The sequence below is a fragment of the Pinus tabuliformis genome, chromosome 5_1, assembly GCF_031772625.1.
Source record: "Pinus tabuliformis cultivar Carrire ecotype Pingquan chromosome 5_1, CPIR1, whole genome shotgun sequence".
Taxonomy (NCBI): Eukaryota; Viridiplantae; Streptophyta; class Pinopsida; order Pinales; family Pinaceae; genus Pinus; species Pinus tabuliformis.
The window spans coordinates 386,487,069-386,559,157 of record NC_142305.1 but is presented as its reverse complement, the minus strand read 5'-3'; positions in this window follow the sequence as shown (position 1 = coordinate 386,559,157).

Here is a 72,089-nt window from a genome sequence, read left to right as displayed (position 1 = left end):
ACACAGGTTTGGCACAGGTTTGGCTCGATGACATAAGTGTTGTCCTTGATGGCAACTAACTCAAATGGCAGATCATAGTTCAGGCTCTCAGAATGGAAGAAAATGAGATACCCGTAGGTTCCCTTTCACAAATCCACGGACATACGCAGGTACGCTGAACAAAAGGTGCATACATATATGCAGGTGTACCGAACAAATGGTGCGTACATAAAGTACACACACTTTCATGCAGAGAAAAGTGCACACGTGGGAAATCTTATGGTTGGTCCATGGTATTTAGTCCGACATTTTTGAACCTATGGTTTTGGTCCGTGGTTTTGCATCTAAAGTATTGAACCCAGGTATTGGGTCCCTAGTATTGGATCTCTATGGTTTTGGACCATGGTTTGAGTAAGGCCTAGGCTATAAAAAGGAAAGGAGATCATTTGGCTGGAGGGCAACTAATGTTTTTGAATATCTTGAGAAGAGCAAGATCTGAAATACTGGTGATCAGTTGGGGAGGCATAGCTGGACCTGAATCAAGGAGAAACCTGAGCATTACGAGACAGATCTACTGATGGGTCGAGATCTCTTTGGCGCATGATCAGATCTGTAAATCTGATAATCTGGGGTATAATTGAAGTCTGATAAATTATCTATACCCTCAGGCTCGACATAGTGCAGGTGCGGATATACGCAGGTTAAACACAGTGCAGGAGCGTATTTCGCAGGAGCGACACAACAGAGGTGTGGATACCCGCAGGATCGACATGGCAGAAGTGCGAATACCCGCAGGTTCGACACAGCGGAGGTACGGATACCCACAGGTTCGCTTTGACATATCTGCGTATGTACGCAGATTTCTATTGGTGAAGTTGCGGACTTTTCTTGAAATATGTTTTAGCTGCTTACTGTAGTGTTCTGAGTTCTGAATTGGTGTCTAGTTACTGGTACTATGTTCTGAGAAGTTATTTATTCAGTATTTGTACAAGGAAGTTGGTTGATTACAGATTTATTTGATGTTTGATTGATATTCATGGATCCAGTTTGAAAATTTACGAAACGTGGTCCCTGGAAGAAAAGATAAGTCTTCTGTGGGTCAGCACCTATGTACTAGTACCTCAGCTAGTACAAGAGCTAAGGGGGTTGTAGCTCCCTTCCAGAAGGGTCTAGAGAACGAGAGAAGGTTGTAGCCTTTTGTAGGTTGAAGCCTGCATGCTGGTATAAGACTGCACCAGTACAGAATCATTGTGAAAAGAAGTTTCTAATTGAAAGAAGATAGAGACATATTGTAGTAGGTGGTTTTACCCACATTGGGTTTCCACCTTATATCTGGTGTTCTTTATGTGACTTTCTGCTCTACTTTTCTGTTCTTGCTTACTGTTATATGGTTCTGACACACAAATTAATGATCAACATCTGAAGAATAAATTAAAATTATAAGTCTGGAAGGTATACACAAGTTTCATTAGTATCTTTGTATAAATTGAAAAGAATATGATAATACTGATTCACCCCCCCCCTCTCAGTATTATTTTCAACAATTGGTATCAGAGCAGGTCCTTCAGGAAAAGCTTGATAGCTTGAAGGAAAATCTATCATCATGAGAAACTACGAAAAGGAAGCATCTATCAGGCCACCGATTTTTGATGGGAGAAACTTCATCTATTGGAAGGTAAGAATCACTGCCTATATTCAATCTCTTGGTATAGAAGTTTGGGATATTGTGGAAAAAGGATATACATTTCCATCAGCAACTCCTATAGATGCAGCTGGTAAGAAGCAGTATGAAACAAATGCAAAAGCTGTCAATACTCTATTAGGAAGTATATCTCAATCATAATTCGTCAAGGTTATGCAGCTCAAAAGTGCAAAAGAAATATGGGACAAGATCGTTCTGAGCTATGAAGGAGATGAACAAGTAAAACGAGCAAAATTACAAACTCTTAAAATTCAATATGAAAGTCTCAGAATGCATAATGATGAAAGTGTGGCTCGCTATTTCCTACGTATAGATGAGATCGTAAATTGTATGAAAAACTTTGGTGAAGAAATAAAAGAAGTTGTTTTGGTTGAAAAGGTTCTAAGATCTTTGTCTTCTAAGTTTGATTCAAAAGTTTCTGCCATAGAAGAAAATCAGAATCTACAGAGCCTTACCATGTCACAGCTGCACGGAATTCTAACTGCTTACGAAATGAGAAAATGAGGACCATCAGAAAGGAGAGAAGCTGCATTCAAGGCTTCAGGGAAAGGAGATTACTATGAGTCAAGACATATGTCAGAAGAAGATGAAGAATCAAATTTTTTCAAGAACCTTCAACGGGGAACTGGAAGATTCAGAGGTAAGCTACCTTTCAAATGCTTTGCTTGTGGAAGAGTCGGTCATTATGCTGCAAAATGTCCTCATTAAGATAAACTAGACAAGGTAAGGAACCTATTAGATGGAACAGAAAACAGAATAAGAAGAGCTATTAGACGCATGAAGACAGTGACAGATTGTCAAATAGTGATGAAGATGAACAAGGTAATGATGATAGACTTTTGATGGCTTTTGAAGATGATGATTTCTTGGATGCTATAAATGAAGAAGGTCTTTATGAATAAATTTCTAAACTTAAAGTTTGTTTAGAGGAAAAGAATATGATTATAGATACTCTAACATTCCAACTTGCTGAAAAAGATAAACACAATGAAGAGTTAGAATGTGAAATTGTGGGACTTAGAAAAGAAATTGAGAAAACAAAAGCCCTTAATCTCAAATTTGCTAAAGGATCTAAAACTCTCGATGAGATTATCAAAGTGCAGCGTTCTCCTCTAATCAAGACTGGCCTCGGATATTCCGAAGAAGCATCTCAAGCTCAGAAGCAAGTGCAGAATCCATCTACCTCCAAAAGTTATCTTGATCCAGCAAGGAGAAGTGAACAAGTTGACAATCGACAGCAAAAGCATAATGTAGATCACCAGGTAAATCAGGGACAATTTGCTTCAAGAATGATAAAAGATTATCAAGTAAATCGGGGGCAATCTACGTCAAGGATGAACAGAAGCCTCAACCGACCACAGGTAAATCATTCTCAATTTGGCTCAAGAATGGATGGAAACTACAATCATATGGTTGGTAGATTTGATAATCGCAGGAATTTCTTCAATGGCCAATGTTTCTCTTGTCATAACTTTGGTCATAAAGCTGCTCAATGTGTTGCCTACAAGACCATCATGACTAGGGAAGCTCAAAAACAAAGGAGTATGACAGGAATCATGAAAATAACCTACAATAACTTCTCTGCTCTTGAAAATGAAATAGAATGTTCTATCTGTAACAACTTCGGTCATGAAGATTCTGAACGCAGTAGCAGGTTTCAGCAAACAACTCAGAAGGAGCAAGCTTCACTGAGTTCCAAAACATGGAAAAAGAAAGAAACGCAACCAGAAAGATGTGGGATAGCCTTATATGCGTAAGGACAGGAAAATCAATGGTACATCGACAGTGGATGCTCGAAACATATGATAGGTAATAAAGAAAAACTTCAGTCATATAGTGCCTTAGAAAAGGAAAAGAAGGTCTCATTTGGAGATGACACCCTTGCATTCATAAAAGGTAAAGGCTCTGTTCATTTGAAAGAAAAGGTCAAGGCTCGAAATGTTATGTATGTTGATGGCTTAAAGCATAATCTATTGAGTGTCAGTCAGATGTGTGATCAAGGAACTAAGGTAATATTTCAATCAAATGGATGTATTGTTCGTGAGCTTGATATAAGAAAAATAGTGATCAGAGGCATAAGAACTCCAAATAACTTATACGTACTCAAGGGAGAATAACAACAATGCTATTTAAGCAAGAACGATGAACACTGGCTATGGCATAGAAGACTGGGGCATCTTAGCTTCTCTCAGATAAGGAAAGCATGAAAATATCAGGCAGTTCGTGATCTTCCTGACATCAGAATTCCGGACAATACAATATGAAAATCATGTCAATTTGGTAAGAAAATCAGAACTAATTTCCCTGAGAAGGAAGGATCAGCTAGCAGGCCACTTGAACTTGTCCACACCGATATATGTGGTCCAACTAGGAAGAGGTCACCTCGAGGAGAAGAGTATTTCATATTGTTCATTGACGAATTTTCAAGGATGTGTTGGATAGGACTCATGAAGTATAAAGATGAAGCTTTCGAAAAGTTCAAGTCATTCAAAGCTTTGGTTGAAAACGAATCAGATCGCAGAATCAAATGCCTCAGATCTGATCGAGGAGGGGAATTTACCTCAGATGAATTTTTCGATTTTTGTGAAGAACATGGAATAAGAAGGGAATTTTCTACTACAAGGACTCCTCAACAAAATGGAGTAGTGGAAAGGATGAATAGAACGGTTCAAAAAATGGCTCGTGCTATGCTTGATGAGTCTGGAACTCCTGCAACCTTCTGGGGTGAAGCCGCATTTTCCGCTGTTACTATTCTCAACAAGACAAACGTCCCGGTAAACAAAACTCAGACTCCTCATGAACTTTGGTATGGTAAGATTCCCACGGTAAAATACTTCAAAATTTTTGGAAGCAAATGCTACATTAAAAGGACTGATGAAAATCTTGGCAAGTTTGAACCTAGAGCAGATGAAGGCATTTTACTTGGCTACTCTCCCCACATCAAAACTTACAAATGTTACAATAAAAGACTTGGTAAAATTGTTGAAAGTATTGATGTAGTGGTTGATGAAGAAGGAAACACTCCTAGGAAGGTAAAATCTGAAGATTTCGAAGATGGCGAAGACTATCCGTCAACATCAAATCAGATTCATGATGAAGAAGAAACCCATGAGGCACCAGAAGAACAGATAAGGATAGAATAAAAGACTCCATCCAGATATGTTCAGAAGAATCATCCAGAATCTCAAATTTTGGGGCAGAAAGAGGCAGGTGTACAAACAAGAAGAACCATTTCAGAAGGTTCAAGCTATCTAGCATTTCTCTGCTCCACTGAACCGCAGAATGTAAGAGAGGCTTGCAAATATGAATGCTGGGTCAAGGCCATGGAGGAAGAACTTGAGCATATTGAAAAGAATAACACTTGGGAGTTGGTTCCTAGACCAAAAGATAAGAATGTCATAGGGACAAAATGGATTTTCAAAAATAAGCTGAATGAAAATGGGGATGTGGTTAGAAACAAGGCAAGACTTGTTTGTAAAGGATATGTGCAACAAGAAGGCATAAAATTTGAAGAAACTTTTGCTCCAATTGCCAGACTTGAGGCTATAAGAATGTTCCTTGCTCTCTCTAGCTTTCAGAAGTTCAAAGTATTTCAGATGGACGTAAAATCTACCTTTCTGAATGGAGACTTAAATGGAGAAGTATATATTGAACAACCAGATGGGTTTATTCTTGGAAATGATCCAAAACTTGTATGTAGACTCAAAAAGTCTCTCTATGGCCTTAAACAGGCTCCAAGGGCGTGGTATTATCGGTTGGATAAGTACCTCCATCAACAAGGTTTCATAAAAGGATCAACTGATAGCAATCTATATATAAAAATTGACAATGATAAGTTGCTGATACTTGTTGTGTATGTTGATGATATCATCTTTGGTAGCAATGAAGAAGGCATGAGTCAAAATTTTGCCTTGGTGATGCAGAAAGATTTTGAAATGTCCATGCTTGGTGAGCTCACATATTTTATTGGTTTACAAGTCTAACAAAACAAAGACGACATTTTTCTATCACAAACCATATATCTCAAGCAGATCTTGAAGAAATATGGGATGGAGGATTCGAAACCAGTATGTACCCCTATGGTGACAGGATGCAGCCTTAGCACAAATGATGAATCGGCAGCTGTACATCAACCAACCTATAGATCCATGATTGGTAGTCTGCTCTATCTAACAGGTACCCGACCAAACATTATGCATGTAGTGGGAATAGTTGGAAGGTTTCAGGCAAATCCAAAGGAAACTCATCTTCAGGCAGTTAAGAGAATTTTCAAGTATCTTCAAGGAACTCAAAACTATGGCTTATGGTATCCTAGAGGTACAAATCTCACACTTCATGCATACACTGATGCGGATTGGGCAGGAAGCGTGGATGACAGGAAAAGCACTAGTGGTGGTGCATTCTTCATGGGTCCTAGATTAGTATCTTGGTTCAACAAGAAACAAAGCTCTATTGCATTATCTACAACTGAAGCAGAATATGTAGCTGCTGCATCTTGCTGCACACAACTCCTTTGGATGATGCAAACATTGCAAGATCTTCAAATCACTTGTACTCCACCTATCTCCATTTTTTGTGATAATACAAGTGCAATCAGTATTTCAAAGAATCTTGTCATGCATTCAAAGACTAAGCACATACCGATCAAGTATCATTTTCTCCGAGAACAAGTGCTTGAACAAAAGGTCAAATTGGAGTATGTTCCCTCTAAGGAACAAGTTGCTGATATTCTCACCAAACCACTGCCCAGGGAGACCTTTGAATACCTCAGACAAAAGCTGGGGGTAGTTGATGCATCATCTTGCTGTTGAATCTTGTCTGTTTCAGAGATTGTTGGTTGTATGCGAGTTTCATATGGGGTATACACGTACATACGCTGGTTTATGTGGGTACAGTCGACTTGAAGAAAAGCAAGGATGAGAAGAGTTCATTATGGGTCTATCAGAGACCATCTGGCATAGGTTCAGAGGGAGCATATATTCATCTAATAATGCATTGTTGGCATTATCATAGAAGATCTTGGTTCAATTCTTCAGTTGTTTTGATTTCAGGAGGAGCAAGTGTAGAAATCTGAATAATGATTGATAGATGCTGCTGATATTTTGTCTCTATATTTCTTTTGTCAAGGTCATGTAACGACCCATCTTGGTTGCCCCACTATGCCTGGGATGGATAATGTAATATGCTTACTATATCATGTATCCCCACTTGGTTGGGAGTCGTATGTATGAGTTTTTGGTGATAGGAAGGTCAGTTATGATGTATAAAGTCATATTTCTTTTGTAGAACATCTTCTTGCAGATCTTGCCTATATGTCAGGGGGAGCTTGGATAGCACAGCAGAGCAGAGATTTCAGCATGTACTTAGAGGGAGCATAACCCTTTGCCCTTGATGTCAAAGGGGGAGAAAAGACTTTGAGTGACTTTGGGTTGCCATCAAGTCCAAAGGGGGAGATTGTTGGCATTATGACACAGGTTTGGCTTGATGACATAAGTGTTGTCCTTGATGGCAACTAACTCACATGGCAGATCATAGTTCAAGCTCTCAGAATGGAAGAAAATGAGATACTCGTAGGTTCCCTTTCACAAAGCCGCGGACATACGCAGGTACGCCGAACAAAAGGTGTGTAAATATATGTAGGTGTACCGAACAAAAGGTGCGTACGTAAAGTACACGCACTTTCATGCAGAGAAAAGCGCACATGTGGGAAATCTTATGGTTGGTCCATGGTATTTAGTCCGACATTTTTGAACCTATGGTTTTGGTCTGTGGTTTTGCATCTAAAGTATTGAACCCAGGTATTGGGTCCCTAGTATTGGATCTCTATGGTTTTGGACCATGGTTTGAGTAAGGCCTAGGCTATAAAAAGGAAAGGAGATCATTTGGCTGGAGGGCGACTAATGTTGTTGAATATCTTGAGAAGAGAAAGATCTGAAATACTGGTGATTGGTTGGGGAGTCATAGCTGGACCTGAATCAAGGAGAAACCTAAGCATTACGAGATGGATCTACTAATAGGTTGAGATCTCTTTGGCGCATGAACAGATCTGTAAATCTGATAATCTGGGGTATAATTGAAGTATGATAAATTATCTATACCCGCAGGCTCAACACAGCGCAGGCGCGGATATACACAGGTTGAACATAGTGCAGGCGCGTATTCTGCAGGAGCAACATAGCAAAGGTGTGGATACTCGCAGGATCGACACGGCAGAAGTGCGAATACCCACAGGTTCAACACAACGGAGGTATGGATACCCGCAAGTTCACTTTGACATATCTGCATGTGTACACAGATTTCTATTGGTGAAGTTACGGACTTTTCTTGAAATATGTTTTAGCTGCTTACTGTAGTGTTTTGAGTTCTGAATTGGTGTCTGGTTATTGGTACTGTTTTCGGAGAAGTTACTGATTCAGTATTTGTACAGGAAGTTGGTTGATTATAGATCTATTTGATGTTTGATTGATATTCATGGATCCAGTTTGAAAATTTATGAAACGTGGTCCCTAGAAGAAAAGAGAAGTCTTCTGTAGGTCAGCACCTACGTACTAGTACCTCAGCTAGTACAAGAGCTAAGGGGTTGTAGCTCCCTTCCAGAAGAGTCTGGAGAACGAGAGAAGGTTGTAGCCTTCTGCAGGTTGAAGCCTGCATGCTGGTATAAGACTGCACTAGTACAGAACCATTGTAAAAAGAAGTTTCTAAAATAAGATAGAGACATATTGCAGTAGGTGGTTTTCACCCACATTGGGTTTCCATTTTATATCTGGTGTTCTTTGTGTGACTATCTGCTCTACTTTTCTATTCCTGCTTACTGTTATATGGTTCTGACACACAGATTAATGATCAACATCTGAAGAATAAATTAAAATTATAAGTCTGGAAGGTATACGCAAGTTTCATTAGTATCTTTGTATAAATTGAAAAGAATATGATAATACTGATTCACCCCCCCCTCCCCCCCCAGTATTATTTTCAACACATTTGGGCCTTGGAACATCTGGATAGAGAAGACTTAGAGACATCCAGATTGAGTTGAATATCCGAGTTGGAGGAGATCTAGGTTCCCAGTAAAGCATCATTTGTTAAATTACCTAAACCATCGAATTATCCCAGATATTGGATACATCTAGATCAACTTCATTGTAGGACCCATCACGGGCGAGGTAAATATCTATATAATATTTCTCAAAGTTTATTGGCATGATTTACAAAATCCAAGATTTGAAGGATTTTGCATGACATTCGAGCTACAACCCCCAAATATAATATCCAACATAGAAAGATATATGGTACTAATGATATATAAGTTTTTCAAAAGAAGTCTCTTGGCCCTAGATTTAAGATAATAAGGAAACTAAAATATTTTCCTGTGCGTAAAATTATATCCAGGAGGAGAGTAAGTGATTCAGGGGATAAATTGACATCATTGTGTTATCAAAGCATTTCCTAATGTAAAAGGAAAATGGAATATCAACATGAGCAACTAGAGGAGCAAGTTGAGGGATACTAGTAACAAATGTGGCTTTCCAATTAGAAGTGAGGAGACTTCGAGAAAGAATGGCATCTATGGAGACCGCACAAAGGAGAGGAGTTGACAAGGGATATGTTAGTGATGCTAAAGGAGAATTTTCCAGTGAAGAAGAAGTGGAAGAGTTGTAGGTTTTAACCTCGTACAGAAATAACCTGCATACGAATTCTAAAAAACATAGAAATAAACAATGCGAGAGCATAACACATCAAACACATATACACAAAGATTTCCCCTGGATCCCAAAACCAGGACTACCAGCTTGATTTTTCATTATTTTCCTTTCAATGTTACAATACATATTTATACATGTGGAAGCATCCAATACCATGGACTGAAAACCATCGCATTCGAAACCATGTGTGAAAATCATGCACAAAACCATAGGTAGGTCTGCCCAACCTAACATAGGGTCCTACACCCCTCAAACCCCCTATGACTCCTCCCGCTACGCAATCGATACAACGAAGGGGGGGCTCCGCCCCCCTTCTAACCCCCCGATTAAGTACATGGGCTAGTCGTGGAAAGAATATAACACAACCCAACATTTTCCCACTTCTTGTTTTCTTTCCACAGGGGGTGATAAGAGAGCTTAGTCATTTATCCAACCCTGCAATGCCCATTGTTTCCCTACATCAAGAGAAATTCTCAGAGCTCATAGATTTTGTCAATGCATCTATAGTATTCTTCAAAGTGTCCACCTTTACCCGCAACACATTTTTGTCTTCTATCATATCCCTTACAAAGTGATACTGAACATCAATGTGCTTTGTCTTTGAATGGTAAGCATGGTTCTTTGCCAAGAAAATTGCACTTTGGCTGTCATAGTCTATCCTTATAGCTCCCTGTACTAACCCCATACTTGAACACAATCTCTGCAACCAAACTGCTTCTTTGCTTGCATGAGTGGCTGCCATGTATTTTTCCTTTGTAGTTGATAGTGCCATTACAAATTTTTTCTTACTCATCCAACTGACTACACCTCCAAATAGGTTAAACACATAACCACTTGTAGATCTTCTCTGATCTAGATCTCCAGCCCAGTCCGCATAAAAAAAGCCAAGAATATCCAACACTCTGTCCAATCCTGGTCTTCCTTGGTAGCACAAACCATAATCACTAGTAACACACAAATACCTGAAAACCCGCTTCACTGCTGTCCAATGCTCCTTCCTTAGTTTTGACATAAACCTGCTCAATACTCCCACTGCATGTGCAATGTCTGGTCTAGTGCAAACCATCTCATACATTAGGCTACCGATTGAAATTACAAATGGAACACGGGACATGTCCTCTTCCTCTTCTTGTGTCTTGGGACACTATTCAATAGATAACTTTACACCTACAAGAATAGGAACCTTCACCTGTTTACTATCCTGCATATTAAACCTCTGCAATATTGTCTTGACATACTTCCACTGGTTTAATTAGAGCTTCCTTTTTGTCTGATCTCTTTTAATTTCCATGCCCAAAATATAGTTTGTAGCACCAAGATCTTTCATGTGGAATTTGGAGGACAAATGGGTCTTAAAATCCTGGATAATTTCTTTGTCATTTCCAACCAGTAACATATCATCCACATAGAAGACCAGATAAATAACACTGTCACCAATTAATTTAAAATACACACAGTGATATGCTTTTCTTCTGGTGAAGCCAAGTCCCCATATAAATGTATCAAATCTCTGATACCACATCCTTGGTGACTGTTTTAACCCATACAAAGACTTCTTTAACTTTCATACTAGTTATTTCTTACCCTTCACCGCAAAACCTTCAAGTTGCTTCATGTAGATCCCCTCTTCCAGATCCCTGTGAAGAAATGTTGTCTTCACATCCATCTGTTCTACCTCAAAATCAAAAGCAACAACAAAAGATAAAAGTAATCTAATAGAAGTTACCTTAGCAATAGGAGAAAAAATATCACCAAAATCAATTCCTAGCACCTGGGAATAACCTTTTGCTACCAGCCAAGCTTTGTATTTCTCCACCTTTCCTTCTGCATTTGTCTTCTTCTTGAACACCCATTTGTTGCCAATGGGTTTCCTTCCAGCTGGAAACTCCACCAGATCCCAAGCCTAATTTTTGTGCAAAGATACCATTTCATCAACCATGGCCTCTTTCCAGAGTTTTCCATCCTTTGAATCTACTACTTCCTTCATAGTTATGGGAACATCATCACTACTAGATAAAGAAAATTTTGAATAGAAAGCAGATGGACTATACCTTTCTGGCTGCCTTCTTTCTCGAACTGATCTTCTCACACCCAGAGTTGTGGCTCTTCATCTTTTGATTCCTCTGCTGTAGAGTCTGATTCTTCCTCCTTTAGCTCAAACTTTATCTTCTCAGGTTCCTTTGGTTGGACTTCATGTTTAATATCATCTTTCACCTCTCTGAACACCACATCTCGGATGTACACAACCTTCCTTGTTACTGGGTTCCAAAGCTTATAACCCTTTAAACCATCCTTATACCCAATAAAGATGCACTTTTCAAATTTACTATCCAGCTTGGTTCGTTTCTCCTTTGGAACATATACATATGCATCACATCCAAATACCCTCATATGTGAAAGAGAGGATTTCTTACCAATCCATACCTCTTGTGGAGCCTTATTCTCCAACGTTGATGAAGGTGATCTATTGACTAGGTAACATGTTGTCTCCACCGCCTGTGCCCAGAATTCTTGTCCTAACCCGGTGCCACTGAGTATGCTTCTTTCCCTTTCCATCAACGTCTTGTTCATTCTTTCTACAACTCCATTTTGCTGAGGTGTATATGGAGTAGTCTTTTGTCGTGCTATACCACACTTCTTACAGAATTCTTCAAATTCCTTACTGCAAAACTTTCCACCATTATCTGTTCTCAGCACCTTTATCTTCTTCTCTATCTGGTTTTCCACCAGAGCCTTAAATTCTTTAAACCTATCAAAGACTTTATATTTCTTCTTAAGAAAATATATCCATGTATTCCTTGAGAAGTAATCTATAAATGATACATAGTACATAGACTTACCTAGTGATGGAACCTTCACAGGTCCAAACACATCACTGTGCACAAGTTCTAATATCTGTTTCACCCTCTTACCACCAGAGGGGAAACTCACCTGATTCTGCTTCCCATATACACAATTTTCATAGAAATCAAAATCTAGAGAGATATTACTCATACCTTCTACCATACCTTTACCATGAAGTATTCGAAGGCCCTTCTCTCTAATATGTCCAAGCCTTTGATGCCACAGCATGATCTTCTCTCCAAAGACCACTAGATTTTCTGCTCCACTTTCAGGAACCACGGAATTGTTTCACCCATCAACAATAGTGCTACCTTGCAGCTTGTACAGAGTTCCAATTCGAACTCCCCGCATCAATACCAATGCTCCCCAAACCATCTTGCAGGTATCCTTCTTGAGCACTATTTTTACACCTACATCATATAGTTTGCTTACAGAAATCATATTTTTGGCCAATGCATGAATATTCAGAACACCCGAAAGTGTTCTAACGATTCCACCTTGCAACTTCAACTTTACTTTTCCGAAACCAATTGATTTTAGCCTTCCTATCATCCCTTAAGAAGACATCACCACCATCGTATTTCTCATACTCGCAGAAACACTCTTTATGGGGAGTGAAGTGAAAGGATGCACCTGAGTCAATCAACCATGCCTCATAATGTACATGTGTACTTGAAGAAGCCAAGTACACATCCCCACCTTCATCTGAGGTGGTTTTCGCCTCTCCAAAAGAAGCATCATTAGATCCCTTTCCTTTATCAAGAGATTTAGATTTACAGTCCCTTTTGTAGTTCCCTTCCTTTTCGCATTTCTAGGACACCACCTTTATAGGTTTTCCTAGAGATTTAGATCTCCCTCTAGATTTAGACATCCCACTCAATGACTTATTTTTGTTTCTGTTCTGGGACCGTCCTCATACAGACAAGGCATCACCATTCTGACTCTCCATATTTTTCCATCTCATTTCCTCCGTCAGCAAGGATGAGACTATTTCATCAAAATGCAAGGCAGTTGCACTGCTACCTATTGCAATAACCAGAATATCCCACGAATCTAGTAGAGAACACAACAAACTGATGCACTTATCTTCATCTAAAATTTTAATATCAACAGATGATAACTAACTTACCACAATATTAAATGTGTTCATATGCTCTGTCACTGAGTCTCCATCTTTCATCCTTAGGTTATACAACTTTTTCCGTAGGAATAGTTTATTCACCAGAGACTTAGATTGGTACAAAGTCCCTAACTTGTCCCACAAAGCCTTCACCATAGCTTCCCCTAATACATTCAACAATACTGAATTTGAGACACACAATCGTATTGTTCTCTTTGCCTTCCGATCCAACTTCTTCCATTCTTCATCAGACACTCCCATTGGTTTAATACCTGGATCTACCGCAATCCATTGATCTTTATCCACCAACAGATCCTCCATCTTGAGTTTCCACAACTCAAAACTCTGACCATTAAATTTCTCGATCTCTATCTTTCCACTGCTCGCCATTTTCTTTCACCACCATAATCGATCTCGCAGATCTCCCACTGAATAGGGTCTACCACAGGCCCAAGCGAAACCCCTTAGCAACAAAGGCATCCCCTTGAAGCTAAAATAGCTCTGATACCAAATGTAGGTTTTAACCCCGTACAGAAATAATCTGGATACGAATTCTAAAAAACATAGAAAATAAACAATGCGAGAGCATAACACATAAAACACATATACACAGAGATTTTCCCCTGAATCCCAAAATTGGGACTACTAGCTTGATTTTTCATTATTTTACTTTCAATGTTACAATACATATTTATAAATGCCGAAGCATCCAATACCATGGACCGAAAACCATTGTGTCCAAAACCATGGACCGAAAACCATAACGTCCAAAACCATGTGCGAAAATCATGCACAAAACCATAGGTAGGTCCATCCAACCTAACATAGTGTCCAAAACCAAAATTTTTTGGGGCGCTGCCCCGGACCCCATAGAGTGGGGTTACCTGCACCCCTCAAACTCCCTGTGACTCTTCCCGCTATGCAATTGGCGCAACGAAGGGGGGGCTCCGCCCCCTTTTAACCCCTCGGTTAAGTACATCGGCTAGTCATGGAAAGAATATAACACAACCCAACAAGAGTCAGCAAAGGAAAATATGTTGAAGATGTTTACCAATATAATTGCCAGACAAAAAATGGAGGTACCGTTGTATGAAGGTAACTTAAATCCTTATGAGTTAATGGATTGGATAAATACTCTCAATAAATACTTTGATTATGCAGATGCTAATGGAGATAAGCAAGTCACATATGCAGGGACTAGCCTCAAAGGCAATGCAGTACTATAGTGGGATGAAGTACAAGTTGAACAAAAGAGGAAAGGAAAGTCTAAGATTACGGATTGGGACAAAATGGTAGCAAAAATAAAAGGAAAATTATTACCCAAATATTATCAAATCAATCTTTCTAAACAATTATATAACCTTAGATAGAAGTCCATGTCAGTTAGATAATACATTGAAGAATTTTACAAGTTGAATATTAGAGTTGGTCATGTAGAAGATGATGTTGAGAAAGCTTCTAGATATATAAATGGTTTGAGGTTTGATAGTCAAGATGAAATGATCCTATTATCTTTGAAGACTGTTGCATATTAGGTTTCCTTGAAGGCAGAAGAGAATATTGTTCTAAATAAAAGCCAAAGAAGTCAAGTAAGGTGTCCTACAAGAGGAAAAAGAGAGTGGAAGAGGAAGAGTTCAATCTTACAAAGGGAGTTGGTTCACTAATTTATTTCCAAGGGAAATTGGGTTCCCTAAGTTATTTGATTTGTAATATTTTGAATTTGTTAAGAAGTTAGACATATATCATTTAGTTCCTTGTAAAAAGGGAATTTAGATATAATTGAGATTTTGTTAGAAAATATGGGAATCAGATTTTGTTTGTTCGAATAATTGAATGAGAACTCTATTAAAAAAGAATCTTATATGTAATTAAATAGAAGAATAGAGAAAGGACACAAAGTTTGATAGTTTGAAGAATTGAATACAAGAGATATGTTTGTGTGTGAAGGGAATTGCACGTTGCATGAGAATTTATCATTTTCCCTTTTCATTCCTAGATCCGTATCTAAATTATAGATTCATTCAATCCATCTATGAATGTTGTAGTTTGAGCATGTAATGGAGTTATCTATGGTTGTAGAGTTTAATCGTGTTTACAAGTGGCATAATTAGGTGAGCAAAAAGTTTGAGTGTTCAGGTTCACGCAGATCTAGCTTTGGTTTTATCCATGGTCAAAAGAAAAAACCAACACTCTTGGATACCCAAAGGGGCGAATCAAGCACTACATAAACCCATTAAGTGAGATACCTTCAACTAGCCAGGTCATATTCAATAAAGGCACGACTAGAGTATGCCATACCTAGTGGAGATTCATCTAACGAATACAGATCCAAGTCCCGACAAATCTGGCTCTTCGTAGAAGTGTTACATTGTTAAGTCATTCAGGTGTTGGATCACCCAGATTCATACACTCTGTTGTAGACCCTGATGGAAGGTGCATAGACTAAGTTTAAATTTGTTTTATTTTATTAAGTGCCAAAAGTATCCAAGCACATCTAGGCCTTAGAACATCTGTATAAAAAATACTTCGAGACATCTGGACTGAGACAAATATTCAGGTTGGAGGAGGTTCAAGTTCTGAGCAAAAGCGTCGTAAATTACTTGGACCACTAGATTATCCTGGATACTAGATACATTTGGATCAACTTCATTGTGGGGCCCATCATGAGCAAGGTAAAATATACATATTTTTATTAAAGTTTATTGACATGATTTACAAAATTCGGTCTTTGAAGATTTTTTCTTAACATCCAAGCCGTGACCCCCAAATATAATATCCAACACAAAAATATATCTGGTAATAATGATATCCGGTTTTTGTAAAAGAAGTCTTGGATTTTGGATATTAAGGAAACTGAAGTATCTGTCGGTGTGTGAAATTAGATCCAACAAGAGAGTAAGTGATTCAGGTGACCAATCAACATCGTTGTGGGATCAAAGCATTCCCTGAAGTAAAAATAAAATGGCTGAACAATGAGGAGAAACTAAATGAGCAGCGTGAGGAGAAAGTTGAGGAATACCTATAGAAAATGTGGCTTTGCAAGTAGAAGTGAGGATACTTCGAGAAATAATGGAAGATATGGAGACTACATAGAGGATAGGAGTTACATGGGAAACGTCACTAATGTTGAAGGAGAATCGAGAATCTTCCACTGAAGAAGAAGTGGAAGAGACACGAAAAGATGCTTAAGATATTTTCCAAGATGAGTGCTAGACCAAAAATGGAGGTACTACTATATGAAGGTAACTTAAATGTTGATGATTTAATGGACTAGATAAATTATCTCAATAAATATTTTGATTATGAGGATGTTTATGGAGATATGAGAGTCAAGTATGTAGTCACTAGAGTAAAAGGAAATGCAACACTTTGGTGGGATGAAGTATAAACTAAACAAAAGAGGAAAGGAAAGTCTAAGATTAAAGATTGGGACAAAATGGTAGCAAAACTCAAAGGTAAATTCTTACCCAATGATTATGAAATTAATATTTCAAACAATTATAGAACCTCAGATAAAAGTCCATGTTAGTTAGAGGATATGTTGAAGAGTTGTACAAGTTGAGTATTAGGGTTGGTCATGTAGAAGATGACGCTGAAAAAATTCCTAAATATATAAATGGTTTGAGATTTGATATTCAAGATGAAATTAGTTTATTCTCTTTTAATAATGTTGAATATGAATATTAGGTTACCTTAAAGGAAGAAGAGAATCTTACTCGAAAGAAAAGACAGATAAGTTGAGAAAGGGGTCCTGTAAGAGGAAAATGAAAAGAAAATGGAAGAGGAAGAGTCCAATCTACAAGAGAGGAAGGAGGTACCTCCAACAATCAATCACCAAGAGGAGGTGATTCAAGAGGGAGAATATCGTTCTCCAGAAGCAGAGGTCGAGGGAGAGACTATCAACCTAGATGTTTTATATGTGGGGAACTAGGACATATGTCTTGGGAATGTCCTGAGAATGCACCAACAAGCCAAAGAGATTCTCCTATTGTAGAAGAAAGGGAGGAAATGAGAATCCAACCACAATTGAAGAAGTTCCTGAAGCAAGGGAGTCCTTTCTAATGAAGAGAGTATTGATTAAAGAAAAGAAGGAAGCCTAAGAGCCAACTGAACATAGAATTATATTAAAGGCCATGTGCAAGTCTAGAGGTAAGTGTTGCATAGTCATAGTTGACATTGACATTATTGATAACTTATTCTCCACTAAAATGGTATAGAAATTGAATTTGAAGAAAATAATACACCCTCATCCTTACAAGGTGTCTTGGTTGCAAAAGGGACAAGAAGTTTTGGTTAATGAATAATGTAAGGTGGATTTCCAAATAGGAAAGTATAAGGATGAAGTTGTGTGTGACATGATGTCAATGGATGTTTTCCATGTTTTGTTGGGAAGATCATGGAAACATAATAGTAAATTCATCCATGATGGTAGAAGAAACATGTACACTCTTGAAAATAATGGTAAAAAGAAAAACACAATTGCATTTACTAGAGGAAGAAGAAAAGGATGAAGTAGCTCTAACTGTACTAATCATGACTGGGAAGGAGCTTAGTGCAAGAAGCAAAAAAAGAGCTAGTACATTTACTCTAATTGTGAAGCCTTAGGTAATCCTTGCAAGCACCAATTTGAATGAATTTCCTAAAGAAATTAGGAGCATGGTTAATCAAATTGCTGACATTATTATGGATGAGCTACCAAACAATTTTCCTCCTATTAGAAGTATTAGCTAGCACATTGATTTGATTCGAGGATCCACGCTTCCAAACACAACATCATATTGAATGGCTCCATAGGAAAATGAAGAGGTGAAGAGGTAGGTTGAGGAGTTGTTAGACAAATGCATTATTAAAGAAAGCTTAAGTCCCTATGATGTACCAACAATGCTCAGCCTGAAGAAGGATGGTGGATGGAGAATGTGTACGAACTCAAGAGTCATCAATAAAATTACAATCAAGTATAGATTTCCTCTTCCATGAATTGATTATATGATTGATTGTTTAAGTGGTGCAAAGTATTTTTCAAAAATTGACCTAAAAGGTGGATATCATCAAATCCAATTCAAAGAAGGATATGAATGGAAAACTTCTTTTAAAACCAATAATGGATTGTATGAATGGTTTGTGATTCCATTTAGCCTTACGAATGCACCTAATTCCTTTATGATACTAATGAAAGAAGTCTTGAAATAATTTGTAGGGTAATGTGTTATTATTTATCTGAATGACATTCTAGTGTGCATCCAAATAAAAGAAGAACATCTCAAACATCTTAAGCTAGTTTTGAGTACTATGCAGTGAGAGAAATTGTTGATAAATATAAAGAAATGTAGCTTCATAAAGAATGAGCTGGTGTATTTGGGTTTTGTAATCTCAAAGGAATGACTAAATATGGATCTAGATAAGGTGAAATAAATCATTAATTGGCTAATTCCATGAAATGTGTTCAAGGTAAGAAGCTTCCATGGGCTTGAAATTTTTTATATAAAGTTAATTAAAGGTTTCAGAAATCTGTGTGCACCCATTGTTGAGAACGTTAAGGAGAATAATCAACTTTTCAAGTGGATTGTAGCAGTAGATCACAATTTTAAATTTCTCAAAAAAATAATTACAAAATAGTCAATTTTAGCAATGCCAAAATTTATAAAACCATTTCATGTTGAGATATATGCTTGTGGTGTTGCTATTGGAGTAGTTTTGAGACAAGAGGGATGCCTAATTGCCCACTTCAATGAAAATTTCAATGAATCCAAGAAAAAGTATTCCTTATATGACATATTTTTATGTTTTTGTGCAGGATTTGAAGAAATGAAAGCATTATCTTATGCTTAAAGAATTAATTGTATTCAATGATAATCATGCTCTGTAATGTATAAACAATCAACTAAAACTAAATCAGAGATATGCCAAGTGGGCATAATTTTTACAAATTTCACTTTTGTAACTAAGCATACTAGCAGATCATCAAACTAAGTAACAAATGCTATAAGTAGGATTAATTTAATTCTACAAGAATTTCAATTTCATGTTATAGGTTTTGATGAAACTTAGAGAAATGTAAAAAAGTGATGTAGATTTCAAGGAAGCCTATGCATCATGTGAAAATCCAATGAGAATAAACACAACTCAATAGTCAAGCTACATGATTCAAGAAGGTTTGTTGTTTAAATTCAATAAAAATTGCATTCTTAGATGTTTTATGAGGGATAATTTAATACAAGGAAAGCATAATGGAGGATTAATTGGACATTTTAGGGCTGATGAAAAATTTGTTGTATTAAGTTCATTTTATTATTAGCCAGGCATGCAAACTAATGTGACAATATTTTGGAAGGACGCAAAGTATGTCAATAAGCAAAGTGGAGGAGTCATAATGCAAGATTGTACCAACCATTGCCAATTCCCATTAGGCCTTGGCATTCAATCAACATGGATTTTTCTTCATTTTTCCTCATACATAGAAAGGTAATTATTCCATTTTCATTGTTGTGGATACATTTTCCAAAATGGCCTATTTCATTAGTTGTACAGGAACTACTGATGCAAATAGTGTGCCAAATTTATTCTTTAAAGAAATTGTGAGGTTACATGGATTGCCTAGAAGCATCATATTTGACAGGGATATGAGATTTATGGGTCACTTTTGAAGGATATTGATCCAGGTGGATGTTGGTGGCCACTCGCCTATTCCATTTTGACCCCCACCACATTTTCTTTCAGTTTTTCAGTTTCTTAATTCTAGCACATTTTACTATTTTTGGTAGTTTTTCGGGTCCCAAACTTCCTGAGCCATTTTGAGGCCCTAAACGAAGTTTTTTGGGAAAACCAAGGCCAACATGGACTAGAGCCCATGTTAGCCACTCGAAAGTTGTATTCATTGGATAAATATTTGTAACGAGGTATTGTACACGTCAAACTGAGATCATATGCCAAAGTTATGACCTCGAGAAGTTTATTTACCAATTTACCCAAACGGGGCCCATAGTTTTGGCGCTTCATCTCCTAGGGTTAGGTTTTTGGATGTTTACGATTTTCCATTGTTTCTCAATAATAAATAGGCCTCCGAGCCTCATTGTAACATAGTTCAGAGGCATGTAGCTACCACATCTCTTCTCAGAGATAAGCTACCATCGCTCGAGCTAGTCTTATTTCCATTATGTTTGTAAGCATATTTCAGTGTTTGATATTAATGAAATGAAGTGTTATTTTTGCTGCATCTCTATATTTATGGTTATATCTATAATTTGTTATGTTCTTGTTTAAGTTCGGATCAGTGGTATCAGAGTGGTCTGCTCTTTCTCTGTTTTTCCTTGCATGTCCACAATGAGGTCAGGATATAAGGAGTTAGGGCTCAAACTGGTCGAACCTTTGCAAGACTAGCCTCACAAATCCCGGTGGCCTCCCATGGCAGAAGAGAAGAAAGATGAGGGGGGTATGAGATCCTTTCAAAATATTGCTCGAAGAAGCCCTCGATCGATAAAGGAACGCGATGATGGACAACTTTGCTCAGATCCTTCTGTAACTACCCAGGGGCAACGCATCTCCTTCCAGCAGCTACTCTAGAAGCTCCACACCCTTAAGGTACAAGTTAACTTTGACATCCCCATATTTGAGGGTCAGATAAATGAAGACACCATAGATAAATGGTTAAATCAGCTAGAAGGATATTTTTATGTTCATGATTTTTCTAGCCGGGAAAATATTACTTTTGCACTTCTCAAAGTCACTCCCCATGTCAAGGACTGGTGGGAAACCTACTGTGAGAAGATGGAATAAAGTACAACCTCACTATTTTCATACGCACCCACTTGGAGTTTGTTCTGGGATGCCATCAAAGAGAAGTACTACCCTATCGGGAACTATGAGGATAAATACATAAAGTGGACCACGCTACCCAAGGAAGGGACCAAGACATGCCAGAGTTTACCAATGTTTTTCATACCCTTCACATGAAGTTGAGTATCAAGGATTCTAAGAAACATTTGGTACTCAAGTACCTCAGCTGCCTACATAGGTACATCCAGGATGAGATGGAGTTCTTGGACATCTCCTCGCTCGATAGGACGTACCGATAAGTTTTCAAGATTGAGCAGAAGTTTAAACAGAAAAAGCGAGACTTTGGATCTGTGAATCCAAAGCAAGGGATGCCCCCAAACCATAGAGCAAAGGGAAAAGCTAAGGCGGGGCAACCTAGGACAACCCATCGAAGCCGCAAGCAAAGAAAAACACCACGAAGACAAAGAAGGACACAGGAAAGTGGTGTGATTTCCATAAGAGCTCCATTCACAACACAAGAGAGTGTCGGGCCAAGCGGTCATTGGCATCCAAGCTGAAGGCTTCTGAGTCAGACACATGTTCTGACTTTGAGTTAGAAAGCAACAAGGGGAATAACACAGTGAAGTAGATCATTGACGTGGAGCTCAGTGCCACTGTGGCCACCAATAAGATCCAGAAGATTGAGCTTGAAGATCTAGAGGAGGGGGTGTTGTCTAGATAAATCCTCTCCGCAGATAGATATGATCCCTCTAGCCCAATGAGTGGTATTAGCAACCTACGTGAAAATCTACTAGACACTTTCCTAAGTTACAATTGAAAACAAAGACGAAGAAGATTGCCTACCTCGTTATGATGCTATCTTGATCTCATTTGTTGATGACCTTGAATCACTTGCATCATGGGCTCATTCCTGTTGCTCACAACATTTATACACTTGCACAAGAGATCAAGACACAACAAGGCATGAAAATACAAATATCATATTCAAAAGCAACCTACTTAACTGATCAAGGAATGTTAAGATAGATGATACATGAGCATACACATCAATGGAAAATGAACTAACAATTGTATATTAATAGAAAATAAGGGGAATCATACAACCAAGACTTGATGTTGATAGGCTCTCCTTGATTGAATATCCAAGTCCAAGCTAACCTCTCCAAGCACTTCTCCTCCAAGCTAAATTAGTAGCATATAGGCACAATCTTAGCATATGGTTGCAAATAGACATAGACCAACCATTTAGGAATGGGAGAGGATGAATATATAGGCTAGGAAATGGAGTTAGGATCTCTCCAAAGATAGGAGTAGGCCCTTATCTCAAGGAGACAACTCATAGGGATAAGACCAAGAGGCCAAGTTGGGATAATTTGACCTCATCTATGCCGAACAACCTCCAGCTCGCCGCTCTAGAAGTTTCTATATCACGAAGCTTCTCATCCTCTTTGAGAAAATTGCCTTTTCGGGATCATCACGGGTATACAAGTGAATAGAGCGATGCTATCATGGGTCGAGTATGATGCAACATGTGATCATCATTTTTTTTAGTCTCATAAGGGCAATGAATCTCAAATTAGGGTTTTAGAGCTATTTCCTTCAGGGGAAGCTCAAGGAATTTTCTAATCAATGTCTTAGGAAGTATCTGAGCTGCATATTTGAATGAGTACAATGCATGATGGTCATGATTTTGGCACTTCGGGGTATGTCACAGGGAAGTGCGGAAGGTGTGAAAAAATATTGTGTAACAGGGGGAACGTTTATTCCACTCATAGATGTGGGTGAAGGTTTCTTCGTTGCAATTCATTGTCCACAACGGGAGACAAAAGAACCTCATTTCAGTAGATGTCATGAAGTGGGTGGGCCTACCGACTACAACACATGTGCGGCTGTACACCATTGAGTGGCTTCACCAAGGATGAGATCTCTGCATCAATGAGTGGTGTCACATTCCCTACAACATCAAGCCCTTCATGGATGAGGTACTGTGTGATGTTTCTCCTCTTGAAATTTGTAATGTATTATTAGGACAACCATACTTGTGGAGGCAACATGTTGTATATGAGTCTAGACCCTGCTTTGTTATTATTTGTTTGGGTAGTAAGTTATATAGGAAATCGAAGGTAGCCCCACCTACTTCCATCTCTTTGATATTTGCTAAGAAATGAAATATCGTCTCCTAGACTGGGAAATTTGTTTTGTTTCTAATTCACTCTCAAAGTAAGGGGAAGATCGTAGCCACATCCATGGCCCTCGGGAAGGGTTCCTCCACGTAGCAGAAGCAGGTGGATATGGTCATGGAAGAATACAAGGACATCTTCTCCTCACCCACAGGGGTACCCTTGCACTGTCAGGTCAAGCATTTGATTGATCTAACTCCCGGATTACCTCTACCAAATGGGCCAATATTTTGCCACTCCATTATAGAAAAGGAAGAGATCAAGCAGTAAATCCAGGAGTTGTTGCAAAAAGGGCACATCTGACCAAGTTCCTCACCTTATGGGAGCCTGATTGTACTTGTACAGAAGAAGGATGGGACCTGGAGGCTCTGCATTGATTATCGGGCACTAAACAAAATCACTGTCAGGAATAGGTATCCAATCCCACGGATTGATGACCTTCTATACCAACTCAAGGGAGCTGAGTATTTTAGCAAGATCGATTTGAAGTCTAGCTATCACCAAGTTCCAATAGAGCCCACAGATGTATGGAAGACCACCTTGAAATTTAGGAAGGCATTTTTGAATGGTTGGTTATGCCCTTAAGGTTGAAAAATGCCCCTACTATTTTTATTAAGCTAATGGATAACATATTGCGGCCCTTCAGCAACTCATTTGTGGTTGTTTATTTGGATGACATCCTCATCTTCAAAAAGATTTGGGAAGAACACTTGCAACACATTCGGTAGGTCCTTCAAACCCTTCGTCAGCAGAATCTGTGTACCAACTTGGAGAAATGCACCTTTGGCATGAGCTGGGTCCAATATTTGGGTTACATCATAGATGAGCGTGGCGTCCATGTTGATCCTACTAAGATCCAAGTCATTTAGGATTAGCTAGCCCTGACCACTCTAACATAGCTTCACAACTTTTGGGCCTTGCAAATTTTTATCGGAGGTTTGTATTGAGATTCTCCCATATCACTTGGCCTTTGAGTCAGATTACTAAGGGCGGGGCGAAAGAAAAGTTTTCCTGGTATGAGTCAAAACAGAAGGCATTCATTGAGTTGAAACACCAACTCTTCTCTGCATCGGTACTCACATTTCCAGACCTGCAACAACCATTTGAAATCAAGACAGACGCCTCAGACTATGTTATTGGTGCAGTCTTCATTTAGCAAGCCATCCAGTGGCCTATCATAGTGAGACACTTTTCGGTACAATTCAAAAGTACCCCACCTATGATAAAGAGATGTATTCCATCATGCAGGCTTTCCAACAATGGAAGCCTTACATTCTAGGGAAGGAGACGGTCATCCACACCGATCAAAGAACATCTTTTCAGTTTATATAGACACAAGGGAAATTGTAGAATGATCACCATCAGAAGTGGTCTACATATCTGTAACAAATCCATTTGAACATTAAATACAAAAAGGGAAACACCAATAATGTTGTAGACTGCCTCAGTTGACCCCCAGTTGCAACACTGACCATTGTTGTCAACTCTTGTGTCCACAAGACCTCTGGATGGCCACAACTATACAAAAATGATCCAGAGTTCACCTCCACATACCAGATGCTAGTATATGGAAAGAAAGTTCCTGATTTCCACCTCCAGGATGCATCATTGTGCTATCTGGGCCACCTTTGTGTTCCTTCAAGCAAGTGTGCCAAGATAATTTGGGATGTGCACTACAATCGGGTCGTAGGACGCTTTGGTGTGGATAAAATTGTGGTTGTACTACCAAAGTACTTTTATTGGCCCAAACTTCAACTGGATGTTGGGAAATATATCAGATCCTGCATTGCCCGTGCCATCGCCAATCCAACCATCAAGAAGCAAGGCGTGTACTCTCTTCTGCCTACTCTCAACCAATCGTTGGAATCCATCTTCATGGACTATATGTCTTGCCTCCCTTCTACCAAGCATGGTAATGACTGTGTATTTGTGGTCGTGGATAGGCTTTCTAAGATGGATACATTGGTGGCCTCCAAGAAGAGTATCACAATAGAGGAAACTACCAAACTCTTCTTTGAATGAGTATGGGTACCTTGAGCACATTCTGGTCAAGCCTCTTAACACTATTGGACACCAAGCTCACCAAGTTGACTACCTTCCATTACTAGACTGATGGCTAGACGGAGGTCGTCAATAGGATGATAGTGCACATACCCCAAATGTACAACTCCAAGCATCCATGAACCTGGGATGAGAGTCTTCCCTGTGTGCAACACAACTATAATAGACCTCTCCATAGCTTGACTGGTCACAGTCCCTTTCAAGTGGGTCTAGGATTTCAACCATTGTGTCTAATTGATGTTTTCATGCCTCATGCAACTACACAAACATAGTCTACACATGTATTGTCTAAGGATCATAAATAAACGATATTTATTGAATGCATGTAACACATCCACCAATAGGTTTACGACCTCTTGGAGAAGTCAAATGCCAAGTACAAGTAGTGACATGATCAACATTGGATGCCACACAAGTTTCAGGTGGGCGACAAAGTTTGGTTTCATTTATTGAAAGAACGCCTTATCGGAGCCTATCGGAAGCTCAAACCACTCTAATATGGTTGTTACACCATTACCAAGGTCATGGGAGACAATGCTTTTGAGCTCAACATTCCCCCATTCCTTGGCCTGCACCCAATGTTTAATGTGGACCACCTTCGACCATACTTCCCACCCTTACTGAACACATCAAACATTGTAGAATAGCTAACACCAACAGAATTAAAACCAGACTGCATGGAACAGGCCAAAACTGATCAGATTATGGACATACATATCAAGAACACTCACTAGGATAAGATCTAACTATATCAGGTTGTTAAAATTGACCAACTCTTGCACCAAGGCAAGTGGCTCACCAGGGACCAAGTTCGACAGAAGTTTCCCCATCTCATGGAGGCACTCAAGGCAATGGGGACCATTGCTTCCTAAGGGGTGAGGAATAATCCAGGTGGATGTTAGTGGCCACCCACCTATTCCACTTGGATCCCCACCAATGTCTCTTTAAGCTTTTCATTTTCCTTAATTGTAGCACAATTTACTATTTTTGGTATTTTTTCGGGTCTTGAACTTCTGGAGATGTTTTGAGGCCATAAACAACTTTTTTTTGGGAAAACCAAGGCAAATAATAGGTGTAAACCCATGATAGGTACTTGAAAGTTGTATTCCTTAGATAGATCTTTCTAACTAGGTATTTTGCATGTCAAATGAAGATCGTATGCTAAAGTTACAACCCAGAGAAGTTGATGTACTAATTTACCCAAACTGGGCCCATAGTTTTGGCGCTTCATCTCTTAGGGATAGATTTTTGGATGTTTAGGGTTTTCCATTATTTCTAAATAATAAATAGGCCTACAAGCCTCATTGTAACATAGTTCAGAGGCATGTAGCTGCCACATCTCTTCTCAAATATAAGATACCATCGCCCGAGCCAGTCTTATTTCCATTTTGTTTGTAAGCATATTTCAGTGTTTGATATTAATGAAATGAAGTGTTATTTCTATTGCATCTCTATATTTATGGTTATAACTATAATTTGTTGTGTTCCTGCTTAAGTTCGAATAGATCTTATGGAAGAAACTAGACTCATGCTTAAACTTTAGTTCAACTTATCATATGCAAATAGATGGACAAACATAGGTTGTGAATAAGTCTTAGAAACATTTTGAGAAGTTTAGTGAATGAGCATCCCAAGCAGTGGGATCATGTGCTTGCTCAAGTTGAATATGCTTACAATGATTCATCTAACAAGAGTACAGGGATGATCCCATTTCAAATTTTATAAGGATTGCACCCTAGTGGAGTATATGAACTAAGGAACTTGGGAAATTAGGAGCTCAAAAGTATAGTAGGTGAATATTTTGTAGTGATTATGCAAGAATTACATGAAAGGGTTAAACATTAGTTACTAGAGAACAACAATAAGTATAAGTAGAGAGCAAACATAAAGAGAAGATAATTGGACTTTAAAGTTGGAGACCTAGTCATGGAATATTTGAGAAAGGAATATTCCTTATAGGGACATATAACAAATTAGAACTTAAGAAGATTGGTCCATGTAAGACTTTGAGGAAATTTTCTTCAAATGCTTATGAGATAGAACTTCTAGAGCATATTGGAATATCACCGATTTTTAATGTAGCTAATCTATATACCTTCAAGGAATTATACAATGTTACAACAGATGCACCTATAAGTAATGAAGATCAAACTAGCAAGTGGATAAATTAGTTGCATAAAGTAGCTAAAAAGGAGATTGAAGCTATATTAGATCAGAAAGTAATTAATAAGACCAAAGGTGAAGAGTATCAGAAAATATTGGTCAAATGGAAGCAACAACCAATAGAAGATTCTACATGACTGACAGAAGCAAACATCATGAAGTATGGCATCAATATTGAGGAGCTAATGAAGAATTATTTTCTTACCCAAGAGCCTGATGCAGGAGCATCTACAAGTCAAAATCACGATTGACCTCCTTAGGTCAAAACCTCATTTACTAAGGGAGTTGGTTCCCTAATTTATTTTCCAAGGGAAGTTGGGTTCCCTAAGTTATTTGATTTTGTAATATTCAATATAGTTTAGAAGGAATGAATTTGTTAGGAAGTTAGACAAATATCATTTAGTTCCTATGTAAAAGGGGAATTTAGATATAATTGAGATTTTGTTAGAAAAGATAATCAGATTTGGTTTGTTAGAATAATTGAAATAACTATATTAGCAAAGAGTCTCACATGTATTTAAATAGAAGAATAGAGAAATGAGATAGAGTTAGAGATTTTGAAGAGTTTAATACAAGAGATGTATTTGTGTGTGAAGGGAATTGCATGGTTGTCTAAGAATTTATTGTTTTCCCTTTTCATTATTAGATCTGTATACAAATTATAAATTCATTAAATCCCTATTTGAGTGTTGTCATCTAAACATGTAATCAAGTTATCTGTGGTCACAAAGTTTAATTGTGTTTGCAAGCATCATAACCAGGCGAGCATGAATTTATTATTTTGAGTGTTTGAATTCACACATATATGGCTTCGATTTTATCCGGGATGAGAAGAAAAAAACAAACACCCCTGGATTCCAAAGAGGTGGATCAAACACTACATAAACTCATTCGACGTGGGACCTACAACCAGCTGGTCATATTCAATGAAGGCACAACTGGAGAAAGTCAGACCCAATGGAGGTTCATATGAAAAATACAAATTTGGGTCTGGAGAAATCCATATCTTCGTAGAAGTGTTACATTGTTAATTCTTCTGGATGCTAGATCACCCAAATTCATACACTCTGTTGTGGACCCTAGTCTAAGGCACATAATCTAAGGTGAAGTGTTTTTTATTTTATTAAGTGCTCAAAGTATCTAGGAATATTCGGGCCATAGAACATCCAAATACAAAAGACTTAGAGACATCTAGATCAAGATGGATATCTGGGTTGGAGGATATATGGGTTCATAACAAAAGCGTCATTTGTTAAATTAACCAACCCATCAAATTATCTTGGATACTAAATACATTCAGATACATCCATATCAACTTCATTGTGGGACCCATTATGAGCAAGGTAAAAGATATATATTTTTAGTAAAGTTTATTGGAAAATTTACAAAATTTGGGCTTTGAAGATTTTTGTGTGACATCAGGGCCATGACCCCTAGATACAATATACAACGTAGAAAGATATATGCTACTAATTATATCTGGGTTTTGTAAAATAAGTCTCTCAACCCGAGATTTATCCAACTGTTATCGACATCACATACTCTATCTCCCACCATGAATGAATTATCTATTATGTGATGGTCATACTTGGCCTTGTATTTTTCCTAGGACTTTTGTAGTGTCTCTTGTACTTGTATATGGATTTTCCTTATTTTTTTTACATATTTTTCAACCCTCAAGGAATCCCCTGTAATATCCTCTCTTACTCCTCCTTGCTACCCATATGCAATATCCAAAGGTGAAGGTGGAAAATATTAAAAACAAGTTTCAAATGGGGACTTACTAGTAGAATTGTGGACTTCTTTGTTATAGGAGTGATGTATATATACCATATTTTCATCCTAGGTCTTCAAATGCTTCTGATTGTAACCCCTCAAATGCTACACCAAAGTCTTGTTAACTACTTATGTTGCCCATCTGTTTGAGGATGGAATTTTTGAGACTTCTCTAACTTTGTGTCCATCTTCTCCCACTATGTATTCCAAAATGCACAGAGAAATCTCATGTCCCTATTTGAAACAATTCTCCTTAGTATCCTAAAGTGCACCCATACCTGTCTAAATAGAAAGTTTATTACTTCTTGCCCGCTTATGGTCTTTTTACAAGGCATCAAAACACACATATTGTTGAACCTATCAACTAACACGAATAGGTAGTCATGCCCCTTCTTGGTTGTTGGTAAACCTCCCACAAATTCCATGGAAATGTTTTCCTAGGGACAAGTAGGTATAGGTAAGGGATGATATAGACCCTATTTCCTATTACTAAGCTTGCTATTACAACAAAGAATGCATCCTCTTGTAAACCTAGCTACATGTTCTTGCATCTTGGGCCAAGACTTGTACCCCTACAAGTTGGACACTATCTTCTCTACACCAAATTGACCTATAACCTTGGATGTGTGAACATCTCTAATTAGATACAATCACTCACCTTTAGGAACACATAGCTTATCTAGATTGTAGAGTAACCCATCCTAGATATGGTAGTCAACAATGATGTCACCATCATGCACATAACTCTAACTTTGCAACTGCTAAAACACAACTTTGAAGTCCTCATCCTCTGAACATGCATCATGGGTGAATGGATCCATGTGCATCATAGTTCCCAATGTTATGATATTTGAAGTTGGTGGCCTTCAAAGCATGCTAATGAAATTTTTTGTGTTTCCCTTCTTATACTTCATCACTAAATGAAATTGTTGTAGAAACCTCATCCACTTGTAATACATAGTTTGATGTAGGTTACTCTAGGCTTGTAGGTACTGTGGTGGTTGGTGATTTGTGTAAATTATTGTCTCCTTTCCCATGAGATAATGCTTCTACTTCTTCACAATTTGCACCAGGGCATAGAGATCCTTATCATAGGTAGGGTAGTTAATAATTGCCCCATGAAATACTTCAGAATGGTAGCATACAAGCCTTTCTCCCTGCATCAAGACCACTCCCATAGCATACCCACTTGCATCTATATCCACTTGGAAGAGTTGCTACAAGTTTGGTAATGCAATAACTAGTGCTTGACTAATATTCTTCTTTAACTCCTCAAATGCACATTGTTGAAGCTTTCTCCAATGTAAACTCTTGTAACATTTTGTTATGTTGTTATGGAGTGGAGTGGTGTTTCTACCACTAAAAATGAGGCTATGAATTTCCTGAGGTATGATGCCACCCCAACAAAACTCCTAACCTTGTAAAAATTAGTAAGAATCCACCATTTCATGATGGCCTCCATCTTGGAAGGATTTGTCTTCAACTCCCCTCCACCTATCACATACCCTAGATACACCAATGAATATTGTTCAAATTCACACTTCTTGAGATTTGCTAGCAGCTGTTGCTTCTTTAATGCCTCCAATATGTGTCAAATGTGAGATGTGCTCCTCCCAGGTAGAATTATATACTAGTATATCATCCAAATAGACAATAACAATTGAACCTATAAAAGGGCACAATATATCATTCATTATCCTCATAAATGTAGTTTGTGCATTGCATAGGCCAAATGGAATGACTAACCACTCATACAAACCTAGCTTGGTTTTGAAAGTGGTCTTCCAGGTATCTTCTTCTTTGACTTGAACCTAGTGATATCCAAACTTTAAGTCAAGATTGATGAAGTATTTCTCTTGCTACAAATGATGTAGTAGATCATCTATTTTGGGAAATGGATAACTATTCTTCGATGTAATTTTATTCAGCATCCTGTAATCAATACGCATTCACCAAGTCCCATCCTTTTGTTGAAGCAACTACAACCACCCTCCAAAATTTTGGCCTGCACCAATTTCAGAGCCTCCCTTGAGAGTTTCACTTGATGACTGCACACACTAGGGTTCACTCTGTGAGCTCGTGTGAGTCTTTGCATCCGCCTTGCTTGTTCATTTCATTCAAGTTTCTGCATGCTAGTGTCTAAGTCATGCTTGTGGCCATGTTCTAGTTATGCTCAAAGTCTTCACTTCGCATGTGCTTGTTGTGTTTGCTATGAAAGCATCTGTCACACTCATACACAGAGTCACATTCACTATCGCGTAAGCGTCGTCTTGATAAATAAACAATCAATCATGAGTGTTGCACTTGTCACTTGCACCGTCGGTTAGTCATTTTGAACATGTGTGTCTGGATGGTTTGGGTCATTTCATCATCAAGTCATGCGAGTGTGCGTTCGTATGATCACCTATGCATATTTTGATCGTTCACACACTTAGTCATTTTTGCTGAAGTTTTGACGACCAGACTCCCCTCTGAAATCCAAAACATCACCCCACTTTTCACTCGATCGACTGTCAACTAGAATAGCAGAGAAGCACCAAGCTAGTCTTTCCAAGCTGTGTTGCCTGCAAGCAATTCAATCAACCCTCATGCTGGCCACCTAGATAGTTGGACCTGGCAGTCACCCCGGGGCTGACTCCACTAAAAAATTGCGCAAAGGCCACTAACCTTGCTCACTCAGTTGACTGAGGAAATTATGCAGATAGGTTGGACAGACACCAAGTGCCCGTCCATGTCTCCCTCAGAAAATTGCACAGATTTCCCATTCAGTCAACCCACTACTCATCTTGGAAATTGCACGGTTTCATGAGTATACCTTCCACTGCCCAGCAGTCTACTCAGCTCAAAAATTTCACAAAGATCATCAGTAGGCCAATCTCCCAGCCTTAGTGTAGTTTCCCCTGCCAGCAGCTCCTAGCAGCAGATTGCCAGTTCCCTTGAGGAATTGTGCAATTTCTACTGCCAATGACTGAGTATCCAACTGCTAGTTCCCTCTAGGAATTGCTCAGTTTTGGCTGCCAGTGACCCAAACAACAAACTCCTAGTTCCCTCTATGAATTGCGTAGTTTTGGCTGCCAGTCTCCCCGAAAGTTCCTCCCAAAAACTATGTTATCCCTACTTGCTGACCCTCCCCACAGCCTGACCTGGTCCTCCAGAAAATTACATAAATTTGGCCTTCCAGCCCCTATTTCCCGCTCATTCCGAAAACTGTGCAGATCCTGCCTACCTTTCCTTCCTGCAACTCAAACTATCCCACCCAAAATTTGCACAATTTTGCCTTCTAGCCAAGCCAGACCTTGCAAACAGTCACATAGACTTGGATTGTCCATCTCCAGCACTCAGTGACTCTTGTGCAATTTTCATCTGTAGTGCCCAAAGCCATCATCCCGATTCACAACCTTGTTTCCTCTCCTAGTCACCTGCATCCTAAATGATCATGTGTCATGGTAGAGGTTTTGGATTTGGTGTCGTCTCGTCATGAGTGACTGTAGGTACAGGAACACCAACAAACATGGCAATACGATGAATGGGATGAACAAAGGGAGTACATGCAGAAGGACAGATTCACCAATGGACGAACGAATGATGCATCCGAAGGGATATGCTCACCAACAGATGAATGGACGAACATGCACCTTCGTGAACATATGAGCCTGTCAAGCCTTCCAACATGCAAGAAAGGAGCAACATTTCAAAGCTTCATCAAGCGAACCAAAGACCATTGAAGACTCCGTGCACTTTGCCATGTGGAGGTGAAGTTGTGATACACCATGAAGACATCTATCACCTAGCAGCACTGTAGTGTGACATGCATTCCAGCGGCAGCATGATTGTACCAGTACTGTCATGTTCAGTCATGTTGCCCACATCTCTACTATGGGCTATGTTGTCGATCAATGTGATGTAACATGGAAGTCCAAGAGACCCACTTGTTGAAGATAGAGTCATGTAAGTCAAAAAGTCATGGAAGTCAAACAATCATGAGGGTAGTTGAACAACGACAAGGGTCAGTTTCACCCTTTGCTATAAATACCCCCTCATTTATACATGCAAGAGAATTTTCACCTCAGCTCCTCCCACATAGCCAAGAGATTCTGTAATATTTTCTTTGAGGAGAAAGTAGTGGCTCCAACGCCCCACACTTGGGGTTAGTGATGTATGGTGTAATGATGTGTCTTTGAACTTTCACTTAATTCAAAATCCTACTAACAGCCAACATGTTTTCACACATGTATTGTAATTGTTGTAAGACTAATCTTTAACACTTGGGATGCATGTTGCTTTAACCTGTGTTCTACATCTTAACTATTTCACTTGTTGTAATACAGAATCTATTAATGGAAATGTGTTGTATATGATGTTAACGTTGTCTCACCTGTGTAGACTGCTCTCTGAGACACCAGATAGACCTTTCACATGAATCTTGTTGTAACAACTGTTGCACTCGTTCTGACTCATTCGTTGAGTGTTGTACGTGTTATATTACCTTGTATGTTGTGACTGCCACATCTGTGTAGACTTCTCCTCTGGAAGTTGTGCACATCTTGTTGTGTTGTGTGTTCCTAGCTGAGTTGGGACTGCATCCCAACCAACTTGGAACTCACTCTCACCCTCTCCCTTGACAGTGAAAGAACCATTGACATAAGTGACACTTACACTCACCAGGCACACAAACCTCACTTCTCGAAGACAAAGCAAACCACTCTCCTGTTCTGGTAAGCAAGAGTTGAGGTAAATCCTTAAGATAATGGCAATCGGCCCATCGTACCAGATGGGACTCCCACACCAAACGGTGTGAGTTCTAGTTGGGAGTTCATACCGGGGAGATCCCTTGAATTTTGGCTGGTCCAACACCGTCAACACCTTCTTTGGTACAATGATGATGGGTGACCCTCATGGTGATGTACTCAATAGAATGACACCTTATTCTAGTAGTTTTTGCAATTGTTTCTTCACCTCACTTGCTATACAAACCAATGTTTGGAAATAGGGAGTCCAACAATAGTTGGATTCACGCTCCACTTCCCTCTCAGGTGGTAACCCTTTAGGCTCCCGAAACACATCCTTATATGCTTGTAGAAACTCTTCTAATTTCTATTTTTGTTTCTCAGTACACCCCTCTAGGTATGCCTTTTCTCTTGTTGACTCTTATATAAATTGTTTCTCTCTTAAAAACAATAAAACATACTTCTTGTTAGAACTTATTAGTTTCTTGGCTTGATTGGCACTTAGCAACGAATTTTTTTACTTACCTTTATGCATGTTGATGATGAACACTTTTCCATCTGTGACAATCTGGCATTGGTTAGTTCTTCACATGTGAATTTCATCTTGCATATACATGTAGGGACTTCTAAACATGATTCCACATACATCAAGGATAACTACATTTAGTTCTACTTCATTAATAAAATCAACACTGATAGTGAATCAAATTTTTCACTATTTTTTTACCTTTAACTCGACATCCATATTTACCCATCCCAATGGATATCAGTATGGGTGATAATGAGCTTCCAATCCTAATTTTTTTACCAGCTTTGCTACAAAGATATTCACCTACGAACCCGAGTCAAATAGAGCATCAATATTTGTATTTTTGACATGTATCTTTATGTGGAAGAGTTTGGTCATTTCTTTCTCTTCCTATGGCTGAAGGTTACTCAGATTCACCTCCTTTTTCAATGACATATAAATTATCTTCTCATCCACATCTGAGTGGATTTCAACCTAGTTGCTCGATTCAGTGGCCATGAGATTATTCTTATTATTGTCTTTCTTTTTGTTATTTAGGTTAAGCTCTGGATGCAACTTCCAACACTTCTCCTCTATATGGCCATCGATGTTGTAGTGGTTGCTAGTATCCTTGGACTGGTGTCTTGTGGTTGTCTTTTTATCTTTTCCCCTTTCCACTTCTTCTTCCCCTCCTTAGAAGCATATTTTTGCTCCTTTTGCTTCAATCCACCTAAATTCCATATCTTTAGGCCTATTTTCTCAAGGTATTGTGCCTGTACACAAGTATATTCCACCAATATAGGCTTTAAAAACATCACTTTCTTCTGCGAATGGCTATGTAGACTCCCCAAACACTTGAGGATTACATCTACATTATTTTAGGAGATACCAAACATTATGACCATCTTTCTTGCCACCAGATCCACTAGTCTTCTCCATAATTTATAGGGTAAACTTGTACTTTATAAGGGTTCGAAATTTCTCCCATTTAGTCACTAGAGGATCCGCTTCAACCTCAGGGTCTCTGTTTGGCTTTCCTACTAGGTCAGGGCATGGCCTTCTAATTTCAATTGGTCAAATGGAATATTTTGTTCCTCCTCTATGTGATGAATACTGAAATAAAATTCTAATTGTTGCAACCAGTGATTTAGCTTTAGAGTGTTGCTATTACCTTAGTATGGCTTGATATTGACCTTTGCTTCCATTTTTGAGCAAGGACTATGAATGGTTCACAACACTCGAACTGGATTGATATTTTTCAAGTCCTTTCTTTGACTCACTCTCTGTTTCTTCTTGATCTCCTAATATCCCCTTTAATCGATCATCTGTGTTAGAACCCCATCTTCTTTGAATAGCCCCAACTTATTTATCAGGGCTGATATGAGGGGATTCACATTACGAATTTTTATTTGCAATTTGTGCTTCTAACCGCAAAAAACTGTCCTCTGTAGGATCATGAGGGTTATTCATAGATTCGTCGCCCATGACTAGGGTTTTATGAATTTTGGATTCATTGATTTAGATCCCCAAAAAATATCCACAATATTGTTGAAGGAAACATAACTAGGTTCAGTCTTCATAAATGTACTTTTGATATTTATATTTATTCAAGAAAAGAAATATTATTTTTATAATATATTTCAATGATTTTCTTGCTCATTGAAATAGGTCTAGCACTATTTAAAGTGCTATAGGTAAGTCAAATAGTCAAAAGAAAAGGTTGAAGACCTTAAGGGCATGTTACACCTTGTATAAATATGTATTAAAGTCAAGAGAATACCTCCAAGCAAAGTCAAGTCTCATCCTATACTAAGGCACCATTGAGAAGCTCCTTCAAGCATGAAATACCGCCAAGAAAACCATCTGAAATCTACTCTTCTAGTCAGCCTGCAAATAGTTAACTAGTCGACCTACATGTCAGCCTAGAGGAGGGACAATGCTCTATATATAGAGGTTGTCCACTCCCTCATAAAGAAGACAACATAATCTCTGAAATCAGCGAAGAAACAAGTTGAGAAGGACAATAAGGGAAGTCTAAAGGGTCTTCTAAAGTGAAATGAAGGAAGGAGGAAACTCAGCAAATATTAGGGATTGTTTCTAGGGCTCGAAATAGTCACACATGTGAGGATAAGGAGGGACAAGTTTTCAGTGCAAGATTCGTTGGTGTTTTGGCTAGTCACTAGGCCTAAAAGGCCTCCCAAGTCAAGCGAAGAAGTCCCTCTCTCCAGCGAAGGAAAAAGGACCCTAATTCTCTATGGTACCTTTCACACGTGCGAGAATTAGGGTTGCACTGCTGCTATAATAGCCCTCCCTTGATAGTCATAACATTTCATTGGTTGGCTAAGAGAGAGAGGGGATCATCATAAGGGAAGTATCTCATCTAATATATGTCTTCTAGAGCAAGTATAATAAGCCATACCAACAATTGAAAGAAGAACAAAGTGTTGGAAGAAGGAAGACGAAGTGCCGGAAGAAGTGTCGAGGAACAAAGTGCCAGGAAACAAGGTGTTGAAAGAGGGAAGGACTTGACTTGTGCTTGGAGGATATTATTGTCAGGGGTCTAGGGTTTGGAATTGGTCAATAATAAGCTTCAATAATAGAAACTTACTAAATGGTTTTCCTCTCAAGGGAAGAGAGGCTTTGGCCCTGGCAAAGAGCCAACATCTTGTGTTCTTTTTTTATGTTTTGGTAGCAGTTTGATGAAGTACAAATATATGCATCAACAAGAAGATGAAGAAGAACAAGAATAAGCTAAAGTAAAAATACTCCACAAATTGTTATCAAGTAACGAAGAATCACACTACACACATTTGCCCTAGATTCTTCAACAAATATACCCAGAGAAACCTTCTTTAATACCAATATGATCTATAAGTTGTTGTGGATATTCCACTGGATAGTTCATCATAAAATATCTGATAATTTATACTTAAAATTATGAAATCTACACTATGAGGGTTTATTTCTCTTTAGATTTTGGATTTGTAAATATTTATTTATTGTGTATGCATGCAAATTATAATTATGCAAAAAATAGAGAACAATGATATAAAAACTCACAAACCATGATTTTCAAGTGGGTGTAGCTCGAGGGGTAGGGAGGATTCACTATTATCCTCCTCACTTGGCTCCAGTCCAACCAATATTGGCATGCTTACTCCTTGGCAGTCACTTCTACATGAAAGATAACTGGCTCACCTAGACACAGGTGGGTTTTTCATGGATGTAGCTAGTATTGATATTTGGTACAATAAGTCACACTTGGAAAAAATAAACTAACAAACCATGATTTGAAACAAGATATAACCTGGGAAACCATTTTGGGAGAAAACCCAGCTAGAAGGTGAGGTTGCTATGCTCTCTTTCTCTAAATAGAAAATTGTTGTGAGTACAAAGAAGTAAGACATGTGGCCCATGGGATACTATAGTGCACAATTCCTCTCTATGTGCTCTCTCCCTATCCTCTCAACTATTATACTCATCTATGGAATAAATCTACTTGAAAAAATGAAGCCCCTTTTACTCCTAGTGGCTCATTTATAACACAACCTGATAACCTATTAGTGGTTAGGTTTGACTTCTTCATCTCTCAATCAAAATTACAATATTGACCATTCTAGAGTCTTCGTCATCACGATCATGTGGCTAGCCCCTTTTCAATGAGTTATGGGGACTGTCGTGGCATCCTCTTGAATTATTGTGGTGGAAACAAGAAGGTCAACTTTCGAGTGCCATAAATTTTGCATACGAACTTCAATTGAGGTCATTATTACACTATTGGAAAGGTCTTTATGTGTATAATAGGAAAAAAAGGGGTGGCTCTAAAGCATCAAATTTTTACCCCCAAAAAATATCGCCTTATGCCTCAAAATGTGCACGTAATGTTTCAGACCCCAATTTGCCAAACTAGGTCTCATTGATAGAAATAGTCCTATGAGTTTATTACTCCATTTTTTCCATTGTGAAAGCATTGAGATGGATGAAAAAATTATAATTATCCCATTTGGATCAATACATGAAGAAAATAAAACTAGAGTAGTGGTATGGATTGTACAACTTGCTATACTTGCTAGTCTCTTTCACAAATACTATCTTCTTCTCTTCTAGATGCATTTGTCCTTCCTCCATAACATGTTTTTTAATCACATTCCTAATTGCTTTAGAAAAACAACTAAATCACTATGTATTTAATTGTCAACTCGGGGCTTGTATGCAACTTGCATGTTTTTGTGCACTGTATATGCAAGTTGCACTCTCTAGTTCCATTAGGTTGTTTTATAGTTGTTGTATCAACCAACATAGATCCGTTTTAAATCCGAAACTATAAAGCACTGAGAGGAATAAAATCTCTCAGGATGCAAACATTTTTTTGAGTGAAAAGCTTGAGGAAAGGTTTACACCTTGAAAGATTTGATTCATCTCGATACTTGGTAGATCCAAAGTTCAGATGGTTCTATTTTGGTTCTTAATAATATTATTTATATTTATATAAATTTCATTCATATATATATATATATTAATTTTATTATATATATATATGCTTTGACATGTTTTATATTTTTTTGAAATTTTATTTTTTTAATGTGACATGCATGACATTGATTATATATGTGTGTATTAGCTTTAATAAAATTAAATATGAAGTTTTGAAATATAATGGTTAAGAATATCAATTTATTATTACTATTTATATTTAATATAATTTCACATCTTTATATATAGAAATACTCTTATTTCTAATTATATATTTATTAATTAAATTGATTATATTTTTACATGTTTACTAATTACGTGTTCTAAAATAATTATTATTTTAATTATTTTAATGTGATATGTATATAAAAAAAATTAATAAAAAAATTTGTTTGTATTTTTTTTTTAACTGGAACGAGAATTTTTGGAGAATCGATAACATCAAAAGATCGGTTGTCAGTATTACACAATGTACAATAATTTCACAAATTTCACAAATGTGTCAATTACTTTTTTAAGTGAACCGACATTATGATTTATTATTATATTTTTAATCTAACGATTAATTTTACAACCACTACAATGTTTCCCCCATATTGGGCTATAGAGAACCTCATGGTGCAAAGATTCATCTTAATTCTAGACCTACCAAATGCTGAGAGGAATCAAATCTTTTAAGGTGCAAATTTATTTTTAAGTGTAAAACTTGAGAAAAAATTTGCACCTCGAAAGATTTGATTCATTTCGACGTTTAGTAAATCCAGAGTTAAGATATATATATATATATATATATATATATATATATATATATATATATATATATATATTCCTATTTCTAATTCTATTAAATTCATAATAATCCATATAATTACATATATATGTGTTTGCTAATTTTATTTGACATGCTTTATCATCTTCTTTATTTAATCTGATAGGCATAACATTGATTAAAATAAAAAACGAAAAAAGCGCATCTAAAAAGAGTTTTAAGTTTATGTATATTTATTAATTGAATTTAAATAGCAAATTCTTGAATATAATGGTTAAGAATATGAATTATTATTTACTTTATATTATAAAATAATTGCCGTTTATATTTTATATATATTTCACATTTTATATAAAAGAAATTATTATTTCCAATTATATGTTTATTAATTTTTTTTTTTTTTTGTAATGCTTGGTAGGGCCGTCTATTTTCTATTATGTATATGAAGCAAATTTACACCACACAGTTTTACCCGGTGGCCTCAACTCGCCTCGAGGGGAAACCGAGTCTGTTGGCCATCGGTCAACATTATACGCCATCCAAAAACATAACTTCTTTAGTTTTTCTAGTAGAGCTAGGTATGTTTCAGTCTCATGATAACAAACTTCATAACTATAACATCTAACATAGGCAACAGGAAATTTAAATGCTATCCGCATAAACAAAAACTAAGCATAGGTAGACTAATCTTGCTTGTCGTTCTGCTCCTCAGTGTCAGAGGCTACTGGGGCAGGATCTTCTGCAGTTGCTTCTGGCATTCCAAAGATCTCCCCAATGCATGGGATGCATCTGTCAATACGGTCCATCCTAACATCCTGTTTATGCAGCTGGAATAGGATCTTCTCCATATCTCTCTTGTAGTTGGGAGGGCCCTGCATGGTAACTGCCATCCCCACAGAAATTTGCTCAAGTGCTTTGCCTAGCAAACTTTTCATCAGAAAATACAGGTATAGGGTGTGCTTGAACTGTGTAATTCGCCCTCTTGTGGTTCCTAGGTCAGGCACCATTGTTCTCCAGACCTCAATTTCATCATCCGGTTCCAACTCATTCTTCACTTGGTCTTCCCAACCATCTATCAGTTTTCAGATTCCCTCATCCACTTCCTCTTTGTAAGTCTCGGTTGCCTCAACTATGATGCGCTCGGCAGCCTTGTGACCCCTACGGCCATCCGTCTTGCTTGGGCATTTGGTTGCCCGAGGTTCCGGGCCTTTGTTGCCCCAGCCACGGCCACGTCGTGCTGGAGCCATGCCCTGCCAACTTATAACCTGTAGACAGTTTGACATCGTTAGATTCACTACCTCCTTCATCGCAACGCAGTGCAAATGTGATATCCATACTTCACTACCATGCCTGTCTTGCATCGGGCAGAGGCACCCCTATGCCCACAGGTGGCCAGTGGTTATGGAAATCAGGCAGGAGTCCCTGGGCTTATCTCCCTGCCTCGCGCCCTTACCCTGGTTCTGGTATTGGTCACCCTCTTGCGGCCATATCCTGGCTCGCAGACCCATCTGTAGCCAGGTGCTGCTAGTGCTCCCATACCTGTAGACCCTTGCCTCTGCCTACCAGTTCCAGTCTGCTTTCAGCTCACCTCTCTGCCTCTCATGCCCCCCGGGGTCCCTGGCAATTCCCCTATGGTCCTGCCTTGCCATTTTCTCGGGTTCGCTTAGCCCATTTCCCACCCTGCTAGCATCCCAACCCGAAGGCTGGTCACTCCAGATCGGCCTTGTATCGAGGCTCCTCGCAGTGCCCACCATGCCATAGCCCCAACTTCTGCTCAAGAGCAGAGTCAAAACAACGCAGAGCCAAGAAAAATTTCCCCCTTGTCTACCCTAGTTTCTCCCTAGCTGAGCTAAGCCTCTCTGGGGTGGCCTCGCGCCTCTCCCTCCTTCCCAGGAACTCTCTCTTCGACTCATGGGATCTCCCTTGGAACCCAACCAGAGCATACGGATTAAACAGTGCCAGGGCCATACTATATACCAGATGGTTGACGCTTTCCCTTGGCCTTCGTTGCTTCTCTTCCCTTTTGCTTTGCTACTCCTTCCTTGCCCGTTATACCTTCCGCCTTCCTTGCACATCAAAGATACCTTCCCCCTTCGCCACCTTCCCTTATGTTGCCCTCTGTCACCTTGCAAGCCCACCTCCCATGCAATTAAGGAAGAGGACACCGCACTCCCTACCTTGAACATGTGGGCTACGGCTACAATGAATTTCACTGTCTAGCCCATGTCCACTCAGGCCTGGAACCTTTGACACCGCACTCATCCCAATCGGGGGATGTTTATTAATTAATTTTATTAAGCTCTTATATCTTTATTAATTATTGTTCAAAAATATCATGGTTACTAATATGAACCATTATTATTTTAATTTATTTTAATGTTATATACACATTAGAATTTTCTTTTAATTATTTATACTTTTATAATAATAAAAAAGTACACTATAACAAATTCAATTGAATTGATTTATTATTTGTATTACTTTTTAGGTTTCATTTTTTATTGTACCAACATTATTATTTTTATTTTCATTATTTTATTTAATGTGTCATGTTACAACCACTACAACATCTCTCATGTACTAAGCTATAGAGTACCTCTCGGCGCAATGATCACTTTTGTAGAGTGAGCATAGACAATTCACAAGCATGGAAAGGTTCTATATATTCAAAGTAATGTGACTAAAGAGACTTACAGGAAAGTAAGTGCACTTGCATGAAAGTAAATACACTTGCAATGAGATAAAATTCGTTCATGCTAAAAGGAACACACACTTTGGAAAAGGAACACATGTACTGGAAATAAAAGAAACACACTTGTGAAAAGGAATGGGCGGCTTGTGTTGGCTCTTGCTCTCAACCACTCATAAAATCAATGTCTAATCATTACCAAGTTGTTTCCTATTTCTACTCAAAGTAACAAATGCTATCATTGTGTTTAAGCTCATTAATTCAAAAACATAAAGGAATGCAAACCAATTTGAAATGCAAGAATTAGAAATAAATAAATAAATGGACTAATCAACTGCATAAATAAATAAACACAATCCCATGTTAGTAATGTAATTGCATAAACAAATTGAATCACATAATAAGAAACTAGTTATGGAAATAAATAAAGAAATCCTACATGAATCGATCATTACATAATTAAATAATGCAACAAGAAATTAAAGAAGCTCTCTAAACTACATAACACTTTCTTCTATTGGACTAGGTCTTGCCTCCATGGAATAGAGTGTTGATATTACTCTATATCAACACTTGCTACATTGCCGACATAATTAATTAAATTAATTAACCTAATTAACAAAAATATTTAATCAATTATAAATATGTAAAGGAAATAAATTAAATTAATTAATTAACTTACACAGTTACAATTAAAATTAAAATTAAAGGCTAAATAATTATAAATGATTTCATTATCATTCAAACACTACTCTAGTAGTAATATCCAAACAATGAAGAGGGTTCTCTATTATATATATAAATTTCATGGAAACTAGAAATAACAAATATCTAAATAAACTCACTTATGGATTTAATAAATTCATAGTGGTTACAAAAATTTCCTAAATAGCAAATGATCTTCATAATCATTGTGAACAATTAGAAATTAATGAATAAATCCAATGTATTTCGTCAATAATTTTTTTACCCAAGGATTCCAAGATTCTTGGTGAACCACTCAAACTAATACTTTGCCTTGGATTTACAAAATTATTTTCATATTTTTTATTTTCTTGGATTAATATTATTATTGCGTGGATGCATAATTCTCACGTAGAGTATTGAAAAATATGTAATAACATGGCTCACAATTTTGATGACTCAAGGTTTTGGTGTTGGCTCATGGTTTAGATGGCTCAAGGTTCCGGTTTTGACGCATGGATTTAGCGTTGTAGCTTCTCCATTGGTGTTTCAACTTCTAACAACTGTGTTACAACAACTATGTCATCATATTGAAACAATCGTGTTGCAACAATCATATTGAAACAACTATACATGGGTGTTGCAACAACTAACAATGAGTTTTGCAACAACTAGAAGCAAAATAGACCCTATGGTGTGACAACCCCAACCCTGGCTTCCTTGTGAAATGAAATGTAAATATTTTTACAAAATATATTAAAAAATGGTCTGAGTCAAGGGACATGGATTCCAGAGGCTGCGAAGGTTACTTGGTTGGGATATTCAAGGTTTCCTTGTTGTAGGAAATCTAAACTGTTTTTAATATTCACTAAAGGCTGGTTGTTGAGCCTTAAATCTAGTCCTTGAATTTAATTGGGCTGCAAGAGAAGTACATAGGCTCATGCTGCCTTGGAAAACATTACAAGGTAGAAAGGATGAGATTAATGAATATTGGACTGACCTGGCATCAAGGACGATGGAAGTCAATCACTACGTAGGAGAGAAAGGATAAGGGAGTTGAATTCACCGTTGAGAAACAAAGAGGAGCAAAGAGAAGAGAATGGAGCAAGATCAGGAACATGAAGGGAGACTCGCATGAGAAAATAAAGACAATGTTATCAGTTCAGTTGGAAATATTAGTATGAACAAGGTTCCTCCTGGGTGACAAACAATGGCCTCTCAATTCCCTATATAGCCATATGGTGGAGATATTGGTCTTTCTTTGGAATCCCTTGATGGGTAGGGTGGAGGGTTTTTCATTGGATTCCTGAAAGGAGGACTTTTGGATCCCATCTTGTTGTTTGGTTTACATTGTGTTTTGGATTCCCCAATGTGGGTGGAACCATTGTGTTTTATTTGAAGGGTAGATACTTGTTTCTCTGGATTCCCTTGACATTCTTAGGTGGAGGTAGCAAGCCTATGGATTCCCTGTGCATTTTGATTGGCTACCATTAGATAGTTGGAGGGTGGAGGCTGATAGCCTTTGGATTCCCTGTACATTTGGTAATAGTTGAGTAGATTGTGGGTGGAAGAGGGAGACCTATAGAGTCGATGTTCAACTGGCAGTTGGTGTTTTAATCCTTTGAGAAAGCCCCTCAGTCTTTGGAATCTAGCTTGGGGGTGAAAATTTCATGTGAGCTTTGCATGCACCTATTGCTTTTTTTCCACAATCTTCGTGCCTGGGATAAAATCTTAAATCTCTAATGCTACCAAACCAAGAATCATAATGAAAATACTTTGCACAACAAAATATAAACAATAGTAAATCTACTAGTGCACAAAATATAGACAACTTTTTACAAAATATTGTACAAATATGTACAATAACCCAACTTCGTTATATTAATCAAACTGAATAATACAATAGTCTAGGGATCCTGTACTAGGGATAATGACCCTCATACATCCATTGATACAAAAATACAAATTAGGGCTTGGTGTCAGTCCCCTGACAACCAATCTACCCTCAACAAGATACTCTGACAGTTTAGCTGATGTAGAGGTCCTCACAACTACCTTGGTTGTACCTTGTACCTACCAGGTCCTCTTGATATGACACCCAAAAAAATGCTGATATAATTTTCTCCTTAGGATGTCCACAATTGTCCTAACCTAGGATTGTCATCCAACTAGCATCAACATCAACCCAAGAGATGACATGGTTGTCCTAAAACCTCTTGTTTCTCCTCTTGTCACATGTCCAACTGTTGATGATGATTTCTCTTAGGATGTCCCCAAACTACTGTCTAATATAGACATCTACATCCTTTAGGTAAACATCACAACAAGAGGACAAGTTATACCTTTCCGTTGTCACTCTTGTTCTGGGAATCATGTACCTTCCTTAGCAATCTCGGGCCTCTGGTTAGGGCAGACTATAACCACTATTACAATCCCTAAATCTCCACCATCTTTGCTTCTAGGAATTTGAACTCTCTTCATAAATAAGTCCTCCTTTCTCATTGTCCAATACATCACTTACAACCCTCATGTTCTAGACTTTCAATCTTCCAAATGTCACTTACATGGATGTTTCTACAACTAGGGCTTGAACAGAGAATTCATACCAAAATACTTGAGGAGAATACCCTTCAAACAAGTCACAAAACCCTCCTCCTTATTCGTTGGGATCTCTTGCACAAACTTGACCTAAACCATTAATGAAAATAGACCCAAAAAACCCTCCTTTTCCACCTTCGCTAGGCCTCTTTTTCCCTATGACTACCTCAAAGAAGACTTGTGATATTTTCACCCTTGGATGGTTCAAAAATGGAGGTAACTCCTCCCCAATATATACACTTCTATGGGTAAAATGTCAAGCCCTTTTGGGGGCACCTTTAGGCTAGTTGACCTACAATTTTGACATTTATGCCCATACAATAATACCCTTATATCTTCAAAAATTCATATCTTTGTTAGATTTCAGTGATTTTCATTTCCTCGGTTGCTCTCAGAGTCCTATATCATCTCCATCCATCACATGTCAAATTCTCTCCATGTTTTTGACCCCAACAATAGTTGGTACAAAACCCCAAGCTTGGGTTTCAATCCCACAAGGCCACTTGTGGAGATCCTTCCTCCAAACCCTCAATCCTCAAGGGTTGGAGTACCTCCCAAGCTACAAAAATCAACACTCCCTCTTAGCGAGGGGGGTACTTCAAAGACTAGGAAGTAACTCATCATCATCTAGTGACACCATCCCATCTAGCATCCATCACTACAACATACTTTCTATAATGAACCTGACAATCTTGGTAATGCCTCTACCTCTTCACATCTGAACCTAAAGATCCCATACCTCCATAGGGCTACTCCCTTTGAGGCTAGACTCCCCCAGAGCCTATAGGATCTCCACTAGCTTAGTCCTGCAAGAACTCATCCTCCTGGATCAAATACTACATGTGAAAATCCCTCCAATCTCGAATATGCATCATCACAATCCAATGAAGATTCTAGCCTACCAACCTACAGTCCATCACATGAAGCCAACGAAATACTCAGCTTGTGCCAACCATCCATGGCGAGTCAAAGTAATTCCATGATCAACAAATTTCCCTACAACAATTGTTGTTCACCAGGCTCACCACCAATCCACCAGAATTCCCAGCCAATCTTGCTGCCAAGCGAGTCAAGACCAGATCTCCATGTCTTCAGCTGAACCCTCTACTCCATTATCTAAACACCCAAAACTCCCTCTAAGTTTCTTCATTGTGCACACTCTGATTCATTGTCCCTCAAAGTAGCATAGACATGCTCTAATACCATGTTGTTTTTCCACGATCTTGGTACCTAGGATAGAATATTAAATCTCTGACGCTATCAAACTAAGAATCACAACGAAACTACTTTACACAACAGAATATAAAAAATAGTAAATATACTAGTGCATAAAATATAGACACTTTTTTACAAAATACTGTACAAATATGTACCATATCCCAACTTCATTATAATAATCAAACTAAATAATACAACAGTCTAGGGCTCCCCTACCAGGGATGATGGACCTCATACATCCACTAATACAAGAATACAAAATTGGGCTTGGTGTAAGTCCATCAACAACCAATTATCCTCAACAAGATACTTTTACCATCTAGTTGATGTAGAGCTCCTCACAATTACCTTGGTTGTACCTTGTACCTTCCTGATCCTTCGACCCACGATCTACAACACTGCCTCTATCAATGATCCCAGTCCATCTGACCACTTAGCCTTAACTATCCAATCTTCTCACTAGTTGTGTCCTAGTCCATCAAGGGAACAACAATTGAGATTCTTGTTGAGTTGTTCACAACTTCATTTGTGAACAACTCTCATTCTACCCACTATTTCTCCTCAGCTACTGAGGGACTTCAACCCACTATGGTCTTCCTACGTTGCTCCAATGAATACCAGCATAGGGCATGTAGGGTTGCCACCTATCACTGCAATATGTCCATATCCCACAATGAACACAGGCTAGGAAGAATACCCATCATCTTCTTTAGAAGTCCTTCTCCACACACAAGTCTAGGGCTACTCAACTTCTCCTATGGTTTATCAACCCTTGATCTTAATAACTTCCACTATAGTAGCCATATAATTCCATGAATATGGTACACACTGGGCTCCAACTTGGGCACTATCACATTATCCTCCAATAGACCATAAATTCCCAATCCATGTTCATACTTGGTCCCCTCTCACACTTCCATCCAATAGACCACGAGTGACCAATGTTATTGTAGCATATGTTCCTAGTTAGGGAATCCAACACCTATGGAGGCCTTCCACTTGGCTGCCAACAAACTTCTCCTAGGACACCCATTCACCTTAAAATTACATCAACTAAAGAGGACATACATACCTGCAAGCTTCTGCTACTCCTCTTGACATGACACCCAAACAACTGTTGATATAATTTTCTCCTTAGGAGGTCCACAAATATCCTAACCAAGGACTATCATCCAACTAGCATCAACATCAACCCAAGAGATGACAGAGGTTTCCTGCAACCTCTTGTTGCTCCTCTTTTCACAAATCCTACTGTTGATGATGACTGCTCTTAGGATGTCCCCAAATTGTTGTCTAATCTGGACACCTACATCCTCTAGTGAAACATCACAACAAGAAGATAAGTCATACCTTTATGTTGTCACTCTTTTTCTAGGAATCATGTACCTTCCTTTTCAACCTTGGCCCTCTAGTTAGGGAATAATGTAACCACTGTTACAAACCCTAAATCTTGACCATCTATGCTTCTAGGACTTCAGCCTCTCTTCATAAACAAGCCCTCCTTGCTCGTTGTCCAATACACCACTTACAACCCTCATGTTCTAGACTTTCGGTCCTACAAATGTCACCTATAGGTATGCTACTGAAACTAGGGCTTGAACAAAGAATTCATACCAGAATACTTGAGGATAAGACCCTTCAAACAAGGCACAAAACCCTCCTTCTTCTTCCCTAGCATCTCGTGCACCAAATCAGCCTAAAAAATTAATGAAAACAAACCCAAACAACCCTCCTTTTCCACCTTCGCTAGGCCTCTTTTTCCCTTACGGCTACCTCAAAGAAGACTTATGATATTTTCACCCTTTTATGGTTCACAAATGTAGGTAACTCCTCCCCAATGTGTACACTTCTATGGGTATAAAATCAATCCCTTTTGGGGGGCCTTTAGGCTAGCCGACCTAGAACTTTAACATTTGTGCCCATGCAATAATACCCTTATAACTTCAAAAATTCATATCTTCATTTCTACATGTCAGATTACGATGCTTTTCATTTCTTTCGGTTACTCTCGGAGAGCTCTATCTCCATCCATCGCATGTAAAATTATTTCCATGGTTTTTTCCCCAACATCAATGGGTACAAAACCCAAAGCTTGGGTTTCAAGCCCATAAGGCCACTTTTGGAGCTCCTTCCTCCAAACCCTCGATCCTCAAGGCTTGGAGTGCCTCTTATGCTAAATAAATAAAAAAATATATGTGGTTTGGTAGAGAGTCCTTGTCCCAAACTCAATTGCCTAGGCTTCAATTTTCAATTTAAGATAAGTCCCTGTACATGTAATCTATGCTATTGAATGTATTGACATGTGTATGGGCTATTAATTTCAATTTGAATTGATTGCTTGAACAAGGCATGGTTTACATATGTAATTTAACAAAAAAGAGATTTTGTTCATTTAGTCTTTATGACTAAGATTTTTTATCTAATGCCTTGTATGCGGGGAGGTATATATTAACATCAATGCTGTGGGAATTGAGTGTATATAAATATGCAAGTTGTGTGAGTAAGCACTGAGAAGGGAATTTTAACCTTTGTTGTTTTATTAAAACATTTAACTTAATTTCTGAGCTGAAATAATGAAGGCTTTGAGCACAGTGGGTCCGTGGAGGGAAAACCAATATTAATTATCCCAAACTAGTCCTTCTAGAACCATTTCTCTACTGAAGAGCGCGCATATATATATATATATATATATATATATATATATATATATATATATATATATATATATATATCTATATATCTATATATATATCTATATATATCTATATATATATATATATATATATATATATATATATATATATATATATATATATCTATATATATATATATATATATATCTATATATATATATATATATATATCTATATATATATATATATATATCTATATATATATATATATATATATATATATATATATATCTATATATATATATATATATATCTATATATATATATATATATATATATATATATATATATAGTGGCGGGAGTGTTGTGTCATGTCGATCTCAACTTAATGCCCATAATTTGTGATAGAGGCAACATATATCACAGTTGGCATATATATATCTATATATATATCCATCGCATGTAAAATTATTTCCATCGTTTTTGCCCCAACATCAATGGGTACAAAACCCCAAGCTTGGGTTTCAAGCCCATAAGGCCACTTTTGGAGCTCCTTCCTCCAAACCCTCGATCCTCAAGGCTTGGAGTGCCTCTTATTCTAAATAAATCAAAAAATATATGTGGTTGGGTAGAGAGTCCTTGTCCCAAACTCAATTTCCTAGGCTTCAATTTTCAATTTAAGATAAGTCCCTGTACATGTAATCTATGCTACTGAATGTATTGGCATGTGTATGGGCTATTAATTTCAATTTGAATTGATTGCTTGAACAAGGCATGGTTTACATATGTAATTTAACAAAAAAGAGATTTTGTTCATTTAGTCTTTATGACTGAGATTTTTTATCTAATGCCCTGTATGCGGGGAGGTATATATTAACATCAATGCTGTGGGAATTGAGTGTGTATAAATATGCAAGTTGTGTGAGTAAGCATTGAGAAGGCAATTTTAACCTTTGTTGTTTGATTAAAACATTTAACTTAATTTCTAAGATGAAATAGTGAAGGCTTTGAGCACAGTGGGTCCGTGGAGGGAAAACCAATATTAATTATCCCAAACCAGTCCTTCTGGAACCATTTCTCTACTGAAGAGCGCGCGCACACACACACACACACACACACACATATATATAGATCTATATATAGTGGCGGGATCATTGTTTCATGTCGACCTCAACTTAATGCCCATAATTTGTGATAGACACTCCATACATCTTAGTTGGCCTTTGAAAAACCTTGTGTGGAAGTCTTCCATAGGATCGAGGCCGAAGAGAAATGGAAGAGAGCACTAGGATAGCAATATCGGGATGATGTCTCTGAGAGGTCCCATCTTGGAAGCCTAAAAGGGGAGAAGTCAAGGAGAGTATATATATATATATATATATATATATATGAATATATATATATATATATATATATATATATATATATATATATCTATATGAATGTATGTATATATATATAGTGGCAGGATCATAGTGTCATGTCGACCTCGCCTTAATGCCTATAATTTGTGATAGAGACTTCATACATCCTAGTTGGCCTTCAAAAAAAACCTTGTGTGGAAGTATTCCACAGGATCGGGGCCGAAGAGAAATGGAAGAGAGCATCGTGATAGCAGTATCAGGATGACGTCTCCTAGAGATCCCTTCCTAGAAGCCTAAAATGGGAGAATTCAAGGAGAGAGTCAAGATAATGGGACTAGGATGACGTGTCTTGGAGGTCCCATATCGGAGGTGAAAAAGGGGAGAAGACAAGGAGAGCGTTGGGATGATGAGACTGAGATGACGTGTCTCGAAGGTCCCATCCCAAACACACAAAGGGGAGAAGGTAAGGAGAATCACTAAGGTGGTAGGACCTGTAGAAATTATGGTGTAGATTTGCAATTACTCATGAATTTTTAATGAAAATCACAAGACACAAACCTACTCTACTGCTTTGCAGAAGTTAATTCACAATTTAGAACAAAAATATTAGACATGCAATAAGAAATAACAAACATGCACACAATATTTTTCTACGGGAAAGAAATCTGCTAAAAACCCCAATGGATTCTTGCATTAATATGATGAATAGAGATGTATTACAATTTCTTTGCTCAACTGAGCACAACCTGCAAGTGATAACCTCTCTTTTCTCATTGAGACACTCTGACCTAGACTTAGTAAAAATTTTCCTATGCTTGAACCCCTATTTCCTTGTGCAATTCCTTGAGAAATTAGGCCCTTATTATTTAGAAATTTCTCCAAAATGGATTGTGCAATTCCCAAGGTTGATCATCAGAATTCATGCAACACTTGTACACTCAAGACTAGTCTACAATTGATGTTACACTTCCTTGGAATCTCCACCATAATTGGGAACTTAAATTCTTGGCATGCACTAGATTTTTTGGGTTGATTGATCAGTTAACTAGATGATCATTGAGTTTGACTGAAATCCCATTGCAAAACTTACCTTCCACTAGTTCCTCTGATAGTTGGAACTAGTTTAACTAGAAAGAACTTGAGATAACTTACCTTGATTGATACAAATTAGCGATCACACATGATTAACTAAACTCTAACTCCTCCAAATCGAATTTACTGAGTAAACTTGGTGACCCAAGCCATTTCACACAAGTTAACTAAATCCAAGTTGTCTACTGATGTGGAAATTCGAATTTTCTCAATTTAAACAAGGAAAAATCAAATTGAGAATTTTTTTTCTGAATTTTTCAACACTCCCTCTCAGTAGGAAAGGAATTATCAACCACCCCTATCCTCCACCTGTGGAACTCAAAATTCCCTCCTTACAAAGCCTTTGTCAAAATGTTAGCATATTGTTTCTCTACCAAAATGTAGTGTAGCAACATTATCTGCCTCTACACAGAGTCCCGTAAATGGTGATACCAGATATCTATATGCTTGGATTGATCATGAAATATAATATTCTCAGAAAGTTTTATGTAACTATGATTTTCACAGTAGATCATAGTTGGATCCATCATCTAACCAAACATTCCAATAAGTATCCTTCTCATCCAGATCGCCTCACATGCTTCTTGACATGTAGCCATGTATTTTTCCTCTGTTGAGCTGAGCGCCACAAATATTTGATTCCTATTTTACTAGGAAACAACTGCGGACCTAACATTGAAAATTCCACCTGATGTTCTCTTTTGGTATGATGGACTCCCTGCCCAATCTACATCTGTGAAACCACACAACTTCACTCCCTCCGTTCGTATGTACCATAGTCCAAACTGGGTAGTGCCTCTGAGGTACTGTAAAACATGCTTAACTACCTTCCAAAATGATTTGGTTGGCCTAACCATAGCTTGTCTCAGTTGGTTGACTACATAGTACATATCTAGTCGTGTGTACACAAGATACATTAGTGAACCCACTAGTTGCCGATAAATGGTAACATCCACTTCCTCACCTGAAGTGGCATCCTCCTTCCTTTAGTTGGTCTCTAGAGGTGTCTCCATGAGTTTAAAACTCTCCATGCAGAATCTCTGTAGTATCTCATTTGCATACTTTCCTTGAGAAACAAATAGTTCCCCATCGCCTTGCCATACTTCCAACCCAAGGAAGTAGTGCATGAGACCCATGTCCTTCATTTCAAATTTCCTTGCAAGGTCCTCCTTGTAAGTTCTAATCAACTGCTCATCACCAGTTAAAATTAAATCTTCAAAATATAAGACAATAATAAGCAATTTACCTTCTACCAAGATAAGATATATGTTTTCATCCACTTCACTTTTGGTGAAGCCCAAACTAGTGACATAACTATCGATCCTAGTGTACTAAGCATGGGGTGCTTGTTTGAGATCGTACAACGCTCACTTCAGTTTTCACACATGAGACTCTCAATAAAATGTCTCAAAACCTTTTGCTTTCTTGATGTACACCTCCTCCTTAATAAATCCATTGAGAGATGTTCTTTTTACATTCATCTGGTGGATCTTCCACCCCATCTATGTAGCAAGTGCAAGAATTGATCTAATATTGGATGATACCTTGTTGTAGGAGAAAAATTCTGCTTATAGTCAATTCCATCAACTTGAGAGTACCCCTTGGCCACAAATCTAGCCTTATACTTCTCTATCCTTCCATTTGATACATTATTAACCTTGAAGATCCATCTCAAACCCACAACTAATTTATTTGTTGGTCTTGGGACCACTTTTGTAACAAACCTGGTTAAAAAATCCATGTAAATATAAAAATATAAGACCATGGTCATGGAACACGTATTCCAAAATGAATGGTGGGAAAAACATTCTAGTGGGTGTTCATTCGGTTTATTATGGCTAAGTAATTTGGCAAAGGCAATGGAAAAGGCTTTGGAAATGCAAGATGCATTAATTAGAATTTTACTTATGAAAATAATGGAAATAGGAGAAAAGGAAGGTGAAAGGTCACAGGTTGCATGTGAGGAGAAAAATGAAGAAAAATAATGGAAATTGAAAAAAATGGAGACCTCATTGATAAAAAGGCTTATGCAGATAAGTTGGCAAGATTTTGCTCAGGCTTGGCCAGTGTAACTTTTTTTTAGTTTAGTTTTGGAGCTCTCATTCTATTCTCTCTATCTCATACTCTTAGACACTTAGTGTTTTTCTTGGAGCACTCTTGGAGAGTGCAACATACTTGGAATCTTGGAGCAAGAAGGCAAAGGAAGAGCAGGAAAGTTGAAGAGGACATCGGGATCAACAACTACAGTGGGTTTTGCTTGCAAGTACCAAGTTGCATGTATGTTTTCCTCACTAGTTTTGGCATGCATGGAATATACATGTGGTTTCTTGGTTATGATATGTCACTGGCATGGAGAATTTCCTGGATTGACAATGAATTTTCCTAGCCTTGCCATTTCCTAGATAGCCATGGTGTTGTGGGTTCATTTTCCTTTTGTTTTCTGGTTGGTTCTAGTGTTCCTTTTGCTGTGGGTTGAGTTACTATTTCCTAGATCCTTGGTTGGACAAATGTCCTAAAGCCCTGTAACAACTTGGGTTGAGCTACTAGTCCTAGATCCTTGGTTGGAAAAATGATCTAGGTCCCTTGGTGGGTTGAGTTACTAGTCTTGGATTGATCAGGTGCTCAAGTTTATGCTCAAAAATCAAAGTGTCAGAATTTTATTAAACTTAGCTTCAAATCAAAGAGCTCATCATTTTGAATCCAACAGTGTGAACGAAACTAAAATCCAAGCTCGTATGCAGAAGTTAGAGAAAGTCAAATTTCAAGTTTGACTTGTCTACTTGGCAGGACTGGGGTGATGTGGCAAGGTCTTCAGGAAATGAGGAGGCCCCAAGTGGCAGGCTACCATTGGCCCCCAAATTTTGCTAATCACAATTGCAGGTAGAAAGGAATTACAAAATCGACCCCAGAACAGGCAGGGTTGCGATGCGATAAGGCAATCAGAAATCACAATCAGAATTGACGAGGGGAAGGTATTACAGAAATCAACATAAAAACCTAGTGATTGTGCGATGCGATATCAATGGACCCGAGGGGAACTTAAACTATGGCTCATAAATGTATCACGTCAGGGAACTTATCGCTCATTGCAATCAGTGGAGAACTGGGGTCTCAAAGTCTGTAGCCTTGTTTTTCCTACGATATGTGATTGCAATATCGCATCACTACCCAACCTGTTGGGGGCCGATTTCTGTAATACGTTCCCCTCACCAATTGCACTTGTGATTTCCAATTGCCTTATCGCATCACAACCCTGTCTATTCTGGGGCTGATTTCGTAATGCCTTTCCACCTGCGACTGTGATTAGAGAAATGCAGGGGGCCAATGGCATTTTGCCATTTGGCACCTCCTCACTCGCTAAAGACCTTGCCACATCATCCAAACCTGCCATGTAGATAAGTCAAACATGAACTTTGACTTGCTCTACCTTCTGCATATGAGCTCGGATTTGAGTGTTGTTCACACTGTTGGATTCAGAATGACGAGCTCTTCGATTTGAAGCTAAGTTTAACAAAATTCTTACACTTTGATTTTTGAGCATAAACTTGAGCACCTTATCACTCCTCCCTACTGGAATCCTTTTGGACCCCAAAATATTATATTCATTTATTGAAAAAATGAGGGTGTTGTTCCCTCACCTTTCCCTCTTCAATCCCTTTGGTCTTTGATGAATTTGTACCTTTTAGACCCACTCAAGGATAATCAAAATTTCCCCTCTTTGATGACCTCGTTCTTCTATCAAGTATGGTGTCCTGTTGAAGCTCATCAAGAAATTCTGGAGAAAAATCTTTAATTGATGGAATCTATACACTTTCTTCTTGATCTTCAATCAAAGGAGGCTCATACAATCTCAAATTTTCAACATTAACAATGGAATAAATTTGCATATATGAAGGCAAATCAAGATTGAAAGCATTATTACCAATCTTTTCCAAAATTTTAAATGGACCATAACAGATTGGTTTTAGCTTTATCTTCACCATGAAGCCTTTCCTTGCTAATGTATAGCCAAACTTCATCACCTACTTGAAACTGATGATCCACATGATGCTTATCATGCGTTGCCTTATACTTGCCTTGACTCTTTTCTAGTTGTTCTTGAACCGTTTGGTGAATCAACTAAATTTTCTCAATGAATTTCTTTTCTCTATCTATGTCACTATGTCCATCTACAGCTACATCTTTCTCAAAGATGAAATCTAAAGGTGATTAAGGCAAATAACCAAGACATGCCTCAAAAGGCAAAGTTAGAGTAGAAGAGTGTTTTGCTTAGTTGTAAGCATGCTGAATATAATGCAACTGTTCATCCCACAACTTCGAATGTTTGCTACAATATCCTCTTAGAAAATGGATAACTTTCATATTAACCACTTCAGTTTGACCATCTATTTGCGGATGGAAGGTTGTACTTTTTGTCAACTTGGTGTCCATCAAGTTCCATAAATTTGACCAAAATTTCCCAACAAATCGGGAATCACGATCACTTACAATAGAGGTAGGTAATCCACAATGAACCCATACATTTTGAAAGAAAAGTTGAGTTGTTTGTTCAACTGTAATTTGTTTTTTACAAGGCATTAATATGCACATCTTGTTGAACCTATCCACAACTATGCAAAAATAATCATGACCTTTTCTGATAAAGGAAGACCTCCTACAAAATCAATAGAAACACTCTCCCATGGACGTGAAGGCACTCGAAGTGGTGTGTATAATCCTAGTTTCCTATTGCTAGGCTTACTGACTGCACACAATGAACAACCTCTGATAAAATGTGACACACTTTCAAGCATATGAGGCTTGTAAAAATACCTCTGAATATTTGCCATGGTTTTACTTACACCAAAATGTCCAACAATAAGAGAAGTTTGCGCTTCCCTTGTGAAATTTACTCTCTCTCCCTGTGGAACACAAAGTTTTCCCAAATGATACAACAGATTATCATGTACATGGTAGTCTAATTCCTCAACTTGGTGGCCTTGACTCAATTTTGAATATACCTCTTGAAATTCAACATCATGTGCATATTGTTCAACATAAATTTCAAGCAAAACATAATGATTCATGAGTAAAATGGCTACATTAGCAACCGGTCTATAAAGAATATAATAAACTCTATTATAAATACCTTTCTTGTACCTGATTACCAAGCGGAATTGTTGTAATAATCCCATCCAACAAAAGTGCCTTGATTGCTGCAATTTTGTTTGAGATTGGAAATATTGCAAAGGTTGATGATCAGTGTGAATAATGGTTTCTTTTCCCATCAAGTAATGCTTCCATTTATTCACACTTTGCACCAATGCGTAAAGCTCTTTATCATATGTAGGATAGTTAATAACAGAACCATTAAAAATATCATAATGAAATGAAATGGGCTTACCATGTTGTAAAAGAACTGCACCCATGGCGTAGTCAATTGCATCTGTTTGTATTTCAAATGGTTGTTTCAAATTCGGTAATGCTAAAACTAGGGCTAAATTGATCTTTTGTTTTAAAGCATCAAATGTTTTTTTTGTTTTCCTCCCCACTAGAAGGAAACCTTTACGCTGGTCAAAGCATGTAGTGGAGATGCTATGGAAGAGAAATTGGCAATGAACTTCCTCCAATACTACGTTGCCCCTAGAAAACTCCTTACACTTGTGACTTATTTGGGTATTGGCCAATTCACAATGACTGAAACTTTAGAGGGGTCAAGCTTCATCTCACCTCCTCCAATTGTGTGGCCCAAATACACTAAGGAAGTTTTTCCGAATTCACATTTATACATCTTCAGAAATAATTGTTATCTTTTCAAGACATCCAACACTTTCCTCACATGCTTGACATGCTCTTCTCGTGATTTGCTGAATATCAAAATATCATCTAAATAGAACTTACAAACTCATCAATAAAGGATCTTAAAACATCATTCATAACTCTCATGAATGTAGTTGAAGCATTACAAAGACCGAAAGGCATAGCCAACCACTCAAACAATCCCTGTTTGGTTTTAAAAGTAGTCTTCTAAATATCCTTCTCAGTTATTCTAACTTGATGATATCCACTTCTCAAGTCTAATTTAGTTAAATATTTTTCATTCTTCAACTGATCTAGAAAATCATCTATTTTGGGCAGTGGGTATCGATTCTTTATGGTAATTTATTCAAAGCTCGATAATCTATGCACATGCACTAGCTCCATCTTTCTTGGGTACCAAAATAATTGGTGAACCACATGGCGAAGTAGAGGGACGAATTACACCTTTATCTAACAATTTCTGGAATTGTTTCTTAATTTCTAAACTTTCTATAATTGACATTCGATACATACTAATGTTTGGGAGTGGACAATCTTGCTATAGCTGAATTTCATGTTGAATTCCCCTTTTTCTTGGCAATCCCTTTGGTTCTTGAAGTATATCTCCATATTGATTGACCACATCAACCAATTTGGCCTTCAGCTTTATGTCACAACGTATAATGGATTCATGCTCCGTGTCATTCTTCTGCTTAATCATAAGGAGCATGAAATTCTTGCTAGAATTGACCAGTCACTTCATTTGCCTTGTGCTTGCCAAAGATAGATTAAGCTTCCTATGATGGGCTCTCACAATATACTCCACTCTGTCTTTGAACAAATGATATTTGTTCTCAAATCTATGGAAAACAAAATTGAGTTATTCCACATCCGAGTTATTTCGAAACACACCTATATCAACATGATGTTTGATAGTGGATCCCAAGAAAATTTAATTTCTATAGATTTAGTCAATAAATTGAATCTGGAAACCGTGCCTCATCATAAACCGTATCCGTTGGGTTGGATAACCAAGGATGCCAATCTTCAGGTCACACATAAATGTGTTTTCAGGTTTCCAATTACTACCAATTTCGTTGATGAAGTCGAATTAGATGTAGTGCTACTGGATATTTCTGGAATTGTGTTGGGAAGCCTGTATCTGTATATGCATTTGGTTTCTTGGTTATGATCTGTCACTGGCATGGAAGATTGCCTAGATTTATAGTGAATTTTCCTAGCGTTACCATTTTCTAGATAGCCATAACGCTGTGGGTTCATTTTCCTTTTGTTTTTTGGTTAGTTCTCATGTTCCTTTAGCTGTGGGTTGAGTTAATAGTTCCTAGAGCCTTGGTTGGACAAACGCCCTAGAGCCCTGTAACAACTTGGGTTGAGCTACTAGTCCTGGAGCCTTGGTTGGGCAAATGATCTAGATCCCTTGGTGGGTTGGGTTACTAGTCTTGGAGCCTTGGTTGGAGAAACGCTCTAGAGCCTAGAAGCAGTTGTGGGTTGAGTTACTAGTCCTAGAGTCTTGGTTAGAACAAATGATCTGGAGCCCTAGATAGCTTGGGTAGAGACCAATCTGGTGATGGTTAGTGATGTTTGACTGTGAGGTGGAATAAATGGTTGAGGGTTGAGGTGGTTTTTCCTCTGGAAGCCCTGGATGGTTTTTATTTATTTGTTTTATGAGATCACACATTCATGCTTAGAATATGGCACGGGAGTGACTAGATGAAGAGATATTTGGCTCATCCATGTCTATGATCGGGTGGTTTTTGGAAGTCCCAAACCTGGTTGGCCTTTGCATCATTAATATGAGGTTATTTATCCTTATTAATTCATGAGTATTATACTAGTTTATATTTGGATTATATGGTTGTTGTTTCCTTAGTATTTTGTTTTTATTATGCTAGTTATGCACATGTATTATGATAGTGGCTATGTATGTCTCTTATCATGTTTTTAATTGTAAATGAATGAACAATGTATCTATGGCCTAATAGATGAAATTGAAGCTAATGTGTTGAGGCATCAATGCTTCTTAGTGATTCTCAAATAAGTATGAGACGCCTAGGCTCAGTTATGTTGTTAAGACCTATAGCTTTCATGTTTGTGACATGTTTGATGATATGCTTGTCGTGGCTAATAGGGGTCCATTCTAGTCCTTGTTGGTGTTTTTGCAAATGTATCTTTGTTTTGTTGTGAAGTTTCGTTTTTGAAGGTGTCATTGAGTTTTGAGCAATAACCTGGGCTTTGGGCCTGAAAAAGTGCCACAAATCTCGGAGACGCAGGAGCAAAAATGGGGGAAAAATTCCTTGAAAGCTCCCTTGCCCTTGCTGTGGGAGCATTTGGAGCCTCCTAGTTACACCCTTGTCCATATCAATGGAGTGTCCAGGGGTTTGATGCACTCAAACTTTAGTTGGTCTTAGGGGCTAGTTACCTGAGTGGTTAGGATGGCTCCTGGGAGTTTTATTGCAGATGTGGAAGGTCTGTGTGATGTGTTATATCGGTTCCACTTCCTTAACTAACACATAGGGAATTGAATCATATCATAGTAACTAATCATTGCATGTTAACCCCATTTGGATGGTTACTAGGGTATATGTGGGAGGAGGGTGTTACAGAGTGGTATCAGAGCATGGTTCCCCCTCGGACTAGATGGGCGGTGTGTTGATCATGCATTCATGTCTGTTGCATATGTGTTCCTTATGCTTGTAGCCTATGTGTTTGTTTCATTTGCATGGTGTTGATCATGGTTTTATGCAATTAGGTTATGATGATGATGATATTGGTGATGCTAAAGTGTTGGCTGAGATAGAGCAGGAGATGCAGATCATTAAAGTGAAGTTGCAACAATGGACTTCGGGGTAAGAGCAGATCATCATACAGGTTTGTATGGTGGGCATGCAGGTATGTTGGTTAATGTTTGTTATAAGCATTAGGGTTACTGATATGATTGTCATTCTATTATTATTATGGTTACATGTATGATAAATGCTAGTTAATTAGTGTAGTCATATGCACATGTGTTAGATAGTCATGAATGATAGTAACATGTGGTTGTATGCATTGTTATTGTTGTTTTATGATAGTTAACTTGATGATTATGTTATATGTTTTTGTTGTTATATGTTAGTTAATGATTAGGGTTATTGCATTAAGATCTTGATGTTATATGTATCATGCTAAATTGGATTGGCCTATGCAGATGGTTAGGTTTATGACATTAAGGTATGAGTTTGACTATGTCATCTATTTGATGTTTGAGTGTTTGATTATGTCATCTAGTTGATTTATTTAACATGGTATGTTTGCAAGTTGGTTGAATGTTTGATGAATTGCATAATATGACTATGTGTATGTAATATTGCTTGAAGAAATGATCTTGTTTTAAGATGGCTTTACTCACACATATTTGTTAACATAGTTGATATGTACTTAAGTGTAAGTAGGTGATAGTTGTAGCATTATGTCTAATGACAATGAGTTGACCATGGATTATGACATGATTGTTAGCCTTGGTAAAGGTTGATTTAAAATTAGTAGATAGGTTGCCTTGATCCTTGGAACATGTGGTCGACATGTGTGGGAAGTTGTAGGGAAACATGATTGGCACAACAAGGTAAGGTAATTGATGTAATGTTATGTTCACTTATGCACTTCCATGTTATGTGTTTATGGTAGTATGATGTAGTGTATTGCATGAAAAAATATATTTCCATGAAATCTTAATGAAGGCTCGGGTTGAGCTTTCACTTGGAAGCATTGGAAACCATGGGGATGGAGTCATGGTGTATGTTGCCAATCTTGTGCTTTTGGTCTTTTGTGGTTTGTTGATCTTGATTTTATTTTTTTTAATGTCTAGTGCATGATCATGCCACTTTGTTTGCGGTGTCGTATTGTTATTGGTTTGCATGATTTTATTCTTGTTTGTTTATTGTTCTTTCCTTTTATGCTTTGAGGGTCTCGGGAATTGGTTGGGAAAGAAGAAAGTTGATGGAACTCTAGGAAAGTTGTGTAGAACCGAACAGGTAATGAAAGACTCAGATGAAGCTGGTGCATGTGTAAGGGAAGCTAAAGGTGAGAGTATGATAGCCGACTAAGTGGGTTGGGTCCATTAGTGTAAATGGATGATGGTAGGACATTCATGAGAAAGCTAACAGGAAAGGTAAAGTGAATGGATGTGAGGCATCTGATTCCTTGGATATGTTGGGAACGTTTTTTCTCAACGCTGTGCATGTTGTGCATGGATAAATGGAGTTCTCTTAACCTTGACCTTATGATATTTGGTAATTATATTGTAGTCATGTTTATCCTAATGCTTATATATATTCATGTATATATCTATGTATGTATATCGTTGTATGAGAAGATCATGATTGTTTTATGTTCATATATATATATATATATATATATATATATATATTTTCTTTTGTTTGACAGGATCATCAAGAATTGTTCTTGTGGAGGAATGATTACTTATGCAAGTGAATGGCATGAAGAGATTTCTGGTTCATGAGGAATCAAGTGGGAAGAGTAGTCTGACAGATCTCTAAGGTCAGTATCATGTGGATATAAATTGATATTATGTGATTATACTATGTCTATGTTTACGTTATGGACATATTAATGATGAGAGATGCATCAAAAAAATGAAAACATCTGATCCACGACATACTAGGATAAGAATGAATGGCAAAGAGACACGGGAAGCAAGGTTGCTTGCTATAAGCAGTGTGGTCTTGGATGTGCAGTGCTATTGTTGTGTATATGTTGTGCATATTTTATATTTAGTGATTTCACCTATGGTGTTGTGTGCATATTTCATATTCAGTGTTGGGTATAGATGGTGCTATGTACATGTTGGATATGTGGTGTTGTGTACATATCGTACTATGTGCATGATGGATATGCTGCGTTGTGTGCATATGCTGCTATGCGAATGTTGGATATGCATTTCTATGCAAATATGATGTTATGTACATGCTGTATATGGAGTGCTATGTACATATGGTGTTGTGTGCATGATTGTACATGTGGTGTTGTGTACATGTCATGCATGTAATGTTGTGTACATGTGGTGTCGTGTACATGTCGTGCATGTGGTACTGTGTACATGTAGTATTTTGTACACATTGTACAAGTGGTGTGGTGTACATGTGGCACTATGCAGCGTTATATAGGTAGTGCCATGTACATGTGATGTTGTGCACATGTTATGCAGGTGGTGGTATGTACAGGTGGTACTATGTACATATTGTACATATGGTACTAGTTTACATGTGGTATTGTGCATGTGTCGTACATGTTGTGTTGTGGCCATGCAATACTATGTATGTGCATTGTGTAGTTGTGGTATCGTGATATATGTATTCATTATGTTGTACTCTATGTATGTATTTGTGTTGTGTTGTACATCGGGTGTAGGTGTATGTATTATGTTGTGGTGTACACCAGATGTAGGAGTAGGTATTGTGTTATGTTGAATACTAGGTGTAGGTGTATGTGTGGTATGCCAGGTGTAGGTGCTTGTATTGCATGGTGTAGTATGTCGTGTGTCGTTATATGTGTGTGGTGTACACTATGTGTATGTGCACATGGTTGAGGAGAAGACACTGGGTGTTTTTCGGGTGTGGCAACCTATCCAGTGTGCGTACGAAATCTGGACAAAGGTAGAAGCTAAGGATTGATTAAAGGATAAGTATTAATATCTTATTTAAATTTTATCATGCGTGTGATTTGTGATTGTCTATGATGATTACATGTGATCTATGATTCAGGTTTATGATGGTTACATGTGATTTATGATTTTGATCTATGATGGTTGTTTTTTTATCTAACTTGATGTGATATGTTTATACATGATGATTTGGTCAAAGATGCTAGTTTGACTTGTTGTGACAAGAAGTAAACAAGATTACAAGTGTACCTTATTGATGAGCTAGCAATGAGGTATGATGTGAATTTATTTCAATTTATTTTAAATCTAATGGCATTTATGTTCTTTATACAGGAAAGCTTGGGAAATGCTCGGGTTGGGTGGTGTTGTGCTAAACAACAACCCCCCATTTCCTATAAAATCTTTATATAAAATTTTAAATAAGAAATGGGTCCCTTTAAATCAACTTAGGTAAGATTTGAGTGTTAATAAATAAAATCGGTATTAACCCATCATAAGGGAAAACCCTTAGGAAAAGGCTTAAGGTAAATGAATTATTATAAAATCCTTTTGAATGAAAATAAAGCGTGACTTTTAAAATATTATAAAACTCTTTGTTATTGTGATAAAGCGATCAGAAGATCGCATATCGCAAAGACAAAGGAAACATACGCAAAAGCCACGAAGACCCTTATCCATTCTCTCCGATCCGAAAAGGCAATCGCAATCAGGAATCAGAGAAGCCAAAAGCCAAGCGCAATATAATCAAGCCCCTTAATTCCTCTGATGCGATAAAGCATATCGCAATCAACAAATCGGTGATGACAAAAACAAGCCAACACATAAACAAGGAATGTTTGAAACCTCCGATGCGATAAAGCATATCGCAATCGGCAATCGGCGAAGTCACAGTGACAAAACAAGAAATCCCAAGCCCATTCCCGATTGTGATGTATTAATTAGATGCACGTCTCGAAATGTATTTAAAATGGTTTGCATGCATTATATCACCTTTCGGCGATCGGAGATATTTAAAGCAAGTATTAAAGCCTGCACCTTGACATTCCCGATCACCGATTAGCGATTTATTATTGATCATCCATCAAATAGATCTAAGGCACGCTTGAATTAATCATTCAACATATAAACAACATGATGGGCATTTAAAACAGTCTTTACCACGATTGACAGGATAAACGGCTATTCAATGAAGCAGTTAAGGGTAGATCTTTTCTTTAGATTTCATCTGCGGAAAACTTTAACTATATTCCATTATCAACTACCAATCGACGTAGCTGTTTTTCATTATCATATTGGTCTATAGCAACATTTCCTTGTATCACGGTTTTTCAATCGCTTATGCAGAATTCCGCTGAAACCAAAAATCTCAAGAAAATGGGAAAGAAATCCAAGAAGTCTACAACAGTAGCTCCTCCAACAAAAGATCCAAGACCAAGTAAAAAGGGATTGATATCAGACACAATGTGTCTCGGACTGAGAAACACTAGCTGGGAGAGTATCTATAATTTGATTGAAGTAGAAGAGCCTGAGGAGTTATCCGAAGAAGCCACGGCTGATTCAACTAATAAGTTTGAAGGAACTCTCAAAGAGTTGGCATGCTCCTTTCTTCACAGAATAGCAGCATGAGCTAAAGTCCTCCCATATACTGATGTCGTGAGATGGGTGGTGGAGAAAATTCCAGTTACAAACATAACCTTTTGCACAACTAACGAGAGGATATTCGGCTCGTTTCAGCTCGATGATCTAAGGAAAATGTATCACTTAATTGAGCTTGAAAAGCAGTACAAAAAAGCATTCTTAGAAGCTTTTGCGAAGGAAAACGAGTCAGAATCAGCCCCGATTAAGCAGTGGAGACACTTCCCTGAGAAGCACAAGCATGAATCATCGAGTAAGTACTCCATAGACTCATTGGCTTCTCCTTACTGTTATACCGGAGCTATGATGTGTAGAATGTGGGGAATACATGACTCCGCTAAATTTACTATAGAAATGGTCCCTCTATAGGAGGCTTCAATCAATGGCTATGTGATAGATTGGGCCAATATTTTATCTAATAAACTAGCCACAACAATTCTAGAGTACAGGGCAAATGTATATCATACTACTAGGACCATTCCCCCATTTTATTATAGTGTGTTCATTATGGATACCATTTGTTTTAATTCTGTATTTCCATTGCTCAGGTGGAGATGGACCCCCAAAGACCCCAAACCAATACATATCTATCATGAGCAGTTATGGAAGACCAATTACAAAAATCACCTGTATAAAATCTGCAACGGTTTTATTTTGCCTATTTATTACTCTATTTTTGATAAGCCTGCTCCCTGGATATCTCCAGAGGTAGAAATAGATTTCACAGCAGTGGGCAATTGGTTTGGGGAGGAAAAACTCACTTATATAAGGCTTTTTGGTAGAAATACAAAACCCCATGTCCTTCCCCTGTATGTGCCTGATAAACTGTTAGCTCGGGAATTGGCTTATCAGATAACAGTAGATGGGACATCCAAAACCCTTAAAAATTCCAAGAAACAGGTATGGCCTACATTCCCATTACGGTGCGGCATTTTCACTCTTCATGATTACAAGCACGTAGAGAAGGAGACAGAGAAATTGCAAACACTAAAGCTTGCCACAATTCCTAATAGACAATATGATCCCAGAAAGGTGGCCTATAATGTTCTTGACCAAGCCAAGCTTGCCAAATTTGATCATGAAGATGATGTCTTCGATGATCTATTTGCCTCATCTGAATCACTATTCCAAGTTAAAGCATTGGCTAAAATCAAATATCAAGATGAAAGACTGGAAGTGTTTAATAGGCTTAGAGAACAAAGGTTGCAAACTCTGCCTCTAGACCTCTTAGTAACAGTTCCTACAGTCCATTCATATGCTCAGACTGAACAAATAGTTACTAGTAAGACTTCTGATGTCGAAAAGGTCTCTGAAAAGGAAAAGGAACAGGAACAGGGATAGGGAAAAGAGAGTTAATTCACAGATATAGATACTCAGATTGACCCCAAGCTTCTTAAAGAATGGCAGTGGTTCGATTCCATTATAAGAAATAATGAGAATTTACAGGAGTTTAGTACACCCGAAGTGACAATTGGTCACAAGAAAGCAACTAAAATGGTTCCAACTGAAGGAACTAGTGGCCCACCAATCACTCAAAAGGATATGCAGATAATTCCAGAGAATCCATCCGATGAAATCATCCTACATGTAGAAAAAATACAACCTTTAGATGTCTTCTACAGCCCTAAGCACAGGGCTGTAGTCAAAAGACAAAGGAAAAAGAGAAAGCTTGATCAACCTTCTCTTTTACCAGCGCAAATGGAAATGGTCAATGTGGTATGGAGAGAGGAAGTTAACCCTTTCGGACCTCACAAAACTCTCTCAATATGCCGGGGCATACTCGGCAACTACTACGGATAAAGCATTGGAAGTCAGCAATTTACTCAAAGAAAAAGATCAAACAATTGTTTCACTTGAGGCACAGGTATTCGAAAGACAACAAAGGATAGAGCAGTTAGAGCAGCAATTAGCACCACAACAACAATTAAATAACCAGTTAAACGAGCAATTGCTCAAGGAGAAGCAGAGGATAGACCAAAGCGTAGTTCATAAAAAAAAAGAGTTATCCTTAGCATTGGCTAAGCTGAAGTCAATGAATGAACAATTGAGAAAAACGAAAGATGAGAAAATTGCTCAACTCTCACAACAAATAGAAAAGTTCAAGGGCTTTCCTCAAACAACAGAGTTCAAATCTGAAGCGCTCCAGATTAATAAAGCATTGATTAATCAATTAAATTTACTATGTCATAATATTTCTCTTACTAAGCCCCTCTGTGAAATTTCTTCATCAATGGTTGATAAATTAGATGAAGCAAGACAGAATTTGGAACAGGCCGATGAAACATTAACAGACTTTCTTGCTTGGCAAGAAACCAAGGAGGGACAAGTTGCAAATCTGCCTCAAATTCTGGAATCGCATAAGGAAATTCTTTTCCTGGAATGGCAGTCTCATTTGATGAAAGTGGAGCAGAAAACTTCAAGATGTAGATCAACAAGTGGTAATTTGATTGAATTTTTCAATGAGACACTTTATCTGTCTAATTTGATTTCAAAATGTACTCCAAGTAAACTGCCATTAGCTAAAGCTTTGGAACAGAAGTGCAAACAAGAATTAGCAAAGAAGTAGAGATTAATCGCAGGCATGCAAAGTTTAACTTGGGACACCTTTTGGTTCTTCTTGGTTAAACCCTATAGTTAAAAAGCAACAATAAAATTTTTAACCGATGCAACTGGTTACATGATTCCTGAAATTAATGATGCTACATATTCAACCCAACTGCGTTCGCGTATGAGTCACCCTCCAAAATTGCAACCAATGCTCACTATATGCCAGCTCAAGCCAAAGGATAATTAGCCGAAACAGTGAATCGTTCTTCTGACTGAAGCATGTCTATTTCAAGGAGATTTTCATGATTTGGTTATACCACCTCACGACATTTTTATTTCATAGTTAGTTAGTTAGTAAGTATTTATAGACCCTTTCATATATTTAGAAGGGGCCTATATTCTGAATTTTAATGAAGAATGCTTTGATAAGATATGCACTATTGCTTTTTGTGAGAGTATTTCTAAATTGAAAGACGGGATCTAAATGTGATTGATATAGGAGGGGATTCAAATTATATATGGTACTATTATCTATGTCTTTGTTCCATTCTTTTATATGAATCAACGTTTATTCAATTATTTCTATCATTAGATATATGTATGTGTTTTAACAACAGTCCTTTTACTTATCACTATTGAATGTTTAAGGAATGTTATTCTTTCAATCATATTTATGTCAATGATATATGAAGAAAAGTGTAATAATGTTTTAATTATTACTTTGTTTAACTACTTGAACAAAGTAATTACCGTATGAATGAATTTCTTTATTTATAAGTGGAGTCATCTATATGCCTATTTGTGGATAAAGACCATCAAAAGTTGCACTAAAGTGGAAATTCTCGAGATAGATTAGTTGTTTATAATTTTGCATTATAGAATAAATCATCCATCATTATCATTAGATAATAGAAGATCAATCACTTATCCATCCTATTTACAAACCATTGGGAAACTGGTCCCATTATATTCAGTTGGGGCCACCACACTAAACGAAAAATGAGTTGCCTTTAAGGTCTGGACCAGTTGGTTTTCTCCGATGTTGATGCAACGAATTTCGAGGCATCAACATTTCTGACACTAGAAGGAGGGCATGAGCTGTGAATGGCAAGCAAATCCAAACCTACAACCCATTCTGAGAGTAAATCTCCCTCCACCTCACCTCCAACTTCTCCTTTGCATGCTGGAACTCCAGTCTTCAAATGAGAAGAAGAAGAAACAACTACCACTGCTCAACCCCAACATATCTCAGACAAATTAAGTACTGAATCTCCTGAAGTACAGTCTCTCATCCATAAACTTCAAGGCTTCTCAATATCACCACAGAAATCTAAGGTATCTCAAGGTAGTGTGACTTCGCAATTCATTCCCTCTCACCCCTCACCAGACTTCAGAGTGAAAAGCTTGGTATTGAACCTACTGAGTTACCTTTGCCCAAAAGGAAAAGGGCAAGGAAAACAACTGAAGGGTCTGATAGTGAAACAATCTCATCGTCATCCTCCATTTCATCTTCTCCATTGCAAAGTCAACCATCCACTCCTCCATTACAAATTGTTGTTCAACAAGGAATAGGAACTTCAACATCGGCTTCGCAAATTTCTGGAATCTCAATATCTACCCTTTCCCAGCCATCTGGAACTTCATCGACATTATCATTTACTATCTTCATAATGGCACAAAATCCATGGAGCAGTCCTGGTGCAGTCACTATGCCTGCACCTTTGCATCCATTGCCAGCACACCCTGAAAAATGGTTGCCAAAATTCAATCCAGATGCAGGAATACCAGCAAATGAACATATTAACAACTTTATGTTATCAGTCAATCTAAAGGGAGTTACAGAGGAAGATGTCGTCATTAGGCTTTTCCCTTATACCCTATAAGGATCAACTGGGTCTTGGTACTTTTCTTTACCATTAGGATCCATTACCAGTTGGAATATTTTTCAAGAACAATTCTTGACTAAATATGGTGATGGCAGATCTGTAGCAACATTAATCAACGATCTTTCAAATCTTAGGACAGAGTCCAAAGAACCTATAAAAGAATTCAATTCTAGGTTTAATAAACTCTTGAATAAGATCCCAACTGCCTCCAAACCTAGCAAACAAGTTAGAAGTGAATGGTATATAACAACTTTACCTTCAAACATAGCTATCTTTGTAGATAGAGCTGGAAAACCTACTCTAGCAGAAAACATGAAAGAGGCAATTGCTGTGGAAAAATGTATTACCGCTTTAGAAAATAAAGTTTCTCTTGAAGATAGAAAATCTAAAAAGGTCTCTTTCAAAGATGATTCAAAGAAGAAAATGGCTAAAGATCCATATGATATGGAGGGTCTTCAAAAAGTTCTCAAAATTATGTCAAATGAAATGGTAGAAATCAAAAATCAGGTAGCTGCAACTTCAACAAAAAGGCCATTTAAGAACTTTAAAAAACCTGAATCAAAGCCACCAAATGCTATATCCAATGTAAACTCCGATCTGGAAGAAGATGAAGAAGAGGAGACTGTATTATCATATGAAGAAACTGAAGAAGAAGTAACTATTGAATTTCATGGGATGTGGGATTTCATTTTACCTAATTCCGATACAGAAAATGAACAGGAAGCTTTCCTAGTTACTACCAGGAGTAAAGGTACTTATGAACCTGTTCAAATAAATCAAAAGAAAAGAAACATGGGTACTCCTACAAAAGAGAAAACTCCCACAAAGAAATCTCCAACTCCACCTTCTCAAAATCAGCCATCAGTTTCAAATCCACCTACAACAGCTAAAACATTAGTGGTTACAGACTCTATGGACTACAACATTATTGAAGACATGAAGAAAACGAAAGCAAATATTACCATGTTTGAACTCAGTAAACTCAAACACCAACAAAATTTGTTGCTTAAGGAGTTAGATGCGGTACCATCTTCTCCTCTTCCTAATGTTGTATTGTCCAAAGCTGCCAATGAATCAGGTAAACCACCTCCTGGTAGAGTAGAAGCTACTGATGTTGTTTTAATTGGAGATAGATCAAATTCCCATACTCCTCCTTTTCTCTTAACCTACGAGATCTATAATAGAAATCTACACAACTGTTTGATTGACTCAGGGGCTTCTTCGAATATAATGCCAGCTTCGGTTTGTTCCAAACTGAACATAGAACCCCAAAAGTCTGCAATTCATATTGTTCAGTTGGATAGAACTAAGGTCCAGGTTTTAGGAGAAATCAACTCAGTTACTATCAGGTTATTAGCTAATCCACGAGTGGTTCAGAGAATTGATATTTTAATCGCTGATATACCTGAATTCTATGGTTTGATTTTGAGTAGAGACTGGTCTGAGAAACTTCATGGTTATATTTCCACCGATTGGTCTCATATGTGGTTACCTTATAAAGGAAATCCAAATCAAATAAAGATCGATCGAGAGAAACATATGACTCATACTGTTACTGAGTTTGAACAAGAAAATCAACCAATAGCATTCAATAACAACATTTTGGGGAATTACTCATCTGAATCATTCTTTGGCAATTTTACTGCTCAACCATCACCCTTCTCAGTTAATAATTTCACATCTCAAATCGAAAATTTTTCTCAAACAGATACATCAAGGTGTGTTAAAATTGCTGAGGAAACTGTAAATAAAACTGTAGATGAATCTTTGTTTTGGTCATTATATTTTGATGGGTCTAAATCTAGTGAAGGTGCAGGAGTGGGATGTATTTTAGTTAGTCCCGAGGGAGAAAAGACCATGTTATCATGTAGGCTAGAATTTGAATGCACAAACAATATCGCTGAATATGAAGCCTTGGTTCAAGGACTTTATAAAGCAATTGGTCTTAAAGTTCAATATTTGAAAGTGTTCGGTGATTCGAAGATTGTTATAAGACAAGTCAGAAATACTATTCATTGCCTTTCTAGTCACCTTAAACACTATCAGTCCTTGGTACAAGACCTAATATCTCAATTTTTGGCATTTAATATTTCTCCCATCCCTAGATCCCAGAATGCAACAACAGATTTACTAGAAAATGTTGCTTCTAAACTCCTTCCATCTAAAGATTACAGTCCCTATAGATTCTCAGTAGAATTAATTTTTAAGCCATCAATTCTTGATAATGTCACTAACTAGCGAGTATTCAATCATGATGAAGAAATTTTAAATTTCTTAACTTCTGACAAATCCTATGATGATCAAATTATTGATGAAAGTGACCATGACCTTCAAATGAAGCAAAATCTTGAAGAAAACTCAATACCTAGACCAGTGATCAAGCTTCAAGATCTTTATGACATCAAAGACAGGTTTAAACAGGTTACTAATTCAAAGCTCCAAAGTTCAACTTTGAGATTTGAATTAATAAACCTTGGTACTAAGGACAATCCACAAAACATCAATTT